Below are 72,089 nucleotides of genomic sequence, written 5' to 3'. Positions count from 1 at the left end.
CAAGAAAGACAGACAGATAGACAGACAGACAGAAAGACAGAAAGAAAGAAAGAAAGAAAGAAAGAAAGAAAGAAAGAAAGAAAGAAAGAAAGAAAGAAAGAAAGAAAGAAAGAAAAAGAAAAGAAAAGAAGGACTACATTAAAAGTAGTAGATGCTATTGATTGCTGAAAACAGTGATCTTGAAAACAACCCAGAATAAATTATGTGGGTGTAGTCTCAGGATATATTGTGAGGAATTGTAGCTACTAAGGACAACTGGGGCTTTATTCTTCTGATTGAACTTATTTACTATGCCTCAGAAATGTGTTAGTAATGAGAAGACTAGAGCATTTACCCACCACCTGCTGTTGCACTGGCTAAATATTCCTCCTGGTAGAACATTTTTCCCATGGGCAAAGAGAATTTAAGTAGAGTGAAACAGAAAACCATGGATAGATGAGGGAATTGTTGGGACTCAGACAGTATCTTCCTGTGGCTGTCTTCAATAACTACTCTTGTTTTTATTTAATTCTTTTTTAAAATAGAATTCTGATTTCATTAAGGTATTTGGAAGTGTAATAACCAATAGGCTCTTCTCCAGTCACAAGGAGAGTGTTGATTAGTGCAAACCAGTCAATTATTCTACTTCTCTTTTCAGTGATCTTTAAAGCATAAAACATTGGCAAAGAACATGTAATGAGATATTTGCTTGGAGCCTTTTGAGATATGGACATCCCAGTTTTAGTATGTGACAATTTTATTTGTGCAGATACTTAGGACCTCACTTAAGCTCGCATAGGCTTGCCTGCTCACATCTGGTACATAGTAGTTAAGCCACATGTCCAGTCCTTTTCTGGTACTAGATACTGATTTGTAAGGATGTGATAGTTAATAATGTAGCAGTTGTAATTATGAAAAAATCTAAAGACAAGAGACAACATATTAAGAATGATAACAGGAAAGAAGGTAAAATAGGTTTTGTGTTTCAATGATATGCTGAATTTGTAACTCACTGTCTCTGGACTTTTTGAGAACCAAAGTAACAAACAAGTTTGAGCATAAAGAAACAAAGGGAGGGATCAAGGCTGACTTGCTTAAATGGTTATATGTAGATCCTAGAAAGTCATGACTCATTTCCTATTCTCTCAAAAATATATGAACATTTGCCTATAACATAAACATTTGCCTAGTGTTACATATGCATTGATTCCTAGGGTCCATTGGAACAAGAAATCCTGATATTCAGTTACCAGGACTCCATCCTCCACAATTGTCTACTAAAGAAGGACTTGGATCTGTGGAACCTTAGTGGCACCACAGGGAGGTACACAGTTCTATTATCAAGAAGCTCTGACTCTCACAGACTGGGATCCATAGGCCTTCTATTTGCAATGCCTCACACATGTCTTAGTAATAAGAGAACTAGCACACTTACCTACCACCAGGAAAGGCTATCCATCCAGTGGGAAAGTATTTGCTTATATTCTGGAAATTTGGGAGGAAGGATACATATCAAGACAGGTATGACTTTTATTCCTATTCTTGATATAATTTTCCAATATCAGATAATTAATTCTATTCCTTGGAGTCAAGAGAAGAGAATCAGAAGTTTCTATGTTTGGTAATTATGAGGCAGGGGAAGAATGTATTATCTATTTATTTATTTATTCATGTAAAAATACATATTAACATGAATTATGTGTCACATGCCAGTATAAGTGTTAAGTATATTAGTAGGAGCAAGACAGAAGCTCACTGCTTTTATGGAGGATATTCCTTAGTAAAAATCAAATGAATGGGCTGGGAAGATGGCTCAGTGATAGCATGCATGCCTTGCATGCATGAGGCCCTGGGTTCGCTTCCTCAGCACCACATAAGCAGAAAAAGCCAGAAATGGTGTTGTGGCTCAAGTGGTAGAGCACTAGCCTTGAGCTGAATTGCTGAGGGACAGTGCGCAGGCCCAGAGTTTAGGCCCTAGGACTGGCAAAAAACAAAAAACAAACAAAAAAATCAAATGAGCAAGCAAGAGTATAATGTGTAAAAGTACTCATGTTAAACATAAAGGATGATTGATTGATTGATTGATTGATTGATTGATTGATTTAGTCAGTCATAGAGCTTGAACTCTGGGCCTGGGCGCTGTCCTTCAGCTCTTTAGCTCAAGGCTAGCAACCTACCACTTGAGCCACAACACTACTTTTGGCTTTTTTGTGTTTATGTGGTACTGGGAAATCAAACCCAGGGCCTCATGCATGCAAGGTAAGCACTCTACTACTGAGCCACCTTCCCAGCCCAAGGATGATGTTTTAAAGAGCAACTGGTGATAAAAAAAAAAGCTTAGGGAAGATTGAGTGGCCAAGTATTTCTCAGTAAAGATAAAAGCTGCAGCCTTGATAAAATCCAGAGTACAGTGGTAAAAACTGAGATGAGAAATCATGCATTAGAAGTTCAAATTGTTTTGTAAAGCACAGCGGTATATCATTGAAGAACTTTAGATAACAAATTATCATAAGGAATTGTGATCTTCACCTTTTAGAACAAAGTAGGAGTAATTAAGAAAGTAAACATGAAATAGATAAAGAGAATGGTAGATTTTTATATAGTTGGAAAAAGATAGCTGAGATTTGAGGGTATATAGAAATCTTGAATTTGTAGGTAATTCAAAGAATACAAAATCTTAAATTTATATGTTTACCTTCTTTAAACAAAAAAATCTAATGCAAAGTAAGAACATATTATCCACCATTAAAGCAAGCCAAGAGGTGACTATATTCTCTATAATATTTTATTAATATTGTATTAATTAATATTAATTTATGAGGTAATAACTTAATATTATGATTAAGTTATTAATATTATGTTTAAAATCAGTATTTTACTTTATTTTAATTGTTAGATTTTTAAATTTTTTTATATAAATAAGGTAATGAGTACATTTCTTTTTGAACAGGGTTACCCCCTCCATCATTTTCTCCTGTTCACTCCCCCCATTCCCCTCTTCCCCACGTTGTAAAGTTCATTTCCAACATAGTGTCTAGTGAGTATCATTGTTGAATTGGTTCACCCTTTGTCCCACTGTTTTTGTGATTTTCCCTTCCCATTCCCAAGTCATATAAACTTATATACAAGAAAAAGGGTACAGACATTAAAAGCAGTGACAACATGGGATAAACCATGGAGTGGGGGGGGTGGTATGAGGGGAGAATGAAAAAAGAAATAACTATAAACAGTATACCAAAAAACCTCCTGTTTCCATTTCTTGGAGTTCATTTCACTAAGCATCATTGTATAAAGCCAAATGCACATAGCTACTGAGCTATTGTGATTTCTGCTAAGAATATTATAGTTATTACAAATGAAGAAAACAATGCAACCTATGTTTCTTTGGGACTGACTTACTTTGCATATATAATTTTTTCCCAAGTCTTTCCATTTCCTTATGAATAGGAAAATGTCATTCTTTCTGATGGAAGCATAGAATTCCACTGTGTATGTATATACACAATTTTCTTGATCCATTCATCTACTGAGAGGCATCTGGGTTGATTCCATATCTCAGCTATGGTAGATAATGTTGGAATGAACATGGTTGTGCTAGTAGCTGTGGTGTGGCCTTGTTTCTGGGCATTTGGGTAAATGCCCAGTAGTGAAATTTCTTAGTCACAGAGAGTTGCATGTTTAGCCTTTTGAGGAACCTCCATACTGCTTTCCAGAGTGGTTGAATGATTTTACATGCCCACTAACAGTATAGTAGCATTCCTTTTTGGCCATATCCCTGCCAGCATCTATTATTATTAGTTTAGTTGATAATGGCCATTCTAACTGGGATGAAGTAGAATCTCTATGGTGTTTTGATTTGTATTTCTTTTATGGCCAGAGATGTTGAGCATATCTACATGAGTCTATTGGCCATTCTTATTTGCTCTTCAGAGAAGACTTTAAGTCTTTAGTCTACTTATTTAATGGGGTTGTTGTTCCTTTGAGGATTTGTTTGGGGAGGAGTGGATTGGATTAAAATCAGTATTTTAAAGGCATAATCTATTCATATTGGTTACTAACTGAAAAGGTTGAGTAGAACGATCATGGAAGGTAAAAGCAAATGCCTTACACTGGGGCTCTGGCATGTGAGATTCAGAGCCCCTCCAAAGAGGGTAGTCACCCAGCCCCAGTTATCAATTGCCAAGCAGGAACTCAGACTATGTTGCCAAAGAACTTAATAATTTGGAATTTTTTAATATGAAATGTTCTGAGTTTTAAAAATTGGCAACTAATGCAAATTAACTAAACAAAGTAAAATGAAACACCATGGGGATCCAAAACAAAAAAAACAAATGCTTGTGTACTGGACTCAGCCATCAACCTACCATGCTGCCTCTTCTCATGTAATACATGCTATTAGATTTTCTGTGTAGTATTTGGCAAATTATGGAAGAAATATTTTCTTGTGGAAGGTGTTATTCAAATGGACAAGGTGGAAATATTCCAAGACTCTACCCTCTTCTCAAAGAAAGTGGACTAACCAGAACTGCTGAAGGCCCAGTGGAAAGGAGCTTTGGCTGTGGTAAGGGTGATTCTTAGCTTCTTGTATACTTCACAGTCTGCAAATCCTTCACTGTGAGAACCTCAAAAGAGGAGGCAGACTTTTTCAAGACTCCAAGGCTGTGTCAGCAAATGCCAGACCCAGCAGGCCTTTTCTATTGTATGTCAAGGTTCCAAACAGCTGTAAATAGTTTATGCCAATATCTCTACAAGTGTGACAAACACGCAGCATTCTACATGCCCCAGGAGGCCAATTAAAGCTAGAAGACCACAGATGACAGTTTCTGAATATAGAGGCCACACCTCACAGGGCCTATGGCCTATGATGTTTTATTTCTGTTCTCTCCTCATCAGAAATTAAGCCTTGGATTGAAAGTTATTTATCCCTGGGTTTTGGTTTAATTTTTAGCAAACACATTTTGCAACTGAGTATCTCATAAAAAATAAGTTATTGTCTACATTTTGAGTTCATACATCTTAACATAGTCTCATGTGAGTTACTTATATAGCTCTTTCTTATGTTCAGTCCATCAAAGAATTGGATCAACATATTTGGACAGAAACTACTTATTATAGTGCTGATCATCCTTAGGTTGTGTTAGAAATTGTTTGTGAAACAGTTCATAAGAACAAATTGTTCTTAACTTACAAACTTTCTGGTCAGAAAATTAATCCCTCTTAAAGGAACTTAATTCTATAGGAATTGAGAACTGACATACCTTTCAATTCTTTTTTTTCTTTTTCTTTTTTTTTTTTTTTTTTTTTTTTTTTTGGTCAATCATAGGGCCTGAACTCTGGGCCTGGGCGCTGTCCCTCAGCTCTTCAGTTCAAGACTAGCACTCTACCACTTGAGCCATAGCACCACTTCCGGCGTTTTCTGCTTATGTGGTGCTGAGGAATCAAACCCAGGGCCTCGTGCATGCAAGGCAAGCACTCTACCACTGAGCTACCTTCCCAACCCCTCTTTCAATTCTTTATCAGTGTATTTTTATGTCTTTGAGGGATTTGGATTTATATGTTATTGTGTTGTAATACATTACTGGCTATAAGGGGTTGAAATAGCCAAAAGGGGATAAAATGAGCAAACGGTCATATGGTGTTCTCATGATTATTTGTATATCTGCCAGCCACTATACTATAGGAACAATTGGGGTATAGGGACACTCACAACTCTGGTAATGCACTATATATATCAAAGCAATGGGAAAAGGAGAGAGGAGTACTGATACTGCAATACTGCCTAATAGAAAGCAAAATAATGACATAACCTGACAAATAATGCTTATTCTATGAGTAAGCATGGTCATATCTGGCTATTATTGACGCTTTATAATAATCTCTTTTCTTAAATTTCAAAATGGCTCGTTTCTTATGCTGTTACCTTCATTTCCATCCACTTGTCATTTATAGTAAAATCTCCTAGAGGTCAGTTTCATAGAAAATTCTAAAATTGGAATATATTTTCCATAATTTAGAAAATTATTTTCTTAGTTGTATATTTAATTCATACTAGATGGAGATTGTTTTCCAACCTGTTTCTTATATATTTACCAATCCAACAAGGCTGACTCTGTTCATGTTCAAAGACAAGAGGTAAACATAGAATATAGCTAGGAATGAAACTATTTACTTGGATAATTCAAGGAAAATGAACAAAACAGACTAAGTAAAAAGGACCTACCTGGACACACTAAACTGCCTTATATTATTGCATTGATGTGTTCATTATTTTGTTTATATGCCAAAATAAAATGAGTCCTGGTCTCCTTTCGCCACACATTGAAATAGTAAGAATGAACAGCCAGTAATTCAGCTTCGTGCTGTTTTAAGCTTGACCAGAAGGAAACCTTAGAATGAAACTCTGAGCCACCTGTTGTTTGTCTTACTAATGCCATTCAATGCTTCCAATTTACTAACAGAACTACAGTTGTGATCAAATGGCAATCTCCCAACCCCAGGTCCAAAGGATAAATTCTTAACTAGTCTTGTCTGTCATAGGAATCCCATTGTTTATTGGCTTACAGGTGAGCATACAGCTCAGTTTGGGAAAATTAGACTTAAGGAAAATCTCTTTAGTGAGGAAGATCTCATTACCTGGTCACTTCCTTTGTGTATTCTTATGATGTTGTTGGCATCTTGTAGTCATGGATAGTTATTAAAAGCACAGAAAGCAAACGAATTCCAGAAATATTAACTAATATTCGGATATTTCTCAGCCTGTTAGGGGAGCTGCCTATTTCCAACATTAAGTGAGAAAACAAACTTTTGTGTATTTAGACTAGTCTAAGTTGGCCCCAAATGTACAGATAAAAATATTTTAATAAGTTCAACATGAAAATTATGTTAAAAAGAAAAACAAAAACAATATTGATTGTTACTAAGTACCACATTCTACTTTTACCATTCAGGTTCTTATTTTTACCTCACAAAAATCCTATGAGGTACGCACTTATTGTTGTTTTTTAAAAATTAACAATTATGCTGGGGTTTAGAAAGGTTAACAATGTAATTGGTAAGTAGTACAACTAGATGTTTAACCACACTATCATTTATTTCTCTTTTTGAGACTTTTGTACTTCAGCTTTGAAAAACCATTCTTCTTTGAACTGAGGCAAATAAAGTGATTATTGATTAAACTTCAAAGAATGTTCTTGGGTAATGAAATATTGCATAGGTATAATGGTTTCTCCTATAGTGTTCCCTCTCTCCAGACTGTTTGTTCTGTACTGCTAATGTGCTGCTATAATCATCAATCTTGGCTCTATTGCTTCATAATTTTTGGCATGATATTTTTGGCAGAACTTTGCCCTTTAGAGTTCAATAGCATTAAATCCTCATAAAGCAAAGTGTAGAGAACCTTTTTTTTCTTTTTTTTTTGTTGGTCAAGGGGCTTGAACTATGGGCCTGGGTGCTGTCCTACAGCTCTTCAGCTCAAGGCTAATGCTCCACAGCGCCACTTCCAGTTTTCTGGTAGTTAATTGGAGATAAGAGTCTCAGAGGACGTGCCTGCCAGGGCTGGCTTTGAACCATGATCCTCAGATCTCAGCCTCCTGAGTAGCTAAGATTACAGGCGTGAGCCACAGGCATCTGGCTTTTAGAGAACCTTTTACACATCAAATAGGAAAGAAACATACCTCTTCATTTACCATAAAATGATATCATCTTATCTCAATACAATTTAATGGGAATGCTGAAAAAACAGGAAAAAAAAACTAAGACAAATTTACCACTGACATTTTCAATCAAGAGATTTTCATTTTGTGTCTGAAGAAACCAGGAAGCAAAGTTGCCTTTTTCAATAACAGCCATATAAACAGTAATCACTGCCAGTGGGAGATTGGGCGGATTGCATACTTGGGAAATTGAAATTTGGTACCAAAACTGATTTTTTGTGTTTCCAATGGGTCATTATAAGAAAATCAAATTTTAAAGGCATGATACAGAGACACATGTTGGGCGCTCATTCATGCGTAGACTTTTGAATACATAAGCCAATATTTTCTATCACAAGCATGTAACTCATAAACTGCAATTGTCTCTCCTTTTTAATGGTTCAATTCTTGATTCCATTTTTTTTCCTCAGAGTATTTGCCTTTATGTGGTGTTAAATTTCTGCTTTGTTTGTGTTTACACTCCATACTTTTATCAGTAAGTTGATAATAAAATCATAGACTAGCTTTTATTTCACGTTAAGAATTTCTTCTTTATAAACTTGGGTTTATTCTTTTTGTCCTTTAAACTACAATGGAGAGTAATAGATGGATGGATTACAAATATGGTAGGAATGTAGAATTATAACTTCTCATAAAAACATAGTACTCCCTTTACTCTTTTCTTTTTTTGAAGTTCCCTTGGGTCCACTGATTTTCTTTTTAAATTTAATTTTATTGTCAAGGTGATGTACGGAGGAGTTACAGTTACATACGTAAGGCAGTGAGTACATTTCCTGTCAAACTTGTTACCTACTCCTGCATTTTTCTCCCACTTTCGCTTCCCCATCATCCCCCCTGCAAGTTGTACAGTTCATTCACAACCTATTGTCTTGTGAGTATCACTGTTGCATTGGTTCTTCCTTTGTCCTTTGTCTCACCATTTTTTTGTACCCCTTCACTTTCCTAATTCAGATAAAAGTATGTACGATACTAATGGTACCAAAATCAAATACAGTGACAACAGGAGATAAGCCATAGGGGAAAAACTCAAAGGAAAAAAAGAAATCACATAGTACATTAAAAACAACAACAAAGAAAAACCTCTTGTTTCCTTATCTTAGAGTTCATTTTGCTTAGCATCATCTTCTATGGTCATACGTACATAGCTATTTGAGCTATTCTGTTAATCTACTGGCTATCCTAGACATATACTAATTATTACAAATAAGGGGAAACATGGGATTTATGTTTCTTTGGGTCTGGCTTACTTCACTTAATATGATTGTTTCCCAAGCCTTGCCATTTTATTATGAATGAGGCAATATCATTCTTTCTGATGGAAACATAGAATTCCATTGTATATATATATACATTTTCTTGATCCATTCATCTACTGAGGGGCACCTGGATTGGTTCCATATCTTAGCTATGGTAAACAATGCTTCAATAAACATGGCTGTGCTGGTAGCTTTAGTATGGGCTTGTTTGTGATCATTTGGGCAAATGCCCAGAAGTGGGATTTCTGGGTCATAGGGGAAGTATATGTTTACTCTTTCCAGAATGGATGAACAAGTTTACACTCCCACCAACAGCGTTCCCTTTTGGCCACATCCCCTCCAGCATCTGTTGTTATTAGATTACTTAACAATGGCCATTCTAATTGGGGTGAGGTGAAATTTCAATATTGTTTTGATTTGCCTTTCTTTCTTTCTTTCTTTCTTTCTTTCTTTCTTTCTTTCTTTCTTTCTTTCTTTCTTTCTTTCTTTCTTTCTTTCTTTCTGTCTGTCTGTCTGTCTTTCTGTCTGTCTGTCTTTCTGTCTGTCTGTCTGTCTTTCTGTCTTTCTTTCTTTCTTTCTTTCTTTCTTTCTTTCTTTCTTTCTTTCTTTCTTTCTTTCTTTCTGTCTGTCTGTCTGTCTGTCTGTCTTTCTTTCTTTCTTTCTTTCTTTCTTTCTGTCTTTCTTTCTTTCTTTCTGTCTTTCTTTCTTTCTTTCTTTCTTTCTGTCTTTCTTTCTTTCTTTCCTTTCTTTCTTTCTTTCTTTCTTTCCTTTCTTTCTTTCCTTTCTTTCTTTCTTTCTTATTTTTGTCGGTCATGGGGCTTGAACTCTGGGCCTGGGCGCTGTCCCTGCACTCTTCAGCTCAAGGTGAGCGCTCTACTACTTGAGCCACAGTGCCACCTCTGGTTTTCTAGTGGTTTATTGGAGATAAGAGTCTCATGGACCTTCCCGCCCGGGCTGGCTTTGAACCGTGATCCTCCCATCTCAGCCTCCTGAGTAGCTAGGATTACAGGCATGAGCCACGAGTGCCTGGCTTTGATTTGCATTTCATTATGGCCAGAAAAGTTGAGCATTTCTTCCTGTGTCTAGTGACCATTCTTATTTCCTCTTCAGAGAAGTTTCTCCTTAAGTCTTTAGCCCCCTTATTAATGAAGCATTTATTTCTTTAAGGATTTGTTTTTTGGGGGGTTAATGTGTATTTTGGGGGTTCTACGTATATTTTATTTTTTATTTTATTTTTTTTGTTGGTCATGGGGCTTGAACTCTGGGCCTGGGTGCTGTCCCTCAGCTCTTCAGCTCAAGGCCAGTGCTCTACCACTTGAGCCACAGCGCCACTTCCGGTTTTCTAGTGGTTTATTGGAGATAAGAGTCTCACGGACTTTCCTTCCTGGGCTGGCTTTGAACTGCGATCCTCAGATCTCAGACTCCTGAGTAGCTAGGATTCCAGGCGTAAGCCACCGGTGCCCAGCTCTATGTGTATTTTAGATATGAGGCCCTTCTCAGTTATATGGCTAGTGAAGGTCTTTTCCCAATCTGTGTGTTTTCTGTATATCTTGCTAGCTATATCGTTTGCCATGCAGAAGCTCTGCAATTTCATGCAATCACATTTGTCCAACCTTTCTTTGATTTGTTGTGTTTCTGGGTCTTTATTAAGAAAATTTGACCTGTGACAAGGAGCCCTAGTGTTTCTCCTATTCCATCCTGTAATGTTTTCAGGGTATCTGCTTTTACCTTGAGGTCTTTAATCCATTGATTCTAGTGCAGGGTGGTATATAAGGCTCTAATTTTCGTTTTCTACAGGTATTTAACCAACTTTGCCAGCATCATTTGTTGGAGAGGCTGTATTTCTTCCATCCTATTTTTTGGCTCCTTTATCAAAGATTAGGTGGCCATATGTCTGCATGTTCATTTCTGTACTCCCTTTACTCTTATCCCTAAAAAACAAAATAGCACCGACAACAGGGAATATCAGAGAGGGGTTGAAATTGAAACTTGGTATAAATGTGGAAAGATGTATCAGTGAAACTCCCCTACTACATCTGATATAAGTCAATAAAAACTTGATAAAAAATAATCTTGATGAATGGTAACTTCTTTTACAATGGACATTAACCTTAGGCAAAATTTTATAACATGTAGATTACAAAATTACATTCATTAATGTCTTGAAATAGCTACAATTCTATTCCTATGTTTTTAAGGTGACGTTTACTCTGGAGGGGTAGAAGAAAACTTTTAAACATGGCAGATTTGTCTTATAGTAGTTTGGAAACTTAGTAGCTCCATAAGATCCAGTTGTTAAAGGCTTGCTTCTGGAAAGTGGCGAGACTTAGAAGGTTAGGGCTAGAGGCCAATTTTAAGTCACTAAGAGCATGTGATGGTTATAGGAGCACAGCCATGTCTTCTTTTATGTTTTGCTTCCTGGCCATGAGTTGAGCAGTGTCATTCCACCACATCCTTCCCATTATTGCACCCCTACTGGAGTCCTAAAAGCAATGGGTCCACATAATCCAACAAGAATGCCTAAAAGCATGAGCCAAATAAAATCTTTTTTTTTTTACAAGTTGATTATCTGAGCTATTTATCATGGTAACAGAGTGCTGACTAACATACCTCCTTGCTAAGCTTTACATTTTTTGTAATGTGGAAAGCCTATATCCATGATAGCCGTTTGGGCAAGGGTCTTACCATATATAAGTTTATGTTTTTTCATTAGTAATGAAAAGGAACCCATAGGCTCATAATTTGGGGGATAATTACATAAGCTGAGCTTATAAAGCACTGTTAGAAAATATCAGACATTCTTGGCTGGGAATGTGGCTCAGAGGTAGAGCGCTTGCCTTGCACACCTGAGGCCCTGGGTTCCATTCCTCAGCACCACATAAGCAAAAAAAAAAAAAAAAAAAAAAAAAAAAAAATCAGACATTCTAAACTTTTTTCTACCAATTTTTCCTATGACATTAAAAGTCATTAGATGTCATTCATTGCTCAGGGACATTGTTTGCTTGTAGTTAGCCATCTTTTGTCAGAACAATTATATTTTACATTAATTTTAGCTAAAGAAAAGAAGAACCACTGATGTTAATCCGGAGATGCCTACATTTGCCTGCCTACTGCAGTAAGCAAACAAATCTGCTTAACAAGTTATTCTCCACATTCTGGGAAATTAGGAAATCTCCAGTTTCCTAGGTATTCTTTAGGTGGTAAGGGCATGGGAAAGGATTCAGGATCTAATAATCTCTCAATGCCTAGTCCCTATCTCCATTCACTCTAGTGCCTCTGTAGCATTGCTTTCTTTGTGTCCTTAACTCTGTTCATTTTCCAAAGCTTTGCTAACAAAAGACTACTCAGTGAGAAGCCTTTTTTTAAAATTAAAGAAAACATTTAGGGAGTGGGAATACACCTAACTTAGAAAAGGAAAAAGTAAATTGTTTTAAATTGACCTGTCTCTCCATCTTTGAGGGTTTCTTACTGGTTTTCTTCTACTGTATTCCTCTCCATCCTGTCCAAGGCCTCCAAAATCCAAAACTGTAACCATGGTGCCTAACTAATTGAAAGTTCATACCACCTTAATCTATTACATAGAACATTTTGTTTCTCAAATCTCTTTTCCAGACCATGTATGCATACCTTGTTAGTACTTGAAAATATTAATATGCTCATTACAATATTTGCCTGAATAGCAAAACCAGTACAAAGAACTAAGCACAAGTATTGAAATAAGTGTTTATCATTGAAGTGTATTGAAACACTATGCACACTTTGGCAAAGTAGCAGGAAAAATCAGTTGCCTTCCTGTACACTGACAATGTACAAGCAGAGAGTGAAATAAAGGAAGCAACACCATTCACAATAACTCCCCCAAAAAATAAAATATTTAGGAATTAATCTAACCAAAGATGTAAAAGAACTATTTAATGAAAACTATAAAAACTTAAAGAAAGAAATTACAGAAGACACCAGGAAATGGAAAGACTTTCCATGCTCTTGGATGGGCAGACTTAATATAGTGAAAATGGATATGCTGCCAAAATTAATATACAAATTCAATGCAATTCCTATTAAAATCCCAGTGACGTACATTTCTGAAACATAGAAAACAGTCCAAAAATTCATATGGAACAACAAAAGACCTAGAATAGCCAAAAAATTCTAGGCAAAAATGACAACATGGGAGGGATCTTGATGCCAGACTTCAAACTCTGCTTTAAAGCCATAACAACAAAGACAGGGTGGTACTGGCATAAAAACAGACCTGAAGACCAATGGAATAGAATAGAAGATCCAGAAATAAAACCACATGCCTAAAGTCAGCTGATATTTGACAAAGGAGCCAAAGACATACAGTGGAAGAAACACAGCCTCTTCAACCGCTGGTGCTGGGAAAACTGGGCAGCTACATGCAGAAAACTAAAAGTGAACCCCAGCCTATCACTATGCTCCAGCATCAACTCAAAATGAGTTAAAGACCTTAATATCAAACCTGAATCTCTGAAACTACTGCAGGACAGAGTAGGGAAAACACTTGAACTGATAGGCACAGGCAGAAATTTCCTGAACAGAGTCCTAGGGTCACAACAAATTGGAGAGAGACTTAACAAATGGGACTACCTTAAAATAAAAAGTTTCTGCACAGCTAAAGCTATAGCAACCAAGCTAGAAAGACAGCCAACTAACTGGGAAAAAATACTTACCAGCAATATATCAGACAAAGGATTAATATCCAGTATATACAGGGAACTCAAGAAACTAATCCCTCCCAAACCTAACAAACCAATTACTAAATGGGCCAGGGAACTAAAGAGAGACTTCTCAGAAGAAGAGATAAAAATGGCAAAGAAACACATTAGGAAGTGTTCACCATCCCTGGTTGTGAAGGAAATGCAAATAAAGACAACCCTGAGTACCACCTTACCCCAGTCAGAATGCCCATATCCTAAAGTGAGCCAACAACAAATACTGGAGGGGATACGGAGAAAGAGGAACGCTATTACACTGCTGGTGGGAATGTACACTTACACAACCACTTTGGAAAGCAGTCTGGAGGGTCCTCAGAAAGCTAAATATTGACCTCCCTTATGTCCCAGTCATACCACTTCTAGGCATCTATCCTGAACAACAGGAATCAGTATACAAGGATACATGCACCTCCATGCTTATTGCAGCACTGTTCACAATAGCCATGGAAACAACCCAGATGTCCCATCACAGATGAATGGATCCAAAAATTGTTGTATCTATACACAATTGAATATTATTCAGCCATTAGAAATGACAAAATAATGGCATTTTCAGGAAAATGGATGGAGCTAGAAGAAATCATGTTGAGCGAGGTAAGCCAAGAGCAAAGAGACAAACGGCACATGGTCTCCCTGATAAGTGGATGTTAAATCCAAAATGTAAGGTGATACAACAAAATTAACAAGACTTAAACAAAGGACTTCCACTCATCTGGTCGAATCACTACTAAATAACCCCATGCTGCTGATCACATGTATGGTATATATGTGCACACCAGAGGGAAACCAGGAGGACGACACAGAACTAGCGGGAATCAGGGAAAAACATACAACAGTGGGACCCATCAGCTGCACTGGACGTTGATCAAAATAAACTAAGCAACTCAATGGCAGTGATGGGAGGGAGGGAACAAGTGGGAAAGAGGGAACAGCTGATGCTATGCAAAACAAAGAAATGTACATATCACCCAATGTGGAAGAAATAACTGTATCGCAAAGCTCATAGAACTCATAAATGTTATAGACCACGATAGACAATTGGCCCCATGAAAGTTAAAACGTGTTTGTGACTTAAACTAAGCATCACTATCCCACAAAACTGTGAAATTTGGGAAATTATGTAACCACTTAATCACAATAAAGAATTTGAAAAAAAAAAAAAAAGAAACACTATGCAGCTACTTCATGAATTATTTTATATGAGCTTTACCACACTCTTAGAATCTTCAGATAAGGAATCTCAGGTCAGCTTATGTCTATTCACTCTGTCTGTTTTCCTAATATTTTATTAAAGTGGGAAGGATATTGTGCAAACTACATTTAAATAATATTCTACTCTAAAACAAGTGAGATGCTGTCCACGAAAAACAGAAATAATTAGTATCATTGTTGCAATAAAGTTGAACATGCAGTTTTGCTCTCCCCTTCACTGATTTCAGATATACATTATAATTGGCCTTGTACCTTATTTACTCACTGATTAAGTACTTGAACTTATCTCCCATTTCTGCTTTTCATACTTATTCATAATAGTCTTTGTTCTGCTATTTCCACAGCTTTGGAGGAAATTGATTTCTCTACCTTCATATCTAAAAGGAATTGTAAGTCCTTGTCAAATATGCACAATATTAGCCTGTAATAGTGCCAATATACTGCTTCATTTTTCTTTTGGAGATCCTCAAATTATTTGAGGGGTTTTGTTTATTTTTTTTTACATATTTGGAAAAACTCAACATGACTTTGTGGCATAAGGACAAAGAATTTGAAATGTTTGTTCCAATCTCCAAATTCTTAAGGAGATGTTAGGCAATTTGAATTTTTTTTCATTCTTTGAAATTTCACTTTAAATTGAAGATATTGTCTAACTCATAAGGATACAAAATATATTAAGGAAGAGACTATTTTAAAGGAGGTTAATGATTTTATGAGATTTTAGACCATAAAAATAAGATTTTTACATGTGTTAGGTTATAATTATGGATTACTGCATGTAAATGGTTTTAATGGAGATCAGTGTAAAAAGACTTCAATTTATTTTCTAAGTAATACTAGTTATAAGACATACTAATAATCAAAACAATTATTTTAACAGTTATTTATACATGTAATTTTTAAAGCTAAAATTATTATTAAATCCTGGAAGCTCTTTAGTTCGGAAAACAATATCCTTAGAAAATATTTTGTAAACTATTCAAAAGATAAAAATTTAAAAATTTGTCATTACATATCTCTGAAAATACATAGCTATGATGACATTAATTTTTTTTTCAATATTAGACATCATCTTCTGATTCCTTTCCATTGGGACCTGAGCCAGTGGATTTCCTTCCTGTCTCCATTTCATCATATCTATACTTGTTTCCATCCATAATCTTTTCACTAGAGTTATGGCATTTTACTTATATCATAGTTCAAACTAACCTTCTAAAAACACTTTAAAGCTATGCTATTGAAATGACTGATAACTTTTAATTTTTTTTACTAATCTTTACATTTCTCTTGGAGTTAATAGTTTGTTTTTCTTCATTTTAATTTTAGTGTGTTTATCATCTAAAATTATTTATAAAGAAAACACCCAAATCAACAAGGTACATTTTGGGGGAAACATATTGACATTTTCCTGACCCTATTGAGCTATAGAAAGGCCCAGTATTTTCTTTTCTATCAATAAGACTCAACAATATAATATCAGTCTAAACTACAAGATCCCTGTGGTCTCCAAAATGTGAGTTCTATTGAGTGGGGATGGGAAGAAAAAACTAGGGGAGAACAGGGAAAAGGTGACATTGTCTAAAAAGAAATTCACTCTTTACCTGCCTTATATAATGTAATCCCTCTGTACATCACATTTATAATACAAAAAAATTGTAAAGAATATTGAAAAATATAAAAAGAGAATCAGGTGCTGGTGGCTCATGCCTGCAATACTGGCTACTCAGGAGGCTGAGATCTGAGGATTATGGTTCAAAACCAACCAGGCAGGAAAATCTGTGAAACTCTTATTTCTAGTTAACCACCGGAATACTGGAAGTGGTGCTGTGCCTCAAAATGATAGAGCTCCGAGCAAAAGAGTTCAGGGATAGGGCTGGGAAGGTAGTTCAGTGGTAGAGCGCTTGCCTTGCATGCATGAGGCCTTGGGTTTGATTCCTCAGCACCACATAAGCAAAAAGAAAAAAGCCGGAAGTGGCACTGTGGCTCAAGTGGTAGAGCGCTAGCCTTGAGCTGAAGAGCTGAGGGACAGCACCCAGGCCCACAGTTCAGCCCCACGACTGGACCCAAGAAACAAACAAACAAACAAAAAAGAGTTCGGGGACAGTACCCAGGGCCTGAATTCAAGTTCACAATTTAAGAAAAACTTTTTAAAGAAAGAAAATAGTAACAAAGTACACAGTCTTGCTAGGAATTAAAATACACTGTAGCTAAGCAATGGTAGTTCACATCTATAATCCTAACTATCCAGGAACCTGAGGTCTGAGGATCATGGTTCTAAGCCATCCCAAGCAAGAAAATTTGTGAGGCTTAGCTCCAATTAACTACCAAAAAGCCAAAAGTGGAGTTGTGGCTCAAGTGGTAGAGCAATACTCTTGAGTAGAAGAGCCAAGAGCCAGTGCTCAAGCCCTGAGTTCAAGCTCCAGTGCCAACACACACACACACACACACACACACACACACACACACACACACACACACAAATATGATGAAATTATGGTAACTAAAATAGTATGCTGAATTAAAATATCAATATTACATATGAGAAAATGTAAAAAAATTGATGCAAGTACATTTAGAATTTAGTATAATCTGTGGAGGAAAGACTAATTAGTCAACAGTGTTTTGACCACTGGCTACCCACTTGGCAAATAATTAAGCTGGATTCCTCCCTCACTCATTAAGCTAAAATAAATTCCAGATGGATTAATGAAATTTAAAATAAAACCATTGAAGTATTAAAAAAAAACTCAGATGACTGTTTTTAATAAACTTGGAATAAAAAAGGCTTTAAAAAGTGACAGAAAATTTAGAATTCAAAAGGGATACATCGACAATTTTGACAGCAGAGAAATAAAAGAGTTTTTGCTTTTTTAAAAAGATAAAGATGAAAATTTTTAAATGGACGTGAGAAATATGCTAATTAATGGGCTAGGCATATTAATATATATTTCAAACTCAAGGATCTATATTAAAACAAAGCGGGGTGCCAGGATCATGCCTGAAACCCAAGCTACATAAGAGACTGAGATTTGAAGATCACAGTTTGAAGTCATCTGGGCAGGAAAGTCTGTGAGACTCTTGTTTCCAATTAACTAGAAAAAAGCTGGAAGTGAAGCTGTGGACCAAACATCAGAATCTAGCCTTGAACAAAAAGAAAAATCTCTGGGATCAATACCTAGGTCCTGAGTTTTCAAGCCTTAGGATTCTCTCTCTCTCTCTCACTCCCTGCCTCTGTCTGTCTGTCTGTCTGTCTGTCTCTCTCCCTCCTCTCTCTCTCTTTCTCTCTCTCTCTCACACACACATACACACAAGAAATAGACAATAACTAATGAAAAGTTGATAGCAAGTGGACAGATTACACAATGCAGTTGTCTTCAGAAGAATAAAAACACATTATATAGAAAGGAAGATGGCGATAGAAGGCCGGTGTGCGCTGAAGCGCTGTGTTCTTGTGGCACATGACCTCTTTCTCTGCCATGCTTTTTTTTCTAATAGACTTACCTGTCACCTTTAAAACAATTAAGAAGATGAAAACTAAACTTGATAGAAGACACTCAGGCTCAAAATTTTACAAATTCAAAATAAAAGATACCAATACAAATTTGTGTAAACATATTTAAGCACTAAACTTTGATAATATTATTTCAAACAAAGATAAAAATAAAATTGATGGTTTGTTGGAATAGATTATTTTTTGAAAGGCAATTTTATATTTGTCTAATAGATTCTATTAACGTAACATGTAAGTTTGAAGACATTTTCAAAAATATATGTACAAGCAATGTTTACAGTCACCCAATAGGCAAAGCAATGGGCCACACTGTTTATTAAAATGCTTATGTGCCAGCAAATAAACAGTTGCTACATGTAGCTTCTTGAGTGCATCACTCAGTACCTTAGCCACTAGGCCCTCTGCAATAGGCCTACCTGTGATCTAGTAATTAAAGAACTTTTATCCAGCACTAAAGTTGGTATCCAATTTTATTAGTGAATAACTATGATATAAAGATTTTTATATGTTCTTATTTCCAACTATGTGATTAAAAATACTGCAGTTTATTTTACAATGTCTAGTTAATAATATAAAACAATTATATCATCTTTGTAATAATACCAAAATAGTAGAAAATGTATACCACAATTTTCAAAAGGAAAGTAAATCTATATGTAATCATATGAAGAAATGTCTACAATATACTGATAAGTTTAAAAGATATGTACATTGTGATTTGTTTATATGTCTGTATCTTTAACTTTGCTTAATAAATATAAAATGAGTAGAAAAGATGAAGGATACATGCAGACACATACTTGGACAGTAAGGAATTTATGTGATAATGGGAAACTGCTACTTATAAAATCCTATATTGATTGATTTTATCATTTTTATTTAAGATTATTATGTATTGCTTATAAAATGAAAACCATATTGCTAACACTTTGTATTCCCTTAACTCTGGGCTTCAAAATTTTGTTTATGAACCTTCTTATACTCTAGACAAGCCACAAAGTATTTTTCCAGTCATTTTTAAATATGTAAAATAAGATATTCTGGAGTACAAAAGGAAAAGATTATATTGTAATATAGTCATCAAAAGATTAAGAGATCTATGACATAGTAGTAGATACTTTATCTTTTGTTGACATATTTGATAACAGCAAATGAGATAACCATTATAATTCCCAAATGTAATGAGTATAAAAGGTAGTTTGAAGTATCTGCAACAATTGAAATGTAAAATCTTAAAATATATATTACTTCCATCCATGACAGTTTCAAGTATCTCCGGTAATACTGTAGCTTGTTGTTTATATTTATAGATGGAAGAAATGCTAAATTTGAGTTACTGCTAATAAATGTAGGAGTATAATATTTTTCATCTCAGTTCATAGATCCTCAAATTCTGTCCACAAGTCACTTGGAAGAGTCTAGTTAACAGATCAGTAAATTCTCTCATAGCTGTCTGAAAATACTATTGTCTCATTTGAAGTAAGTTTCACATCATTCATTGTAGCTGTGGGGATGGGAAAGTGGGAGAAAAACGATGGAGGGATAACAATGTTCCACAAGAAATGTACTCATTGCCTCATGTGTGGAACTGTGGCCCCTCTGTGCATCACCTTGACCATAAATTAAATTTAAAAATTCTCATGTAAAATGGCTTGGTAGACATATGGAGTGTTCAGAAATGATTCCCAGATCAGTGTCTTTTTAAACATGGCCTGAGTATGAAGGTTCACATGTATTTAGCTCAGCTTTTTAAACACATCTGTAGTATTCATTTCTCTGTTTTCCTCTTCCCTTTGTGTTTTTACTTAGACACCGATTTTCCTTTTTAACTTTTTTCCCCTACATACTAACATTGTGGCTGCTCTGCCATCTCACCTGTCCACATTTTTAGACTGTTTCTTCTTTTGAATTAATATTAGCTCCTGATACTGACTTTATGGTGATTGTAATTAACCTCTCATATATCAAGAAGGTAGTCCTTACATGTAATGTGTACGGTGTGAGATACAATTTCAGTAATAGGGTAAATTTGCATTGATTCCCTCCCATCACAGTAGGGTCTCCACTGTGAATACTGATTGAAAAGACCCAGATAACTAGGATTAGTCGCACTGTCCATGGTTATCCATGGTTATATTTGATCTATTTGTGGACTAGTTCATATTTAACAATACACATATGAACCTTGATTTGTCCCCAGGCTTAATGTTATATAACTTAATGTTTTAAAACTTGAGACTTTAGGGCTGGGAAGTTGGCTCAGTGGTAGAGTGCTCACCTTGCATGCTTAAGGCCCTGGGTTTGATTCCTCAGCACTACATAAGCAGAAAAAAAATCCGGAAGTGGCACTGTGGCTCAAGTGGTAGAGTGCTAGCCTTGAGCTGAAGAGCTGAAGGACAGCACCCAGGCCAAGAGTTCAGGCCCCACGACCGGACCCCCCCCCCCCAAAAAAAAACTTGAGACTTTAAAGATATGCTGTCAAGGAGTTGGGAAGGTGGCTCAGTGGTAGAGCGCTTTCCTTGCATGCTTGAGGCCCTGGCTTCGATTCCTCAGCACCATATAAGCAGAAAAAAAAAAGCCAGAAGTGGCGTTGTGGCTCAAGTGGTAGAGGCTAGCCTTGAGCTGAAGAGCTGAGGGACAGTGCCCAGGCCCAGAGTTCAGGCCGCATGACCTGACTCCCCCCCCCAAATATATATATACTGTAAAAAATTACTATTTGTTCTGAAATTATACTAGATTTCTTTACTTCTGCTTTTCTTACCTAATTTTGGTGCCATGTCATATATTTGTATATGTACATGTGTATGTATGCTTTGTGAAATATGTGTTTTGGAATTTAAATGATTGAGAAATAAGATAATCATTATATGTGGTTTACCTGAGTCATATTAATGCTAGAAGACTAAAATGTTATATAACTAAGCCTAAATGATTCAAAATTTCTTGCTGAAGATGGCCCCAAATGTTTCATTCATTGAGACTTGATTGTGTACGTGGTCTCAGATTCTGCAGGATCTGTCATTGCAAATTACCAGCCTTTACTTGAATTAATTTCTATTCCCTGGGACTATATATGTTCGGAGTCAATTCTTAAGTGCAAGTTTGTTTTATGATGATTCATAAAGAACTATTCATAAGAACTATTGTTAATTTTATTCAGATTATTTGAATATGTGTGGTAATATATATGTAAGGAACTATGGCTAGAGATCCTAGAAGTTACAAATAAAGTTCATCTTTTTTTTTAATAGAAAAAGTAAGAATCATACATCTTCACTGAAGTACAGAAATAATTCACTCTAGAAACATTGTTTGTAAACATGACTAGAGAAATTTTGGAAACAATTTAATAAAGCTTAATTTGTCAAATTAATTCTGTTAATAAAAAGAATGAGTTTACAGAGGTGAAAATTAAGAGTAGAATAAACCAAGGAAAAAAGTGAACACATTTTCCACAGTATCACCAGTGTGCTTGGCAGTAAACATGAAGGTATTGTCTTCAATCAATTACTATCTCCCTTCTTTCACATTTACAAAGCAGAAACCTTTTTTTTTTTTTGGTTGGTCATGGGGCTTGAACTCTGGGCTGCTTGGGTGCTGTCCCTGTGCTCTTCAGCTCAAGACGAGCACTCTACCGCTTGAGCCACAGTGCCATGTCCAAGGGAACACAATTCTTGAATAACTTTCATACAGTGTTTTGAAATTTTATTGCATTTTCTTTTAGCTTCTGATACTGCTATTGAGAAGTCAGCTTGTTGATGCTTTAAATGAGACCTGTTTTGTTTTATATTTTTATATTAGAAGCTTTGGATCTTTTCTTCTTAAAAAATGTATTGTAAATGTAATGAACAGGGGGATTACAGTTACATAAGTGAAAATGAGTACATTTCTTTTTAAATAATGTTACCTCTCCCTTCTGTCACTCCGTCCCTCATTTTCTCATTTTCTCCCACTTACCACTCCCCACTCCTCTCCCACCCAAATTGTTAAGTTCGTTTCCAACATAGTGTCTATTGAGCATCATTATTGCATTAGTTCATCTTTTGTCCCACTGTTTCTGTGTTTCCCTTTCTCTTCCATGGTTCAGATCAGCTTATATACAAGATAACAGGTACAGAAAACTAAAACAAAGAGAAAGAGAAATAATTGCATATAGGATATAATAAAAATCTCTTGTTTCCACATCTTAGAGTATATATACAGACCTATATGCACTTAGCTATTTGGCTATTGTGATCCCTGCTAAGAATATCACAAACATATTCTAATAACTTTTCTAGGCACTATGTATTCACTAAGTAGCTTTTATGATAATTTGTTTTTATCCATCTTGTTGATTATGAAACTGAGACTCCAAAAAAATTAAATAAACTGCAGCTATACAACTTGTCTGAGAAGGATTCAGTCTATCTAATCTAAGAGCCCACATGCTTTATATCACAGTATCTATCAGTAAATAATTTAAGATTCTATGGTACCTTTGTGAGTTTATTTAGTCAGTTCAATTTATACCAGTGATTCACCATGACTTTTATTTTCCTCCCCACCCCTGTGCAATTCTTCTCTGAACATTTCACAGTACAGGCACCGAAATGCCACTGCCAATTCTTATATTAAAACAATTCTAACTTTAACTTTTCTTAGTTGCTTATGAAGTTTATAACTCATACAAGCAACCAAGGACAGTGTAAACAAAGGTAAATAAAACCATTTCATATGTCTTACCATTTCCAGTACTAGTCAGTACATGTTTAATAATGCTGTTTACTGATCATCCATTCTACTTATTCCAGTGGAATTCTCTAGCAAACATAGCAATATAATTTCTTCCTAAAGAAAATGGTATTGAATTTTAGTGTGTTTCATCTCAAAATGGTCTACCCTCTAAAGCACTGAAAATGTGACTTGTCTCTTAGGAGTAATACTAAATGCGTCCTTCATTTCTTTGAACTTTGTATTTTAAATCTGTGATTTCTTTTGAAATATATATGAGGGTAAAGAGTGTCTCATTTTAACAAGAGTAGCACAATCTTTATGCAGAGAGCAAAGTGTTAAAATGACCCTTCTTTGCCACCGTTATAAATATTACCTTTATTAAAGGCCAATATTATCATCTGGTAATATACACTAAACTATGTACTAACATATACTCATGAAAACAAATAAGAATGAGATCCTTTTCTTTATGATTCTTAGATTAAACGCAGCAAACTTCTGATAGGAACATAAAATATATGGTTTTTAAGATAAATGTGAATTTGCAAATCTAAACATAGTAATATCTATTCATCTTTGCCTTTTGCCATCATTTTCTACAACCTTCACTTAATCTCCTTACATGTGAGTCATCATAGACACTAGAAGTATTTAAAATCCATTAGCAAAAGCGAATTGGGATTTCTACATTACCTACTATAGATTGCCTGACTCTCTTCTGTTCCTCCCTCCCCCAGAGTCTGTCATCCAGCACAAAAAAATACAGTAATGAAGCATAATTAGCTCTTCTCTGACCTTCCTGAATATCCAGATATTTATTCCTAGGTAGATTTCTTTCTGACATCACATAGGTTATATCTAAAGTATACTTTACTGGATGATTATAGATATCAGAGGAAATAAATTGGGGAATGGTTCTATAGCCAAATAACACCTTAGTGCTTTTCAATTGCAAGATTTTTAAAGATTTTAATGTTATAAGATTCTATTTCAATCTTTATAACAGAACAAGCTATCATATAAAAAATGTAAGACTAATTTGACTGGGGGAGCATTATTTTAAAAGAATTAAATTTTTGTTCTAAAGACAAGTGGAATGGGAAAAAATGTTTTAGATTCTTATAGCACATCATCAGAGTCATTACAGACTTACACATGGGAATATGAATAGTGGTTCCCAGAACACCCTGGATTTATAAAGGAAGATTCTGTAGAGAAAAGAAGTATGAAACCAAACTGGATTTTACAGGCTCCAAATATCTGTTGTACAATGATAAATTACTCTAGACTCTTTAGTTTTGTCTGAAACCCATTTATTTAAAATTCATTCTTTCTTTTCCTCAAATGGGCTGTTACTTTTTCCATACTGTCAGACTTGCCAATGAAGGCATAAGTCTCTGATGAGACGATTTAAATCTAATTCAGCATACTGAACTTCTTAAGTCATCCGAGAAGCTTGGTGCAGCTTAAGAAGTAGAGATGCCAGTTACCCTGATCTGATCATTACACAATCTATGTATGCTGCAATATAACACTGGCCCTCCCCAGCTGACGTATAATTATTCTGTATCAATTCGAAATAGTTTTTTAAAAGAAATGGATTTTAAAATAGACATTCAGCTGTGATACTTTCATATGCTTAGAGGAAACTTTGACCAGGTGGGTAATACCTAAAAGAAAGTCAACCCTAATATCCTTACTTGTCCATTCAGTTGGCATTTATTGATTCTACTTCAAGATTGTTACTGTAATATTTACTTGCACAATAGTTAAAAATAGAAAAGCAAAGAATCCTGCTTTACCCTGCATGAATATATTAAAGCACAGGGTCAAAACTATTATAACAAGTTATAGACAATTCAACAAAAGCAGTAGTATCAGCTACAGGTTATAATAGAATTTAATTGAAATTATTCTTTCAGGTAACAGTCCTCAGACTCTAATGATTTCTGTACCTATTAAAGTTCAAGACCACATTTGGTTTCTACTTTGACCTATAAGGAACTTAGAAACTGTAACTCTGTATTCACAACAAACCAAAAAGCTGAACAAACCAATAATCATAACTGTTTGAGGTTCATCAGGGAACTGAGATCACAGGGTTGTTCCCTGCAAAGAAACCAAACATAAAATAATTAAGAGCACTGATACTACTAAACTTCCCAACTGTGAAACTTACTATGAAGTTACACTGAGAATGTATTAGCAAAATAGACAAATACATTAATGGAAAGGTATAGAGAACCTAAATTTAGACAAATATAAATATAGTTAACTAATCTCTGAGGAAGGAGTAAAGGCAATACAATACAATATAATAGAAACAACTAGAATGAAAAATTAATGTAGACACAGACCTTTCAGCTCTTTCTCACTAAAATTAACTCCAAATGCCTCATGAACCTCTACAAATGCAAAAGTTTAAAAGTTAACAGTTTACTTTGTGTGCTGTCACAGCTTACCACAGAATAGGTAATTTATAATGGACAGAAAATTATTGGATGACAGTTCTGAACACTAGGAAACCAAAATGGAGGAGCTTTCTAAGCTGATAACTTTCTTGTCAGCCCCATGGCCGAATGTATCACAAGGCCAGGGGTAATGGAGTAGGCTAAACTTATTTTTTAGATAATCCTACTCCATGACAACAACACTAATTCACCCATTAGGGTTCCACTGAACTGTCTTCTAAGATCCCAGGTCTAAACATTGTTGTTTGGGAATTAAGTGTCCAACACTTTAAAAAATATATATAATGGAAAAAGTATCTATTTTATTTGAAAATGTTATGTATTTATTCTTATTATATCTAAGTAGTCATACAAAGGGGTTTCAGTTCAACATGTCAATTTCTGAGTGTAATGCATCTTGAATAGTGTTACCCTTTCCATCGTCTCTATACCTATCCTACCCCCACTGATCCACTCAAGTTACCTAGTTCCATCTTCCCTTATGTGCATTGAGTATTGTGACTGTATTCACCCATTCCAGGATTACCAAAGTATAGTTGTACAAAGGAGTTGCCACTCAACAAAGCAGCTTGAGAATACAAGGCATCTTGAGCACGGTTACCCTTTCATTTTCCCAGCCCTCTTCACCCCACTCTCTTCCTTCATTTTTTAAAAATTTTGTAGGATATTCATTAAATTTCCCCCAACTTCCTTTCCTCTATCCCTCCCCTTCCTCCCACTCCCCTTAGTACAGACACTTAAAATGTATTTTCCTCACATAGTGTGTTTTATATCACTTCTGATCTAAAATGATAGGGAATGATTGGAGTTTTATTAAAATTAATACAGCCCTGCCTCCCTTTTCCAAGACCATAAACTTGTCATTTTAATTCTAAGGTAAATGTACCCACTAGTTCTGGGATGTGTGCCCTGAGAGATTAAGCTAGTGGATGCTTTCTTACTGTACATACTCCATCAATGGATGATTAGCCAGAAAATAGGACATTATTTTGTTCCACATGAAAGCTAAGGGGAGAAACAAATCCCCGAGGGCCCCAAATTGCTATTTCTAAGTGTCCAAATGCAATTTCAAGGAACAGTTGTTTGACCAGCTCACTACAACCCTTTAGTTCAATCTCACTCTAAACCTGTATTTAATCAAGTAAACCACAACACACAGGGACGAAGTGGGTATTTTCTATTGTCTCTCCTTGTCAATACATAATGCTGCTCAATTTCATTATGATCCAAAGCATCCTTAGTAACCACAACTTCCTCTTTTCTACTTTTCAATCCAGTGCCAATCTAAACTATTATATACCTATATTTTTCAGGAGGATAAATCATGAGAATGGAATTTTCAACAAGAACTGTTCCAGACAAACATGGAATGATTGTAAAGTATGTCTTTAAGCAAACAGTACCAAGAACAAACCAGACACACTGTTAATTGAGCATTGTATCTGAGAATGCATGTCCATCCTATACAGTTATTTTAATATTAAGAGAAAGTTGACAGCATCCTTTAGTGACACAGACTTCACTCAGCTCTTCCCTTTGCTGTAATGATATGAGCCTCTAAAGATATTTATAATATTAAACTTTTCTTCCTCCTCCTCCTCCTCCTCCTCCTCTTCTTCTTCTTCTTCTTCTTCTTCTTCTTCTTCTTCTTCTTCTTCTTCTTCTTCTTCTTCTTCTTCTTCTTCTTCTTCTTCTTCTTCTTCTTCTTCTTTCTTCTTCTTCTTCTTCTTCTTCTTCCTTCTTCTTCTTCTTCCTTCTTCTTCTTCTTCTTCTTCTTCTTCTTCTTCTTCTTCTTCTTCTTCTTCTTCTTCTTCTTCTTCTTCCTCCTCCTCCTCCTCCTCCTCCTCCTCCTCCTCCTCCTCCTCCTCCTCCTCCTCCTCCTCCTCCTCCTCCTCCTCCTCCTCCTCCTCCTCCTCCTCCTCCTCCTCCTCCTGCTCCTGCTCCTCCTCCTCCTCCTCCTCCTCCTCCTCCTCCTCCTCCTCCTCCTCCTCCTCCTCCTCCTCCTCCTCCTTCTTCTTCTTCTTCTTCTTTTTTGCTGGTCATGGGGCCTGAACTCTGGGCCTGGGTGCCGTTCCTCAGCTCTTCAGCTCAAGGCTAGCGCTCCACCACTTGAGCCACAATGTCACTTCTGGCTTTTTCTGTTTATGCGGTGTTGAGGAATCAAACCCAGGGTCTCGTGCATGCAAGGCAAGCGCTCTACCGCTGAGCCACCTTCCCAGTCCTTAAACTTCTTTTTAACAAGGGCTAAACATTAACAGATGACAGTAATAGCAGATAGTAAACTGTTATAGCAGATAGTAAAGAATTGCCCATCACTTGGCATTGCTAAAAGAGCTACAGTCACTAGAAGAGAAAGGCAGAGTAAATAATACCTCTTTTTAAAGGAAGTAATAAATAATCACCCTCAGAACACTATGATATAAAATACGGACTTTGAGCTTCCATTGCTTTTAAGCAAGTTTATTAAGATATAACTCAATGGTGATATATTTAACTCATTTAAAGTGTCTCAGTCAGTAAAAAATAACAAATGGCATTTTTTTCAGGTATCAGCACAATCAAACTTTAGAACATTTTCATCTTCCCTAAAAGAAACTCCATGTTTATTAGAATCTATTAGCATCACTTACTTTCCACTCCCATCATAAGTAACCACACATTTACTTTCTGTCTCTGTTTGCCTATTCTGAATATTCCATAAAAATGGAATCAAAGAATATATGGTCTTTTGTGATTATCTTCTTTTCATCTATCCTAATGTTTTTAAGAACAATCCATATCACGTATGTATATTTAGCTTCATTCTTGATGAATAATATTGCTTTTTATGAAGTATTGTATTTTATGTATCTTATTAGTTGAGAAAATTTGGGTTATGTACACATGTATATAATGCTGCTTTAAATATTTACATGCAACTTTGGGTGAAGAATGCATGCTTTAATTTTCTTGGGTAGATGCTTAGAAGTTTATTGGCTGTGCCACATGATAATTTGTATGTGGAAAGTTCCCTAAAGGCCCATAGGTTAAAGGCTTATTACCAGAGTGGCACTATTAGGAGTTAGTAAACCCATGAGAGGTGGCTCCCTGAGCGCATAGCCTTGGTCATGAATGCAGTTTTTCCAGGAGGAGCAACTTCATGATAGGCCCAAACTAATGGGAACAATTGATTGTGGGCTAAAACCTCTGAAACAATGAACCAAAATTAACCTTTCTTTTTCTAAAGTTTATTGTTTCAAGTATTTTTATAGTAATTTTGTGTTTAACTTTCTTAGGAATTCTCAAAATTTTCCAAAGGAGAGCTGCACCATTTTCATCAGAAGTAGATAAGGGCCCCAAATTTTCTAGATAAAATATCTTTTATAAAACTCATATTCTCAAAAGAATAAAAAAGAGACAGGAGAGCATTGGAGACAGGGAGGGATGAATGTAAGAAGCAAAAGAGAAAATGGTGGAAAGAAAGGAGGGATGAAGGAAAGGATGGAGAGATGAAGGAAGGAAAGTAGAAAGGAAGGAAGGGAAGAATGGAGGAAGGAAGGAAGGGAAGAAAGAAGGAAGGAAGGAAGGAAGGAAGGAAGGAAGGAAGGAAGGAAGGAAGGAAGGAAGGAAGGAAAGAAGGAAGGAAGGAAGAAAACATGAACAAACAAAGCAAACCAAGTAATGCTTTTCTACTTATGGGGTAATTTTAAATTCTAATGATGGATTCAACTATTTGAAATGAAATATACAAAGGCTAAATTATTTTGACCATTGTTTCCTACATTATCCGCCATTTTCTCAATGGAGTCACAATCCTAAATATTTTCATGATACCTTAAGGGACAAACAAATTTGCAAAAAGCAAAAAAAGTTTTTATATATACATTTCCACACAAGTAAAGGATCTGGAGAAAAACATACCAAGTTCGTAATACTTTTAGCCTTAGAAATGATGATTGCATGTTTTTTTCTTCTTCTTTTTTCCTGCTTATCTACAATTATCTTTAAAAAAAAACAAGTATGTGTAGTGTTTTTAATTTTAAAGAGAAATATGATCTGCCAGTAAGCCTTTAGCACTGATTCTCAACCTAATTGAACATTAGAATCACCAAAGATATTTTGACCACTACCAATGTTTTCCCTTCCTTCTTGAAAAAAATCCTATTTAATTAATCTGGGATGATTTTAATGTGCAGGCAGAACCACACCCAATATTTTCCATTTCCTGCTAGTTTATTTGTTGAGTCTTGTTGGAGGGAAAAAGCCTTCCCAAGGCTGACAGTATCCTGATGTGAGCTTAGCTGACGTCATTTTATTTATGGTTTGCAAGGTATTATCTTTACTCAGTTACATCTGGAGAGGTTTCCTTATTATCAAGAGGCTACTTCAAGAAACATGTGAAGAGGTGTCCCAAACTTTCTCCTGGCAAATGTCATGAGAAGATCAGTATCTTAATGTTGAAATGAAACCATCTGGCACTTAGGAGTTCTGTACATAGAGTAAGGTGTAGTTTTAAACCACTCTTTAAAGCGAAGCAATCTTTGGCTTAATAGGTAATGATATTTAGATTTGTCATGCAGTTCGCTGCTTACAGTAATAAGAAATGCATAGAGCACAGAGGAGATAGGAGATAAAAGATAGAGGTATACACTGAAGCCTTTGTAAAAATATGAATCACAAAATATTTGACGTCTGGCACCTCTTCCTTGTATAATAGGGGAGTGGAGAAAAACAGGGATCTTTAAAACACTAGATTCTTGACTCTAGATTCTGCAGCAAAGTCACATACTTCTTAAATGAAGAACAAAGGAGTTAGCTCTGTGTCCTAGTAATGGGGCAGTAACTTTTTGTGGCAGATACATTAAAACTAGGAATATTTGAATCCCTGTCAGAAAGATCTATTCCTGAAAACTTTGAAGACTTTTACCTTTAAAAATTGGAAGCATACATTCCTTGATAAATCTTACTTATAGTTCCTTTTTAGGCTCTATTTGGTGGGGTGAAAAGAGGGGCAAAGAGAATATCTTTCTCTGTGACAAGGGAAAGAGCACCACTGAAGCAGCTTGTGCCTTAAAGGTAGAAGAACTATTTGCATCTCTTCATCTCTAAACCAATTTTAAAAGTTTCAACTATGTGAAAGCTAGACTGCCAATGATGAAAGGCATTATTCAAGCCTTCAAATTCTAATTTATATCCAATAGAAAAACTATAAGCACTCAAAAAAATTACCAAAAAATATAGAATATGCAAAATTCCATAAATATTATATTGAGTTCTATACAATTGCTAAGAATGAAGAGAACAAGTCTATCTTCCAAAATTACCCCAATCTTTGCTCCACTTATAAAGTGTTCCACCTTATAAGTGGTGCTAGTTTTCAAATGAGTGGGTATCATTCCTTAAAATACAGTTGTGAAGCTTTAAAATTTTCTGTCTCTCTCTGGACATTTTATTATTATTACTATCATTGTCATTATTGAAAGATAAATATAAGAAATTTTGTTGTTTTCACTTTTGCCTCTTATTTCAAATTACTAAATTACCAGTAATTCTTTAGTACATTTAGAATGTTCATTAGTATCTATATTGTACATAACTGTCAAGGAAGATGACAGTTATTTTTTTAGCTAAATCTGAAAGTTTAAGCTATCCAACATTTGAACATAATGATAATATAATATTAATGACTGTTTTATTGAGTTGTTTCACTATATCCCTTCCTATGTGCCATCTTCTTCTTTGTACATCATCGTTAATATTTAAGAGTATATATACTTCTTCTGAAAATGCATTTAAGACCTTGATTTCATTATTGTAGTTTTTAAGCTACAAACAACCTGAGAACTCCAGGCAGGTAAGGAACATCTTTCAAACTGGTTTAGGTTATGCATTCTTTTAAAATATCTTCAGGCCAGCTATGGTGGGACAGCTTGTACCTTCACAACTGAAGATGCAGAAGCAAGAGAGAAGCAGAAAGAAGGATGTATAAAAAGAAAGAACAAAAAAGGGTTACTAGTTTTATAATAACTCCTATTTTCAATAACTCACTCTTGTGGAAGTACATTAATCCTTTCATGAGAGTACAACCACCATTTCCTAATTCCTGCTTAAAAGTTTCCCCACCTTTCAACATCATCATATTGGAAATTGTTTTAGTCTATTTTCTATTGCTGTAGAAACATCCTGAGACCCAGATGTGGTGATGTATAGAAATAATCTCGGCACTTGGGACTTGAGGAAGGAGAATTGTGAGTTCAAAGTCAGTCTGCACTATATAGAGAAAAATCTATCTCAAAACAACAACAGCAGAAAAACCTGAGGCTGGACAGATAATTTTACAAAGAAATAGATTTATGTTGATTTACCATTCTTGAAGCCCAATAGCAGTGTTCTATTTGTTCTATTTTATTCTTTTAGCAATATTGTTTCTTTATCTTGTTTTTTTTTTTTTTCTGTTGGGTGCAGGGCTTGAACTCAGGGCTTCAGTGTTGTCCCTGAGCTCTTTGGCTCAAGGCTAGTGCTCTACCACTTTCAGGCCACAACTCCACTTCTGGTTTTTGAGTGGTTATTTGGAGATAAGAATCTTATGGGAACTTTTTGGCCTAGGCTGGCTGGCTTCAAACAGTGATTCTCATATCTCAGCCTCCTGCGTAGCTAGGATTAGAAGCATGAGCCACCTGCACCCAGCTTCTTTTAGTAAGTATTCTTAAATAACACAAATTTAATCTAATTAAGTTTGGGGTTAATTTATAGTACTGTCTGCTTGAGGCATGAGACAATCTTAAAATACTGTTTTCCATTCCACCATGTGTTATTCTCTCTTAATTACTTGGAAATAGAATTTCCTCTGGCAACTTTTAATTCAAGTCTACTCTCACTTCTTGGTAGTAGACGTTCGTTTACTTCTATGAATTTTAAAAGAATTAAAAAATATCCAAGAGCACATCTTCAAAATTCTATAATACCATTGTGAGATATCTAGGCGTGGGATATTTTTGACAGTATTAGGATTTGAACTCAGGACCTCATACTTGCTAGGTTTTATGCCTGTAGCCCTTTTTTATACTGCTGATCTTTGAGATAAGATCTCACTTCATGCATGGGAAGGAAATACATTTCTCACGGTAGCCGTGGATGACAAGTATTTGCCATCATACCAAGCTTTTTAATTTTTTTTTCTATTTGATGTAGTCTACCAGATTTTTCTGCCTGGGCTCGTGAGAACTGCAGGCCTCCAAATCTTATCTGCACAGGTAGTTAAGATTATAGGTGAGCCCCTGATACTTGGCTTTTTTTCCTGCTTCATATATATATGTTTTTTATTATAAAAATACTGTACGGAGGGGTTACAGTTACATGAGTAAGATAATTAGTACATTTCCTATCGAGCATTGTCCCTATCTTGGGGTTCATTTCACTTAACTCATCTTATATGGTCATATGTGCATAGTTTTTTACCTTTCCTGCTTGTGCAGGACTTATACTAGTTATTGCAAATAAGGGAAACCATGGGACCTATGTTTCTTTGGGCCTACTTTACTTCACTTAATATAATTTTTTCCAAGTCTTTTCATTTCCTAAACAAATGGGGCGATGTCATTCTTTCTGATGGAGGCATAGAATTCCATTGTATAAATATATCACATTTTCTTGATCCATTCATCTACTGAGCAGCATCTAGGTTGGTTCCATTATCTTAGCTTTGGTGAATAATGCTATGATAAACATAGTTGTGCTGGTAGCTTTAGCATTTGGCTTTCTTTTTAATTACTCTATTCAGACTGTCCACTCTTTGAGCATGAAAATTATTGTGTTTCTTCATTTTCAGAATATTTCTTCTCAGTCTTTCATTCTGAAAAGAATATTTTTTAAATTATTAGATATGTTGCATATTACCATTCTATTTTCCATAGCATTTAACTTTGTATTTCATAATATAACTTTTTCTATCAATGAATTCAAAATCAATTAATTAATTGATAAATATGCATTTAATGTCTGTCTTCACTAATTTGCTAATATTTTTATTTATATCAAACACACTGCTTAGTTTATATATTGACCTTTACATTTCAAATATTGTATTTTCTATTTCTAGGATTCAATTTTATTCCTTTTCATAAAACATGAGATGTTTTAGATATAATCCTCAAAATTTTTATTTCTTATGTCCTTGAATATTTCAAACTTTATTTCCATATTATCCTATATTTTATTCCTGTTGAGCCTTCTTCCTCAATGAAAGTCTATTTCTTTAGTGCCTCAAATTTAGATATTGAGCCTAGCTTTTAAGGAAATTATTTTCCAAGGATTTGTCATAGTTCAAGTTTATGAACTTATTACTATGGGGAGCTTAATGCCTACCTGTCACTATGGTAGTCTCTCTATTTTTGTAGTAATTTTTAATTCATTTCTTTGCTAAGCATGCTATGTGAATTTTACCTCATATTCCAGTATTATTGGTTTCAGTTTTCCCAGACAATTAATTTTAAACATAGACTTCAAAAGGCACTTTTTTTTTTTCTTGCCAAATTCCCATTTTAAAGGATGAATTTCTCTTGTCCTAAGCTGTTTTATACTAGACATATATCCTTGGATTTCCATACCAGCAAATTTACATCTTACTTCCTTATTTCCCAACAGTTTGTTCTCAAGTTAAAACTTCAGTCACTTTTAAGGCTATACAGGGTCAGGAATTACTTTCAGAATGTCTCTTTCCATTTCTGGCACAAGATTGGGTTTCTCCTATTTTTCATCCTTGTGGTTTTTAGTTTTGTTTTACAATTTAGGTATAAGTATACATATTTTTCTGGCTGTTTGATCTGTTCAACAATACTATATTATGTTTGAAGAAAGGGTGGGAGGAGCTAATGAGTCATATTGACCAGAAGTCTCATTTAGCTTTCTTTGTATTCTCAAATTACTTCCTTTCTTTGCCATTAAATAAATATGAACGTATCCCCTAAGCTGTCTTGAAAAAAAAAATGCAGTCTTGAACTTTGTTGCCTTGTCTTTGTATATCTTGGTTTTCACAGCTGGCAGATTCCTGGAGGACAAGCACCAAAATACATGCACGCATATATTAGCATCACTGAAAAATAAAAATGAGGAAAGCAGTGTACTGTAATCATTATAATAAACTATTGGAATACTGGAAATTATAGGGAAAAACACGTTTTTCTGAGTTGGCAGCATTTTTTTTTACAACTCTATTCCATGGATTCAAATGCAAATGTAGCTTTCTTTGGGGATTGGCAGTGGTGGTCACTGGTGTCTTCATATTATTAAATGAATCCTTTAGAATAAACAATTTTTACTACCTACCACTTTTGATTTCTCTGATCAAATTTCAAGAACAGAAAGTATTCCAGTATCAGCAAGTATAAATTACTGAGTTAATACTTGGTCAAATGTCACTCTAAAATACAATAATAACATGTTTTCTTCCTTCCTTCCTTTCTTCTTTCCTTCCTTCCTTCCTTCCTTCCTTCCTTCCTTCTTCCCTCCCTCCCTTCCCTCCTTCATTTTTTTCCGTGTGTGTGTGTGTGTGTGTGTGTGAGTGTGTGTGTGTGTGTGTGTGTGTGTGTGTGTAGGAAAGGTAGAATTATGAACTATAAAACCAAGGTGACAGGAAGGTGCTAGGAGAAATGTTCAAAACATTGATGTGATTTACGAACATGTGGCAAACAGATGTGGGAGAGTAATAGGGACCCTCATCTCCTTTTATAAATTTGGATCACATTTGTATCTTTCTCATACTACCACCACCCTCAGGTTCATAATATGCTTTGTTAAAATTCTCTATAGGGCATATGGATGATTAATAATTGTTGATGACAGAAATTTGGTTTTGGTAAGCTGCACAGTGAAAGACAAATACAACAAGGCTATTTTAACCTCTGTATATTATGCTTATTAGAGTGAGGCTTCTCTGTATAATGGCCTGTGTTGAGATTGTGTGTGATTTATGGAAATGTCACCAATGACCTGGGTTCTGGAAAAACTCTCAAAATCTCTTTTATTTTAATCAGCATTTGAGTTTGATTTGTCACTAGGAAAAATAATTTGGGGGAAAGAGTGCTTAAAAGAAAATAAATATTAGTAGCTATCTAGGAATAAAATACAAAAATAGCCCCAAGATAAGTACCGGAATTAAAAATTTACTTGCAACCAATGCTAAATGTGGTATGGTTAAAAAAAATTACAGATAGGAAAACAGAATATTTTGCTTTGCTTCTCTTCTGAACTCTGATATATCTGAAATATTTAGATATAAACCACTGCTTTTGTTAAAAAAATAAGTGTTCTATCGTTACTTTCTTTTTAATTTTATTGTATTTTAATTACATTTAAGTGTTTGTACAAAAGGAGCTACCATTAGTTTCCGTTACATGGTTTGAAATTTTTTAATAATAGTTTTTAAAATATTGAATAGGGCAGTAAATTCTAATAGTACAAATGCTTCTCATTTTTTCCAAGTTTTCAACTGCATTAGTTTAGAAGCAACTACTTGTTAGTTTGATTTTTGATGGGAATCTGCATTGTTCTTATAACCCAACGCTGCCTTCATTGTCCACTTGATGTCGGCCTGCCTCCCCTCACACCAGGCCATTCCCCACCTTGGAGCAATCTTTGGGAAAAACCTCACCTGTTGGGAATGTATACATTTCCCGGGGCAGAAACTTTACCTAACTGACTGAGTTGAGGTCCTTGTTTGGTTTGTACTTAAAACCGTAGGCTCCCTACTTTCTGGGCTCCTTGTATCTCTGATTCTGGCTGGGAGCGGTACCTGGTGTCCCTCTCCAGTGGTGATTTAAATCTGATCTGGTCTGATGAGTTTTCTGCCTTCTTTCTTTTCTTTCATCCACTTGATCTTTCCTAACAAGTTGAATTATCAAATCCTGCTACAAGCCCATCACTTTCCAAGTGGGAATGCTGCAATTTGTATTCAGCTGTCAGCATTATTCACACAAAGTAGTGAGTTGTAAAACTAGGAACTATAACAAGATGATGCAATTACTGCCTCATACAAGTGATACATTTAGGTGTTTCGAAAAAGATAAAGGAAAAAAATTTCAATAATGATACAGGCCTGATATTTAGTGAATTTTTAGTTTGGGCTACGACTTAGACACAACTGAAAGATCACTTTGCTGAGACTCTATTCGCAGTTCCTAAACTGCATTTCTCCCAGGCAAAAGTGTGGCTGGCAGTTACCAACAAGTGACAAAGAATGATTGCTGGCTAGGGGGCCTTCAGTCAAGTACTACAGCTTGGGACCACTGCTTAATGTATGGTGTTAAAGAAAAGAAAGAGTGGAGGGCTCTTCTAGCTTTTTACTTCATGTCCCTATTTTTCATCCAGTTAGGGAAATTTTAAGTAACAAAAATAAAAATATACATAGTAACAATAGCATAATACTTTTGAGAAATCACGTCCGAGATAGAGTTAGCTATCTTAACAAATTTTGAGAAACTATTCAGAAGTCCAAATGGAATTCTGGTATTTTGATTACTCAACTTCATCGGTAATGAGTAAAGTCAATCTTTTTAACCTGGTTCTTAGAAAATGTAGGAGTTAGTTTTCTAAGCAGGGGCATTGTTTCTGTTTATTTTTTGCTCCGTTTTGGAATGTTTTGTCCAGAGTCTGAAACTTGGTTAAGGCATTTAGACTTAAATAACTGGGAAGTATTTCAATTCTTTTCTAAATTGAAGTGCTTTGGTGTTTGACAATTGAAGAATGATTTGCAGTTCCTGGAGTACTTTGAGGGTTTGCTTTTAAAACCAATTCTTAATATTCAAACTACTTGGAAGTTAGAATAGTGATTTAAAAAAAGAAAACATGGAGTTTGTCCAGCCTTGAATAAATGCTCAATCTAACATATTTTCAAAACTGAATTACCACATTCAGTTATCCTGGGAGCCAATGTAAAGGCAATATTTTTTAAATTATAAAACAATGTGATATTCACACATTTAAAACCTTTTTAAAGCAGACTTTCCTGAACAAGTGTTATAATTCTCCCCATTCACTGCAGTGTGGTCCTACAGTGACCTAATATTTGTTTCTAGGCCTTACCAGCTCAAATCTTCAGAGTGAGGGAGAAAGCCCATTATCTTATGTATCTTTTTATAACAAAAGTTATGTTGCATCAATCCAAACTTTCAAAAAAGTAAATTCAAATATCTTGATAGTCCATGAGAACAGTAGTTAAGTTACTAGTTCAACTCTCGACTAATCATGGCTAACGTGAACAAAATAATGTCTGAACTTTTTTTTTTCTTTCTTGACTAGTCAGTAAGTGTCAAAGGTACGTGTAAACTGAAGCATCGTTTTAGTTAGCAAGAAGAGACATCTAAACAGAACTAATTTTCTGAATTGACAAGAAAATGCTGGCCACCAGATTGAGGATAGAGTCTTAAGGATGTGGAGATAGAAAAGCAATGTGCACAGTGACTGCTACTTCCTTTCTTCTATTCTTTGGCTGATAGGAGACTTAAGAGTCAAGTGTGTAATTCTTCTTTTAACCAAACAGTTGTGACTACTATTCCACTATCAAAAATGACAATAAATAATTAACCACCAAAGAAGTGGATCATGTGTGACTCAGTGATCCTATTTTGTGCTCCTGATATCGAACAAAAGGCAAAGTTTAAAAAAAATAAGATGCATCTCTGCTGCAGTGAATTTGCAAACTCATAAAATATATTCTGAATGCTTACCTCATGCATTGCTTCATCTTATTCCACCATCCAATTCTCTTAAAACCAATTTGACTCTCTATTTCATTTTAATTTCATTTTACTGTATTATGTTGAATGTGTTTTTTAATAAAGAAATAATCCAATTAGTTATTTTATTTTCAAGAGTTCACTGAAGTTCCCAGGGATTTACCAATATTCTACCAGGCTAATATTGAAAACAAAGCCATTCTCTGTGGGATTTTTTTGGTTCGGATCTGTTTTGTTTTACAAATAGCATAGGTTTCTTAGGTTTCAGGCAAGCTCTTTTCCCTCTTGGACACTCTACTTAGAAGGCCATTAAGTCTAGGACAGATCAAGTGACAGAGTCATTGTTTATTCTCAAACTATCTTTACTATTTGGGATGGGATCAACTCCAAACAAAAAGTCCTTTAGACTAACATGCAAGATTTCCCCTACCAATTGGTTGTCAACATAAGCTGTTAGTACTATTAAAGTATAGGAACTTTAAAGATTCTCTATGAACAGGGACAGACTAGCAGTAGTATTTGTAGGTTTCTGGCTTTTCCTTGTTCCTTGGCCTCCAAGTGATAAAAGCTTAGCAGAAGAGGCAAATAAGATGAAGCAGGCATATCCTTCGCCAATCTGCACACCTCCTCCCTCATGATGAAGGCTTCCCTCCATTACTCCAGCAGCACTCAGATTTTATAACAAGAGAATGATTCCTGAAGTTGTACATCTTGATCTTTCAAAGGCTTTGGTTTAGTGGTAGCAATAAGCTTGAGTATACTTCAAATAGCACATAAAAATAATTGAAAGAAGCTATCCTTCCTAAATTACTAGGAAATAAAACTTCACCTGACACTTAAAAAACACAGTTGACACATTATGTCAGTGCCTGGAGCTAGAAATTACACAAGTAACTTTACTCTTCTTTTCATGAAAATTGGCAATTAGGGAAATGTAATAAAAGTAATATTTTTGCTTAAAGCAATGTTTACTTCTCTTGTCACACTGGAATGACCTACTGGAGAAACTCTGATTTGATTTAATAACAATGAGTCCAATCCTATAAGACTAGGTTTGCCAATAGCCCTGTTAGGTTGGTGGAAAGAACTGAATAGGGCTCTAACCTCAGGAAGTTAGCAGAATCCCCACAGAAATCTCGACAGCCACATCGCATAAAACTTTCAGCCACATTTAGATGCTAATCTTGTGAGGTTATTATTCCCCCTACAACCACCAGGATACCAATCTAGATAAATTAAAAGTGTCATTTTTAAAGTTTTACAATAAAAATCATTATATATGGAAACTTTTTATTTAAAATGGCATATTCACAATAAAAAATTAATTAGTACTGAATTGAAGTGCTCAAGGATTTTCTCTTCATGAATTCAAACACCCACCCATATTTTTTCCCCATTCCCCACTCCCACTCATCCACTACATCAGTTGACACCTTGGGAACTGGTATCTTTTTCTAGTTGTTTTTGTGGGGTTGATGGTGGATGCTTTCCAGACATTCTAAATTATGTGGAAGAGCTATGATAGAAAAACAAGGATTGCAGAAGAGAGAAACTTAAGTTCCAGGATAGATAATCCACCATAACCATAACACCTTGATGAAATAAATGTTAAAACAATAGAAGTAAGAACAAAGCAATAAAAGGTATTAAAGCAATAGACAAGAGAGGACATGAATTCCCCAAAGTGTATGATAACTGTACAGTTGTTACACTTAGAAGTTCCAAACAGCTCTTGTGAGACGTGGGAAGCACTTACTTATCTATGTCCTAATCCAATCCATGCTTCCCTTCTCTTGGTGCAATGTTATCCGTGTCAGTAAAATTAAGCTCTCAAGAGAAACGTGGTCCCTACTTTGTCCTGTCATTTTTCAATTCGGTTTTTCCACTTACACCCAGAAGGTTAAATCATTTCCTCTGTGATAAAACACATAAAGTTAATAAGCTTCTCATATGAAGTTTACTCACTAGAATAAAGGTTAGCTCATAGAGTTTTGACACAGTTCGATAAAATTCACAGCATATTATCATGTATGTAGAATACAACCTAAGAGGAAGTCTTTTGATAAATCAAAACTTCAATAAAATTCACCTTTCATTTGACCAAGATCCTTCATATTAGCAAGCAATTACCCAAAGTATTGTACACTGTATAGATCTCTATAAATTTAAGAACTAAAATTAATTTTAGGGAATGTGAAGTATGAACTTATTTGTCAAAAGAGTCAGCATCTATTCTTAAAAGACATCAAAATTGATGAAGCATAGATACTAGAATAATAATATTAAACACAAATATAACACTTGATGTATGCCAAGTGCTAATGTTGGCATTCTATATGTAGTAATTAATTAAATCACTTTGGTAATCTTGTAAAATAGACATTACTATCTCTATTTCAGCTATGAAATAGAGACATTCCAAACACACACCCTACGAGTCTGGCTCTAGAGCCTAGACTATTCTGCCCTCTATTATTAATAAACATTTGTTGACTAACTGGGTGAATGAGTGAATGGGCAGGATTTAATGGATGGTCAAATCCAAGAATTTCTCACATATGTTTCTACACCTGCATTTTTGTTGAATTATGTTTCTTACATATGTGGTGTTTTGTTAATGCCTAAGATACAAAAAAATACAAGAACTCTTCCAAACCTATGTAAAAAAGTAGCCAATATCAAAAGGACTGTATACTAAAGTTTTTGAGGGCTGACTTTGACTTGAAGGGATAAAATTAAGCCTATCAATCCTATAAATGTTTGGAAGAAAAATGTCTGCTTATAATTTAAGCAATAGGAAAAGAAATTTTAGAGAGTAAACAGAATGTGGATTGAAAACAAAGTATTTCTTTCATTTTGGTAATCAGCTGATAAGAAGATAGATCTTTTCCTGTTATTATGTCTAGCCAGGGGGGAGGATAGAAGGATTGTGTATGATTATTGCAAATGGATGCCCTCTCATAAAGCTTCACTGGGGCTGCTCTACCAGACCTCATGATCCATTTGCTGAAGGAATTTGTAGCACTTGGTACTGGACTTGTACAATTTCTTGGCCTCTCCTAAACATCACTATGGTGTGATGGCCAGGTTTATGATCAGTAGAACTTATGAATTTGATATTTTGGAAAGCTGAGACATCAATGAGGGCTTCTTGTTTTCCTATGGATAAGCCATTTGCAAGGTAGGAAGACAGTTTTTTTTTTAACATGATTTCTGTGCTTATTTAGAACCATTATGGATAGAAAATGGAAATGTACCTCTGTAGGGTAACACATGTTAGATATGATGTTAACCTTTGTTAAAGTTCAACGTAGCTACCATAGAATATATACTGGTTAAGGTTAAATATCCTGAATTTGGTATAAAATAAAATCTATTTGTCCAGTCACAGTGCAACTAAAACCACTGGACTTTTCTAATAATTAAATTTTTTGTTGTTCATAATGAGCCTCTTTGGATTAAATGAGCATTTGTCTAATGAGGTGACTTAGGGTAGGATGCCTAAAGAACCTCTAGATGAAGCTGAGCCACCAGGAAGATCACATGATTAGAGGGTTGAAACCGTCAGCCCCACAAAATGACCTGTAAGAAAGAGTAGGAAGACTGGAGATCACATTCTATAAGAACTTTTAGGACTTGGTGAGCTTCTGGGTGCTGAACACCTGGAAAGGTAGGATGTTCAAAGAGGGCAAAGAAGTTCTGAACTCTCTTCTTATACTTTGCCCCAACGAAATGTTTCCCATGAAATGCTTCTGAGTTGTGTCCTTGGTAACCAACTGGTAAACATTAAATGAGAAGTTTCCAAAAATCTTGTGAGCCATTCTAGCAAATTATCAAATTGTGAGTGGAAGAGATTAATGGAAACTTTTGATTTAGCCTATCATTCAGAAGTGAGAGAGAGAGCCAGACTTGTGAATGCCACCTAAAGTAATGGCAGGCTTGAGGGACTAACCCCTTCACTTGTGGGACCTGACTCCAGATAGACAAAGTGAAAAGTAAACTAAAGGACACCTAGTTTTGCTACTGGAGCACTGTTTGTTAAATGGGGAAAAACATCTATTCTTGCTCGGTTCAAGTTCTCTACAATTAATGCTTTCCATTTCCTCTCAATTTATCCCATCTTTACAGCTCAGTTCAAATCATACTCTATCCCTGGCAAGGTTTTCTATAACTTCATTTCTCAGTTCTTTTTCTTTTCTGGGAAACCACTCATTTATTCAGTCAAAAATATTTGAATGAGAAGTGTCTAAAACTGTATTAATATTTAATGTGAAATATACACTTTTCTTGCTTTGCAATTAGACTGCCTAGGTTTGAATTCTTCCTAGGTAATGGTTTTATTTTTAAATCTTTGTCAATTTTTTAACTACCTTTTATTTGTTTTCTCATTTGTAAAATTACATGACAATGTATACCTCACTAGACTGGTCTTCTTACTAATGGAAATGCCTTGATGTTTTATGAGTAGTATTTAATATTTGATCAATGTTTGTTCCTCTTTTGTTAGTTTGATGTTATTATTCATTCTCATTTTTTCTGTTCAGTGAAATCTGTGGTAAGTGAGAAACCTGATTTCCTAATAACAGAATCAGTTTAAGCTGGTGGTTGTTGGAAGAGACTGGTTAAAGGAGTGAGAATGGGACAAAGTAGGAGGATCAGGTTGGGACATGAGACTTTTAGTTCCTAACTTTATTCTCTTCTAATGCTTCCCCAGTAGTGGAATTGTCTATAATCTGAGTCTTTTCCTCTCTCCATCCCTGGGTTTTCCAACCTGGAGAACTCTGAAGAAGGGCCTTTAATTCTGCATCCTGGATTCTCAACTCAGACTTTCAGAGGTCAAAAGAGCGACTAGTTGTCCATGTGAAACCACTGGGCATGGACAGAACTGAAATTTTAACCTGGGCAACCAATTTAACATCATGTCAGTTGTGATAGGAGGCAAAGGCAGAAGGGTCATGCATTAGAGACCAAAAGTTGTGGAGACTCTATCTTCTTAAAAATAAAATACAAATAAAAGGGCTAGGGGTGGCTCAAGTGATTGGCAAATGTAAGGCCCTGGGTTAAATCCCCATTGCAGCAACAAAAAGCAAAGAAACAAAGAAAAAAGGAAAGAGAATATCAAAAGGTTACAGCAATTAATATTTGGTACAGTCTTCTACAGCTATGTGAGCCTTATCTCCAAATATGTAGGGCCTTTCATTTTATGGCCATATTATATAGAGCATTACACTTAAAAATAATGTTTCTCGGGCTGGAAAGGTGGATCAGTGGTAGAGCGTTTGCCTTGCATGCCTGAGGCCCTGGGTTCAATTCCTCAGCACCACATAAGCAAAAAGAAAAAAAGCCGGAAATGGCGCTGTGGCTCAGGTGGTAGAGCGCTGGCCTTGAGTTGAAGAGCCGAGGGACAGCGCCCAGGCCCAGAGTTCAGGCCCCATGACCGGACCCCCCCCCCAAAAAAAATAATGTTTCTCCACAACAAATCAAAGAAAGGTTGGACAAATGGGATTGCATGAAATTGCAGAGCTTCTGCATGGCAAATGACATAGCTAGCAAGATCAATAGAAAGCCTACGGATTGGGAGAAGATCTTCACTAGCATACAACAGACAAGGATCTCATATCTAAAATATACCTAGAACTCAAAAAATTAAATCTCCCAACAACAAATCTCCAAAGAAACAACTGCCCAATAAATAGGTGGGCTAAAGACTTAAAGAGAAACTTCTCTGAAGAGACACAAGAAGAAATGCTCAACCTCTCTAGCCATAAAAGAAATGCAAATCAAAACATTGAGATACCACCTCACCCCAGTTAGAATGGCTAAAATCAAGAACTTTAATAACAACAGATGCTGGAGGGGATGTGGACAGAAGGGAACCTTACTGCATTGTTGGTGGGAGTGTAAACTTGTTCAACCACTTTAGAAAGCAATATGGAGGTTCCTCAAAAGATTGCACATAGAGCTCCCCTATGACCCAGCAATCCCACTTTTGGGCATTTACCCAAATGTTCACAAACAAGACCACACTGAAGCTACCAGCACAACTATGTTTATTGCAGCATTATTTACCATAGCTAAGATATGGAACTAACCCAGATACCCCTCAGTAGATGAATGGATCAAGAAAATGTGGTATATATATATATATATATATATATATATATATATATATATATACCACATTTTCTTGATCCATATATATATATATATATATATATATATATATATATATATATATATATATACACAATGGAATTCTATGCCTCCATCAGAAAGAATGACATTGCCCCATTTGTTAGGAAATGGAAAGGCTTGGAAAAAATTATATTATGTGAAGTAAGCCAGGCTCAAAGAAACATAGGTCCCATGGTTTCCCTTATTTTCAATAACTAGTGTATGGCTGAGTCAAGCAGAAAAGGTCAGTTAAGTTGATGTTAGGGAAATGAACCCTAAGATATGTATTCAAATGTTTTTTTTTTCATGCGATTGTTTCTAACACATTGATAAGATTATTTCTTTGTTGCTTTGTATGTCCCTCCCCCACGGTATAACCCCTGCTTTCACTGTATTTGATGTTGTTATAATTTGTGGAAGGGAAGGGAAAAAACAAATCGTTTAAATAGGGATACAGGTGGACCCATTGCAACAATGAGACGTACAAGTCATTATGTCGAAAACGAACTTTACAACTTTGGTGGGGGGTGAGGAGGGTTGGGTGGGGGTGTGGGGGGAGGATGGAATGGGAAGGAGAAACAAAGGAGGAGGCTACAATGTTTGATAAGAAATGTACTCATTATCTTGCCCATGTAATTGTAACCCCTCTGTACAGTATTTTCACAATTAAATAAATAAAAAAAATATTTCCAATAAAAAAAGTTTCTCTGCTACATCTTTGGCTTTCCCTTCTACTGAGCTGGCAAGAACATCTATCCAAAACACACTTGTACCTCAAATTCAGCTGTACTGTGGTTTAGAACTGGTGGTATGTGGAAAAATGGACAATAGGTTTCTATGTACTGATGACTTGTTGCTTCTATTAGTGACTGCATCCTTTCTATTTTGTGCCATGAAATGTTTAGGTAACTTGATTTCAAGCTTCTGTCTTGTGTATGTTCTTGTTTCTAGGTTTGACTGGGCTTAAGGTAGCTTCAGCACTAAGGTGAGCAAGAGCATGGTGAGAATAATAAAGAGCCTGGCAAAAGAATAATAAACAGATAATTCAATTAGATATAAGAATGATGTCATAAGATTTGAGCATACAGTGTTATGAAGTTTAAGAGAAGCACCTAACTAACTCAGCATTCTTGGGATTGTTTCAATATAAGATAGTTGATTTTTTGTCACAAAAAAACTTTTAAGGTATTTATAAGACAGTGACTAAACGGCAAAACTCTTCTTTGTATGTATACCTCAGTTTAAAAGAAATAATTTAACCAGTATGTCTTGGACTATCACAAAAATGAGTGATTCTGGAAATAATATACTTGATAAAATATCATTCTTTATACTATATTTTCTCCAAAAAAGTGGCTGGAGGGAAGTTTTTGTCTAATAGAAAGCAGAGTACAGAAATCACATAAAAATCAGAATTTAGAGCTAGGACAGATATGGACAGTGGTAAAATGTTTGCATACATGAAGCCCCAGGTCTGATCATCAATATCAAAATAAATAACCCCCCAAATACTGAATAATAAAACAAATATGTTAAATAAGTAACCTCTGTTAAATTTTACAAATTCACATGTAAAATATGCTTGCTATAAATTATTTTATTTAAAAAAGTAAATGCTATAATATCCAAACATTTGGAATCAATTGAAATACCCAAATGCCATTAGGTTGACTTTTTGAACTCCTCTGATTTGTGGCACAGATAAGAATAAATGATGGACTAATTAAAAGTCTTTAAGTCTTGACAAGTTAACAAATATGGTAAAATAAATAATTGGCTATTTCAGGCTACCTTAAGTGCATCTAAACTCCAAATTCCTTGGTCAAATTTGAGGGCCTGTCATTGATACTTGAGGAATGTTTTTAACTTCTTAGTCTTCTTGGTGACTGGTGTTTCCAGTCTTTGATTGTCCATCTTGTTATAAACATTTGCTGTAGTTTATGTCTTCTAATCTTGACTGTTAGCCACACTGGACTTTGGAGATTGATCCTCTACTTCTAGAACTACCTGTATATACATGTAATTTTGTATGTTTTGTTTGTTGTCATAAAATATAAACAGAAGAATAGATCTAAGACATAGACTCTGTCTCCTGTATATACTTCTTGCTAGGTACTTTCTTTTTTCTTTTTTGAACTTCACTCTTTGTAAGCCAAAAGTTCATTTGCCAGTAAAAGCACATATAAGGAAATATACATGAGGAAACAAATGAGACAGAGAAGCTTGTAGTTTTTTCAAAGATATACATATATAAAGGATATAGCCAAAATTTGGACATATAATGCCTCAAAACTTACACATATAATGCCATGCCCCTTTTCTAAAGAGTGTTTCTCAAAGTCTACTTGTAGCAAAGTCTCCTCAGGCATTTGTTTAAAATATATACTTGTGGTTCCCATCTTGTATTGTGGAAACTTATAGTAGAAACCTAGGTGTGGCTTCCAGAAATAGTGCCTTGATACACTCAAAAACTTCTAAGAAAGACTGGAAGAAAAGATCTGAAATGCAAATCACTTTTCACTTGAAACATAGTTTTATGGAAAGTGTCAGACTCATGAAAATAAGAGTTTATAGTGACAAATGACTTTTCAGGGATGATTATGGCTTTGTGCTAAGTGAATGTCAATAAATTGTTTCTACAAAGCCCAAGTCTCCATCCAGACTGGCAGTAAATCATTTTCCCTGGCACCAAAAATTTCAGAAGGAAAGCAAGTGAGGACAATGTAATGAGTGTTGCTTTTCTGGCACTGGCTATCTAAAGATTAGTTGCACTGGCATAACTTCTTTCTCCTGGCTTGTTTTAAAATTAAGAATAGAAATATATAGTCACTCCAATAATTAAGGCTGGAAATGGGGAAATAAATTGGAGACTAAATGAAATGAGAACTTGATGCATTAAGTGAACAAGATGTTTTTCTCTATTGTATAAATGTATTCCATATTAATATACAAGAAAGCACCAAACAAAAAATTATTATAAAAATACTTTATTATTTTCATAAAAAGACTATGGCATTGCCTTTGGTTATTAAATATTTCTAAAATAATTTGCTTCAAAAAGAGATGAGAAAAATGATTAAATTCCTTTTCCTCACTATTTCAACTTGAATATGGATTTTTTAATTTTTTTTAAGCTTACTATTTTCCCAATCTTAATATATGTCTAACTTTGGGAATAAATTAATAGTTAAAGAAAAAAATGTTCTGTAAAGGTCTCAAATAAAGAAAAAGTCAACTTTGGATACAGCTGTTAGGAAAAAATAATCAAGTAATAGCTAACCAGAAGAATATCTAGTACAACAAGAAGTAGAAGGAAAAGGTAAAATAGTCCCTTATCATAGAAAATAAAGAACATAGTTAGCTTCAAATGTTCTTAATTTAAAACAAAAAGAAGAGTAATTTCATGAATCTCTAGAATATTATTCTCTGGAAATCAAGAGATCTAATCAAAATAAATTAGGAATAAAGAACTTAATCTGGCAGGTATTTGTTTGTTTGCTAGTTTCATTCTTGAGACAGGACCTTGAACTACTTGGTAGACCAGATTGATCTCAAACTCACAGATCCTTGTGACTCCAGAGATTTGTGATTAGAGGCATGTATATGCCTGGCATTAAACTTTAAACTATGTAAGGTGTGAAATCAAACTTAAAACTTATCATGCCTCATGTGAACTCTCATTTTTCACACACCTATCCCAAAGATAGTCTGCTCCTGATTTTCCTCATTTCAGTTAGTGGTAAATTTATCTATCTAGGTACTCAACTTACATATGTCTGAATTGCCCTTGACACTTTTTTCCCTCCACACTTCTCATTCTATCCCTCTATAAATTCCAATTCAAAATTTGACTACTTACCTCCACATCTCTAATTTAGCTTTGATCTACTTTGAAATAATCAGTCAAAGCATATCATTTGATTGGTATTTATGAAAACACACATTAAAATATCCATTACTGCCAAGAGGAATGCTTATTTCTGCTTATTTCCTTTCAGGAAGCAGAGATTGGCAGGTAAAGTTCAAGGCCAATCCAGACAAGCAGTTAGTGACCACCAACTTAACTTAATATGCTAGGCATCATGGTTGATACTTGTGAAGCCAGCTATGCAGGATGAATTGGTAGGTTTGCCACAGTCTCAGACTGGCTGAAACAAAAAGGAAGACCCTATCTGAAAAATAACCTGAAAGAAAAAGGGAAAGAAAGGAGGCTTGAGTGGTAGACCTCATGCCTAGCAAGCAAGAGACCCTGAGTTCAAATCCCGATAATGGTAAAATAAATGCAATATCCATTATTAGTTTTCCTAGTTTCAGTTATATGTTTATGACTCTAATCTTCAAAAGGACTATAATTTTCAAAAGTATTTGAAAAGCAAAGACCCATAAATCATACTACTTGCTGTTCTTTGTGTAACAAAATATTTAAAATATAACACAGGAATTTTACTCACATAATCATAATATTTTTTGGGGGGGGGTCTGGTTGTGGGGCCTGAACTCTGGGCCTGGGCGCTGTCCCTCAGCTCTTCAGCTCAAGGCTAGCACTCTACCACTTGAGCCATAGCTCCACTTCCGGCTTTTTTCTTTTTGCTTATGTGGTGCTGAGGAATCGAACCCAGGGCCTCTGGCTTGCAAGGCAAGCGCTCTACCACTGAGCCACCTTCTCAGCCCACATAATCATAATATTAAAATGTAGTTACCACAGCCATCTAAATTGTCATTTAATGATCAATATTTAATTACCAATGCAAGCTGTGTTGCATTACAGTAGCATTTCTCCTGTCCTTAACCAAAGGGATGACTTTATTTAGCATGATTTCTTTTTTCTTAAGTTTTTATTGTGAAAATACTGTATAAATGGGTTACAGTTACATGAGCAAGGTAATGAGTACATTTCTTATCGAGCACTGTTGCCTCCTCCTTCATTTTTCCCTTACCATCCCTTCCCTCCCATCTCCACAACTACACTCCCCCCCCCCGCCCTCCCTGCCCTACACCTAAATTTTAAAGTTTATTTTTTGACATAGCGTCTTATTCATCTCATTGTTGCAGTGGGTCAATCTGTATCCCTATTTAAACAATTTGTTTTTTCCCTTCCCCTCCCCAAATAATACCAACATCAAATACAGTGAAAACAAGCATGATTTCTATATCATGTTGTTTCTCTGCTTGTTTTTCTTCTTTTGACAGTTATTGGGACCACAAAAATGAGGCTCCTAAGAGGACATATATTACTTGGCCTTTCACACTGATCTACATTAACCCATGTTTTCATGAGTACCAGATTCACCAAGTTTTCAAAGAGGAACAGCAAGTGTTCAATGACAAAGGAAGTTTGGATTTAATTGTCACTTTGAAACACATGGATACTATTCACTGAGGAAACACTGGCGTTCTGAGGATCTTTCTCCAGAAGCTACCAATAGCATTAACTGAGGTGGGGGTGACTTTGAGGACTGTCAAAGCAGAGATGTTAAAAACAGCTGCCTTCTTGAAGATAGTGCATTTGCTACCACCTAATCCTTGGAATAGAAGCTTGCATGTACAATCTACTTTTACAGAAAAGATACTCATTTACATAACATGGAAAATAATGGTAGCCCTAATAAAGATAATTAGCTGGGCAATTTAACATGTACCTAGGACTACTACAATAATAGAAAATGTAATATTTCTTTCCATCTCTAGAACATAAACAGACAATCATGGGCCTTCCCAAAGGAACACTTCAAGTAGAATTATAAAAGTTACTCTAAATTTTCAGTGTAATTCAAAATCATCTTTCATACACATACAAAAGAATGATTGAGGTAGAAGCCTTGGAATCACAGGGAGTTTGCATAGTAAAGCCTTCGTTGGTGAGTCACAGCAATCCAATAATATAATCTGTAGAATAGCCAGGAAGTAGACACGATATTAACAGTGTTGCTGAAAGCATTTTCTTAACTATCATGCATTAAAAATTTAGGGATAGAGGTTTTTTAAGAATTCTTCTACCATTTAATGTAATAATGCATTTTGTATTTCTTTAAAAATTTTATTTTGTATTTATTGTTATTATAAAGGTGATATACAGAGAGGTTATCATATCATAAATCAAGTAATGATTACCTTTCTTCTTGGAAAATGTCACCCCTTCCTTCTCTCTTTCCCAGTTTTTCCCTCCTGCTCCCAACCATAAATTGTATAGTTCTTTTCACATAGTGTCTACTATCATGCATTTGTTCATCTGTACACATACTTTGCTATTGTTTTAATCAAAAATAAACCCCACGTAATTCTTCCTGTAATAGTAAAACTAAAAGTTTTCTATTTTTTCCCCTAAAGCTGGAACAATACACCCATTTCTAATTCAGAATGTTTTATATTGTTTCTGGAGAAGAGAAATATTTAACTCAACTAATTGCTCTGAACCCTGGATAGTGGAATGGAAGCATCATGCCTCACTGAGGGCCTTGTCTTCATCTTTCCCTTTCACTCTGAAAATTTCTTCAGTTCGGTCTTTAAAATGTTGTTTCCTAGTCTTTCCATTTCATATGAATGGTACAATATCATTCTTTCTGATGGAAGAGTAGAATTCCATTGTGTATATATACCACATTTTCTTGATTGTCATTCATTGAGGGGCACCTGGGCTGACTCCATGTCTTGACTATGGTACATGTGTGTTCTGGTAGCTTTAGTGTGGCCTGGTTTGTGGTCAACTGGAAAAATGCCCAGGAGTGGGATTGCTGGGTCACAGGGAAGCTCTATGTTTACATTTTTTTGAGGTGTCTCCATAGTGATTTCCAAAGTGGATGAACAAGTTTGCATTCCCACTAATTATGTAATAGAGTTCTCTTTTGGCCACATCCATGCAAGCATTGTTATTATTATTTTTTTTTTTTTATATTGGCCATTCTAACTTGAGTGAGGTGGAATCTCAGTGCAGTTTCGATTTACATTTCCTTTCTGGCCAGAGATTTTGAATATTTCTTTATGTGTTTATCAGCCAGTTCTACTTCTTCTGACAAGTCTCTTTTTAAGTCTTTAGCCCATTTATTAATTGGGTGCTAGTTTCATTAAGGTTTTATTTTGAGGTGTTTATCTTAAGCAAAATAAGCCAGACACAGAGAAAGATAGGTAGCAAGGTTTCTCTCATTTGTGGTAGCTAGAATGTGCCTGCAAATCTACAAGTAAATATGCTGCATGGTAAGCAAGGGGTTACAAATGTATTTACTGAAGTGTAATAGACTGTAATGGGGAACTCAAATAGTATAAATTCTCTAAAAAGCCTAAGCCAAAGCTTGCCAAAATAAGTACCAGGAAATGGGTACTTGCAAGGGGGGAGGGTGAGGCCAAGAGGAGTGGGGTAGATAAATAAAGGGGTAAAGGGAGAGAATGCAGGCAAGAATTAATATATATATATATGCATATATATATAAACATAGAATTAGTAATAAGAGGTGAGTTGAAAAGTGATGAAGATGTTGAAGTAGCAACACAGATGCATTGTACATAGGATCTGCTTTGTTAAATTGCAAAAAAAAATTCAATACATAACCTTAAAAAAGAGGTGGGTTGGGAGGAGTGGATGAGAATGTTGAAAGGAGTGATATTAAGATGTACTGTATTCATAAACTGGTTTGGTGAGTGACAGTTCTTTTATACAACTGCTTAAAGATAGTACAAATAGTTAAAAAGATCGCATAAAATAATCCCATGTGGTAATATAATAAAAAAAGAAATGTCTCATAAACCATAAACTCCACGTAAGAAATGTCAAATGCAAGCATGATCTTCAGTGTTAGGTATTTGCTGATGCTGGTGGCCTTTTATCACCCTCTTGGCTCTAGGATCCTAATTCTCTTTTAATTATTCAGTTTTCCTAAGGGAACATAGGCTTTGGGGACTGTGATTCAACCTCCTTTCTGTGAGTGGCATATGCCCAGGCCTAAACTAGTTAGTTTGGCTTGTCACTAATTCAGAGACTAGTGGAATGACCTAGAAGAAAGACCTAATGACCTAGAAGAAAGACCTATGGAAGCAGAGGTGTAGTTCAAATTGGCCAGCCTTGAGTGAAAAAGCCAAGTGAGAGTATGAGGACTTGAGTTCAAGCCCCAGGAAGGCTTGAGAGCTGCTGCTGTCAGAAATTTTGAAATGAGTAGGGCTGAGATTTGGTGGATTGTTGGTTATGCTGCATAATTATGATTCAAATGGAGTCAATATAACAAAGAAGATAAGAGATCAGGCTCCAGATAATCAAAATATATCTTCCTAACTGACTGTCATTTCGGATATTATCAGAAAAACATAAGATATGCCAAAACAGGGTATTAACATTCTCAATGTTAGAAGAAATAGAGTTTTCTTTCTGTTCAAGTTGCTAAGCCTCGAAAAATCAAACCTAGTGCTTGTGGCTGTCTTCCTGTGAATGCGAGAAACCTGACTTCAAAATGAATCGAAGCAGACAGTGATGAAAAACAGAGAGATAGAGACAGACAAAATCGTAAAAGTGAGAAGAAGAGCACAAGGGAAAGCAGGAGTAATGAGCAGGTCAAAGTGAAAGAGAAATGAATTATAGGGTTAATATTCCTACAAATAAAAATTAAACCTTTGTAAACACATATTTTAAGTTATTTGACTCTTTGGCAACCATTTCTCATATATGAAATACAGACATAGAAATTAAACATTTATTTGTTCAGCAGTTAATACCAGACACTGCTAGATGTTCTTATTTTAAAAATTTAAGTCGGGGCTGGGAAGGTGGCTCAGTGGTAGAGTGCTTGCCTTGAATGCATGAGTTACTGGGTTCAATTCCTCAGCACCACATAAGCAGAAAAAGCAGGAAATGGCACTATGGCTCAAGTGGTAGAGTGTTAGCCTTGAGCTAAAGAGCTGAGGGACAGCGCCCAGGCCCAGAGTCCAGGCCCCACAATTGACAAAAAATAAATAAAAATAAATAAATAAAAATTTAAGTCAATGTAGACAATAGGAAATTGTTTAAGGTGAAAAATTAATATATAAAAAACTATGTAAGAAAAAAGTCAATTCTGTAAGTGAAGAAGGGTGAGGAATTATATGGATAAAGCACTTCCTTAGGATGTAGCTAGAAGGGCTGGGTACATAGTTCAGTGAGTGCTTGCCTATCACGTGTGAGGCCCTAAGTTCAATCTCAAGCAAGGCTTAAAAACCCAAGTAGAATTTGTCTATTAAATATATTACGCGTCTTTATTTAGGAAGTTTCAACCTGTGCCAAGGATCCCTAGTGTTTCCCCTATCACTTCTTGTAATATTTTCAGAGCATCTGACATTACATTGAAGTCTTTGATCCATTTGGAGTTGATACTGGTGAAGGGTGATATATATGGATCTAATTTCAATGTTCTACACATGTGTAGCCGATTCTGTCAGCACCATTTGTTGAAGAGGCTGTCTTTCTTCCATCCTGTGTTTTTGGCTCCCTTATCAAAGATTAGGTGGCTGTAGGTCATGGCAGCATTATATACTATAGCTAAGATACAGAACCAATCCAGGTGCACCTCAGTAAACAGATCAAGAAAACATGGTATATACACACAATGGAATTCTATGCTTCCATAAGAAAGAATGGCATCTCCCTATTCATAAGGAAATGGAAATACTTGGAAAAATTGTATTAAACAAAGTAATCCAGACCCAAAGAAACACAGGCTTCATGGTTTCCCTCATTTGTAATAACGACTATTTCTATGATATTCTTAGCAAAGGATCACAATAGCTCAATAGCTAGATACATATGACATATAAAATGAAGCTTATCAAACTGAACTCTAAGCAATGGAAACAAGAGGTTTTTTTAAAATACTTTTTATTGTAAAAATACTCTACAGAGGGGTTACAGTTACATGAGCAAGGTAATGAGTACATTTCCTATCAAGCATTGTTGCCTCCTCCTTTGTTTTTCCCCTACCATCCCTTCCCTCCCACCTCCACAACTATAACCTCCCCCACTGCCTAAATTGTAAAATTCATTTTTCAACATAGTGTCTTTTGTACATCTCATTGTTACAATGGGTCAACCTGTATCCCTATTTAATCATTTTGTTTTTTCCCTTCCCCTCCCCAAATTAGAGAGGTATATATACAAGATGCAGGGCACCAACATCAAAATATCATGGGGGGAGGAACATACAAAGAAACAAAAATATCACATGGTACGTTTCTAATGTATAAATATATTAGAAACAATAGCAAGAAAGAAAAAACCACTTGTGTCCCTATCTTGGGGTTAATTTCGCTTAGCATCCTCTTATCTAGTCATATGTACATAGCTTTGAGCTTTTCTGCTTGTCCCAGACATATACTAGTTATTGCAAATAAGGGAAACCATGGGACTTATGTTTCTTTGGGCCTGGCTTACTTCACTTAATATAATTTTTTTCCAAGTCTTTCCATTTCCTAACAAATTGGGCGATGTCATTCTTTCTGATTGAAGTATAGAATTCCAATATATATATATATATACATATATATATATATATATATATCACATTTTCTTGATCCATTCATCTACTGTGGGGCATCTGGGTTGGTTCCATATCTTAGCTATGGTATATAATGCTGCAATAAACATAGTTGTGCTGGTAGCTTCAGTGTGGTCTTGTTTGTGATCATTTGGGTAAATGCCCAAAAGTGGGATTGCTAGGTCAAAGGAGAGCTCTATGTGGAGTCTTTTGAGGAACCTCCATACTACTTTCCAAAGTGGTTCAACAAGTTTACACTCCTATCAACAATGCAGTAGGGTTCCCTTCCATCCATATCCCCTCCAGCATCTGTTATTAGTAAATCAGAATTAAATGAATTATAATCCCAACCATAGAAAGAGGTTTTTATAATACATTGTTTGCAATTATTTCTTTATTTTTACCTCTTTGGTTTAGGCCCTATTGCCATTGCTTTTTTATTTCTGTACACTTTGTCTTGTATATAAGTTTATCTGATTGGGAAAAGAAAAGGGAATCCCAAAACAGAGGGATGAAGGGTAGAGCAATGCAACAGTGATGCTCACTAGATGCTATGCTGGAAATGAATTTTACAACTTGGGGGAAGAGGAAGTGAGAGAAAATGTGGGGCGGGGGTTAACATTGTTCAAAAAGAAACATACTCATTACCTTACGTATGTAACTAATTCTCTCTCTGTACATCACCTTTACAAAAAAATGATAAACATATTATGAATGAGGACAAGGGAGGAAAATATTAAATAGACACCAGACTTTAAATTCATATAAACTGCATGACTATCCTAACCTTTATTAGCGTACTGTATGCTCAAATGTAAAACTAAAAGCCTGTCTTCAAATGGCTGCTACTGCTGGATGGAGGTGGCTCACACCTGTAATCCTAGCTACTCAGGAGGCTGAGATCTGAAGATCACAGTTCTGAGCCAGCCCAGACAGAGAAGTCTGAGAGACTCTTATCTCCATTTAACCACCAGGAATCTGGAAGTGGAGCCAAGGCTCAAAGTGTTGGAGTGGCTCAAAGTGATAGAGCTGACCTTGAGCAAAATTGCTCATGTACAGCATCCGGCCCGGGAGTTTAAGCCACGTGACCGACCAAACAAAAAGAAAACAAACAAAAACCAAAACAAACAAACAAACAAACACAAATGTCTGCTATTATTAAAACCTACTGGAAGTGGCGCTGTGGCTTAAGTGGTAGAGCACTCACCTGGAGCTGAAAGAGCTTAGGGACAGTGGCCCAGGCCCAGAGTTCAAGCCCCATGGCCAACAAAATAATAAATAAAATAAAACCTACTTGTTTTCTTCAGTCTTTTATCTTTAAAGTTTAAGTTAAACTAAATACAACTTGGAATTTGGTATAGTCAGAACAATGTGGTTAAAATCTTACTTCTACCACTTTACTAGTTCTATGAGATTGAGCAATTTCTTCATCTGTAAAATCAGAGAAACATGATCATGTTCTTTGGCTATATAATATATGCATTGACTAGCATAGTGCCTAGGGCCTGGGTAGATAACCAATTAATAGTAGCTGCTAATAGGAATATGGAGAAAAGATCATTTTGAAATAAGACCAATAGGATTCTAAGTGAATAGAAGGCATTAATTTGGCCTTCTCCAACTAATGTGACACACAATGGGGAAGTCGAGATGCAATATGTCATCATGTGTCCCTTGTTTTTGGTGATAAATGATTGCTTGTAGCATACTATCATTGCATCAGCATTAGGTCTCTCCTGATGATTCTTTCTAGATTCTTGGCTAATGACAAGTTCTCTTCTTTTGACTAGTCCTCACAGAAACAGGGGATTGACACTATACTGGTGCTGTAAGGCTAGTAAGAAGTGTATCTTAAAGGTGAACATTTTAAAAATCTGTATTTTGTCCTATTTTATAAAGCCATATTTCCCCAGATCCTGTTTTGAAAGGAGTTTATGACTGACATTTAGAAGATTTTTTTAAATACATGTACAACAGTACAAACTGAGCCAAAAATGTTATTTTTTACGCTTGTCATCAGGATGCTGACATTCCCCAGCTGTCCATTTCATAGGACACTGGGGCCTATCCATGTTGTAAATGTACTGGATCCTTCCACAGGGCAAGATGCAATGCTGAGATACAGAATAGAGATGTTTTTTAATATTTCTTCCCTCTGCTCAGACTCAAAGCCATGTCCTTGAGAAGTAATAGAGTAAGATTGCATTTCAGTCTTTGTTTTTCTAACATCTATTTGGTGTAGTTAACAAATAGGACTAATTTCTGGTCAGAATTATAAACTAAAAATTTCCAAAGAAATTTTTGTCTTGGTCTTGATAGTAAAATTATGACATTACTAGCATTCAACTCCATTGTTAGCACCAAGTATGCTGAAGGGAAGGGCCAGGGCCAGAGGCAGTTTATTAAGACTATTTCTACTTTTCATTCAAACTGTATGAAAGTGTAAATGCTCATATTCTCTGGGCTATTTTTAACTCACTGAAAGATACCATTTTCTTTTTTCTTTCTCTCTTTCTCTTCTTTCCTTCTTCTCTTCTCCTCTTCTCTACTTTTCTTTGAGTTTTCAGTATAGTAGTGTATTATCAAATCAGTATTTTTTTGGGGGGGTCCGGTCGTGGGGCTTGAACTCTGGGCCTGGGCACTGTCCCTCAGCTCTTCAGCTCAAGGCTAGTGCTCTACCACTTGAGCCACAGCGCCACTTCTGGCTTTTTTCTTTTTGCTTATGTGGTGCTGAGGAATCGAACCCAGAGTCTCAGGTATGCAATGCAAGTGCTCTACCACTGAGCCAACTTCCCAGCCCCCCAAATCAGTATTTATAGAAAGCATGGCTTCAGAATTTTAAATGCATGTATCTTCTGAATATAAATATCCAAACATTGTTTTGTGCATGTAACAAAGAGACAAAAAAAAAAAAAAAAAAAAAAACCTCTTCACTGTAACGACACTGAAATACTTTGTTTCCTTATGATCCCTCTTGCCTTCAAACTTGGTTGTCCTGAGTTGCAGGGAGGAAACCTCCCTCTGCCCAGTGCTCTTGCCAACTCCTGTTCACCATCTAGGTGTGAGGTCAGTTACAACTCCTTCCAGGAAAGTACCTGAGGGCTAATTCTGAGTTAAGAGGGAATACAAGAGGGGGGGACCAAGATGGCGACGGAGCAGTAGGGAAACGCCACAGCTCTCTCCAACCAAAAAGAGAGTTCAAGTTCCAACGCTTAATCTCCCCAAGAGACCAACAACAACAAAAAGACGAACACTCAGAGAAAAACCAGAGGCGGAAAATAACAAAAAAAAAAGAAAGAGAGGAAAAGAAGAATTTCAGAACAGAGAAAAGCTAAGACCCCTCCCCCAACCTTTACTGGCCGCACGGCAGTGCGCCAAGCCCCAGCCAGCCGGCCCGGCGGGGGCTGCCGGAGCCCCAGAGACACAGGGGGCTGCTTGCAGATCACCAGGTACCGGTTTGCAGAACAGCAGATCGCCAGGAACAGAGAAACCTACCAGCTGGGAGTCTCCACGAGGATCCCACCCCCACCCCTCACTCTCCACCCGAGCAGAGAGGCTCCATCCCGCCAAAGCCGCTTGGCACCAGCAGCGCGACAAAGGGACCTGTCGGCAGACCACCCGCCCGGGTCCCGATCGCGATCGCGATCGCAACGACCTGGTGGGGCACCGCGAAGAAGCTGCCTGAGCATGGACACTTTTGACCCAACAGCATCGACAGAGGCAGAGACAGAAAAGAATCACACAGAGCCACCACCGCCCAACCCAGCCCGCAACCACCCCAACTGAACTCGGATTACAACAACAACTGATGACCTACACAACACAGAAACAACCAGCTCCAGGGTGAGTACCCCACAGGGGAAGTGTATCCCTCAAGGGAGACCAGAGCTGGAGGGAATCCCCAGACCCTGAACTAGACTCCCTACCCCAACACCCGGACCACAGGACCCACTAAAACTGGGAACTGTTTGAGAGCTCCACCAGCCCATGGAGCACACTCAGCTGGCCAGGCTAGAGCAAGAGCACCCCTGGAAGGGAGCTTAAATGCCCAAGCCAGGAACAGCGCCCCTGGGTCAAGACTACCAACAGTAGAAGAAATTTGAACTGTGTCCCCCAGGCTGTATAACCTAGGTGGTATACACATCAGCACAGGCCTAACGAGCGCGCTCCAGGCTGCATAACCTAGGTGGTATACACATCAGCACAGGCCTAACGAGCACGCTCCAGGCTGGGGCCGGAACCAGGCCCGGGGAACTGGCGCCTGAACAACACAACCAACTCCTCCCAACTGAAGTAAAAAGCTGAGCATACGCCTCAACAGAGGGGAGAAAACCAGGAAACAACACTCCCTGGGAAGCATGCCTGTGACAACAAAAGACCTGGAGGCCCAGGACAAGAGAAGCCCAAACCCCACCAAAACTCCACCCATATAGCCTAGATTGGGAAGTGGGCAACACAGGCTGCCAGCACCTGATAGTAAGCAGGAGCTCAGACTGTTAAGGCGGCTCAGCAATAGAGTGATAGTCTTGGATGTATGAGGCCCTGGATCTGATTTCTCAGCATCACAAAAGCAAAAAGGGTCAGAAGTGGTGCTGTGGCTCAAATGGTAGGGTGCCAGCCTTGAGCTGAAGAGCTGAGGGACAGCACCCAAACCTAGAGTTCAAGCCCACAACCAGCCCAAAACAAACAAACAAAAACACATCAGGAGCCCATAGCAGACTCCAGTATTTGGGAGAGTGCATCCAGAGCATCTGTTCTTCACAAGAGCACCCGTAGGAGCAAACACAAGCAGTCTAGGCTGCTCAACCCTTCCAAAGGCGGGAACTGCCAGCAATCTACAGCAGAGAGCTGAGAATCCTAAGTAAGTCAGAATAGCAGCTGGAAATAGGCTCCCAACAGAACCCAGATCAGGCACAGACTCTCTCTACCAATACAGAATCAGCAACCAAGCAAAGACAGACACACCAAAACAAAATTGAAGAGCAGTCTCCTGAACCTCCATGTGGAAATCACAGAGAAAAATCACAAGGTTTACCACCACCCAGGACAGCAAGCTAACCTCAATAGCCAGCAGCCATGCAGGGGAGAGCCCCAGTGGGAGCAAAGCAGGAATGGAAGACAAAAGCTACATCCAAGGGTTGCTGGAGGCAATGACTCAAGAAATAAAGCGAGAAATTGATCCGAAATTGAAAGAGCACAAGGATGATCTATCCAAAGAGATACAGGGTATCAAACAAGAGATGCATGCAAAAATAGAAGCTGCACAAACCTCAGTAAGAAGTGAGATAAACACCAAATTAGAGGTAATGCATACCTTATTGAGAGGTGAGATCAGTACTCTGAGAACCAACATTGAATCCATAAAGGGATCCATTTCCTCCATGCAAACCACAATAGAAGCCACGGTCAACAGAGTGAATGAAATGGAAGGTAGAGTGTCAGATACAGAAGACAGAATACACCAACTGGACCAAAAAGTGACAGATATGGAAAAATCACTCAAATTAAACCAAAGGGAAATTCAAGAGCAAGCAGATAATGCTAAAAAATTTAACCTTCACATAATCGGAGTGGACGAAGGTGAGGAATTCCAGAGCAAGGGAATGCAACACCTATTTAACAAGATAATCAATGAAAATTTTCCCCACCTCAAAAACGACCATCTTACCTACATCACAAAAGCTTATCGAACACCCAACAAGCAAGACCCCAGGAGAAACACTTCTAGACACATTATAGTAAAAATGATAGATCTGAATAATAAGGAAACAATCCTGCATGCAGCAAAAATGAAGAAGGAGCTATACTACAACGGGAAAAAAATCAGAATCACTGCAGATATCTCCACACAAACAATGAATGCAAGAAAAGCCTGGGAAAGCACCATACGAGCCCTGAGAGCCAATAACTGCCAACCCAGACTAATATACCCGGCAAAGCTAGCATTCACATTCGATGGACAACTGAAAACTTTTAATAGCAAAGAAAAACTAAATGAATACATAAACATTAAGCCAGCATTACAAAGAATTCTAAGAGGGGGGACACAACCTGAAGAAAGCAACCAGGAACTGGGGCCTGCCCCAAACAGGCGTTACTCAAAAGTCTAACTGAGCAAGCACAGGAGGAAAGGAAAGAAGAAAAACTTAGGAAAACGGAATGGCAAGGACAACAATGCATCTCTCTATACTTTCTCTTAATATAAATGGGCTGAATTCGCCAATTAAAAGAAAACGAACTGAGGACTGGATCAGAAAACAAGACCCATCCATCTGTTGCCTTCAGGAGACCCACCTCTCAGCCAAACATACAAACAAACTCAGAGTGAAGGGGTGGAAAAGGATCTACCAATCAAACACCCCCAGTAAGAAAACAGGTGTAGCTATCCTGATATCTGACAAAATAAATTTTTCATTAAAATCAGTACAGAAAGACAAGGACGGACACTACATATTAATAAAGGGAACAATCCAAGAGGAGGATATAACCATCATCAACTTATATGCCCCAAATATTGGTGCACCCAGATATGTCAAACAAATGCTCTCAAACTTACAGAATAAAATAGATCCCAATACGATAATACTAGGAGACTTTAACACACCACTCTCACCAAAGGACAGGTCTACCAACCAGAGGATTGGCAAAGAAGCTACCGAATTAAGAGAGGCCATACTTCAAGCGGAATTAACTGACATCTACCGAGTATTTCACCCTAAAACAACACAGTACACATTCTTCTCAGCAGCTCACGGAACTTTCTCCAAAATAGACCATATCATAGTTCATGCAAGGAACTTAAGCAAATACAAAGGGATCGACATAATCCCCTGTATCCTGTCTGACCACAGTGGAATCAAGCTAGCACTCAATAACAAAGCATACTGCAGAAATTTCTCTAATACATGGAAATTGAACAGCACACTCCTTAACAATGCCTGGATAACAGAAGAGATCAGAGAAGAAATAAAGCATTTCCTACAACTCAATGAAAATGAAAACACCTCACAAAGAAACTTGTGGGACACAGCAAAAGCAGTCCTGAGGGGCAAATTTATTGCCCTCAGTGCCCACATCAAGAGAATGGAGACAGACCAAGTAAATAATCTCATGTTGCAATTAAAACAGCTAGAAAAACAAGAAAAAATGGGACCTAAAGCTACTAGATGAAGCCAGATAACCAAATTAAAAGCAGAGATTAACCAATTAGAAAATCAGAAAACCATAACCAAAATAAACCAAACAAAAAGCTGGTTCTTTGAAAAAATAAACAAAATTGATGGCCCATTGGCTAGATTAATTTAAAAAGAAGAGAGGAAACCCATATTAATAGGATTAGGGATGCCAGGGGAAACATCACAACACGTACCCAAGATATCCAAACAATTCTAACAGACTACTTTCAAAAGTTATACTCTCTAAAGGAAGAAAATCGGGCAGAAATGGATGCATTTTTAGAGAAATACAAGTTGCCCAAACTGAGCAAAGAAGAAGTTAACCAATTAAATAAGCCAATATCCTATTATGAGATACAGGGAGCTATCAAAAGTCTTCCAACAAAAAAAAGCCCAGGACCAGATGGATTCACAGCAGAATTCTATAAGACCTTTAAACAAGAACTAATACCCATACTCCTCAAGCTCTTCAGAGAAACAGAGGAGGGAGCTATCCCAAACTCATTCTACGAAGCCAATATCACACTCATCCCCAAATCAGGCAAAGACCCAACCAAAAAGGAGAATTACAGGCCAATCTCCTTGATGAACACAGATGCAAAGATCCTTAACAAGATTCTAGCTAACAGAATCCAGAAACACATCAAAAAAAATAATTCACTATGACCAGGTAGGCTTCATCCCAGAGACACAGGGATGGTCTAACATACGTAAGTCAATAAATGTAATCCAACATATCAACAGAGCCAAGGTCAAGAATCACATGATTATCGCCACAGATGCAGAAAAGGCCTTTGACAAAATTCAGCATTCATTCATGCTAAAAGCTCTGGAGAAAATAGGAATAGAAGGAACATTTCTAAAAACAATAAAAGCCATTTATGACAGACCAATAGCCAATATTATACTTAATGGGGAAAAGCTACAACCAATTCTCCTAAAATCAGGAACAAGGCAAGGATGCCCACTGTCTCCACTCCTCTTCAATATAGTCCTAGAACCCTTAGCCAGGGCAATAAGGCAAGAAAAAGACATTAAAGGGATCCGCATAGGGAAAGAAGAAGTTAAACTATCCCTTTTTGCAGACCACATGATACTATACCTCCACGATCCCAAAAACTCCATCCCCAAACTCTTAGAAATCATAAATCACTTTGGCAAAATAGCAGGATACAAAATAAACCCACAAAAATCAGTTGCCTTCCTATACACTGATAATGTACAGGAAGAGAGGGAAATAAAGGGAGCAACCCCATTTACAATAACCTCCCAAAAAATAAAATATTTAGGAATTAACCTAACCAAAGATGTAAAAGAACTATTTAATGAGAACTATAAAAAGTTAAAGAAAGAAATTGCAGAAGACACTAGGAAATGGAAAGACCTCCCATGCTCCTGGATAGGCCGACTTAATATAGTAAAGATGGTAATACTTCCAAAACTAATATACAAATTCAACGCAATTCCTATTAAAATCCCAATGATGTACATCACTGAAATACAGAAAACAGTCCAAAAATTCATATGGAACAACAAAAGATCTAGAATAGCCAAAACAATTCTAGGGGATAAAGACAATATGGGAGGGCTATCCATACCGAACTTCAAACTCTACTACAGAGCTATAATAACAAAGACAGCATGGTACTGGCACAAAAACAGACCGGAAGACCAATGGAACAGAATAGAAGATCCAGAAATAAATCCACAGGCCTACAGCCAGCTGATATTCGACAAAGGAGCCAAAGAAGAAACACAGCCTCTTCAACCGCTGGTGCTGGGAAAACTGGGCAGCCACATGCAGAAAACTAAAAGTGGACCCCAGCCTATCACCATGCACCAACATCAACTCAAAATGGATTAAAGACCTTAACATTAAACCTGAATCTCTGAAACTACTGCAGGACAGAGTAGGAGAGACACTTGAACTAATAGGCACAGGAAGGAACTTCCTGAACAGAGTCCTAGGGTCACAACAAGTTGGAGAGAGACTCGACAAATGGGACTACCTTAAAATAAAAAGCTTCTGCACAGATAAAGCTATCGCAACCAAGCTAGAAAGACAACCAACTAATTGGGAAAAAATATTTACCAGCAATATATCAGACAAGGGGTTAACATCCTGTATATACAGGGAACTCAAGAAACTAATCCCTCCCAAACCTAACAAACCAATTACTAAATGGGCAAGGGAACTAAAGAGGGACTTCTCAAATGAAGAAATAAAAATGGCAAAGAAACACATGAGGAAATGTTCATCATCCCTGGTGGTGAAGGAAATGCAAATAAAGACAACCCTGAGATACCACCTTACCCCAGTCAGAATGTCCCACATCCACAAATCAGCCAACGACAAATGCTGGAGGGGATGTGGAAAACGAGGAACCCTATTACACTGCTGGTGGGAATGTACACTTATACAACCACTTTGGAAAGCAGTCTGGAGGGTTCTTAGAAAGCTAAAGATTGTCCTCCCTTACAACCCAGTCATACCACTTCTAGGCATCTACCCTGAACAACAGGAACCAATATACAAGGACACGTGCACCTCCATGTTTATTGCAGCACTGTTCGCAATAGCTAGGATATGGAAACAACCTAGATGCCCCACCACAGATGAATGGATCCAAAAATTGTGGTATCTCTACACAATGGAATATTATGCAGCCATTAGAAATGACAAAATAATGGCATTTGCAGGGAAATGGATGGAGGTAGAAGGAATCATGTTGAGCGAGGTAAGCCAAGAACGAAGAGACAAACAGTACATGGTCTCCCTGATAAGTGGATGCTAAATCCAAAATGTTAGGTGATATGACAAAACTAACAGGACTTAAGAAACAAAGAACTCCCACTCATCTAGTTGAACCACTACCAAATATCCCCATGCTGCTGATCACATATATGGTATATAACATGTGAGCACTGTTATATATTACAGACTGTGATAGACAATTTGCTCCAGGAAAGTTAGAATGAACTTGTGACTTTAAATGAGCATCATTATTCCACAATACTGTGAATTTCCGGAAATTATGTAATCACTTAATCACAATCAAAAAAAAAAAAAAAAGAACCTCGGGGAAGGGAAGGAGGGAGAGGATGGGAGGGGGAAAACAATGGAGGGGGTAACAATGTTCAAGAGGAAGTGTACTCATCACCTCACTCATGTAACTGTAACCCTCTGTATAGTATCTTTACAATAAAAAATTTTTAAAAAGAGGGAATACAAATATTATATATATAAATATTATAAAGCTTGATGCTGTAAAGATATTTAAATTGGGAAATAAAAATGGATAGACGAAATGAAAGTTTTTAATAAGTACTATAAATTCTTACAAAAATGAAAAAATGAAGAGATGGATTTGATAGTAGATGAAAGAGATAAGAGTAATTTCATGATAGTATTTAATGTATAAAACTTACCAGGAGGCTGCAATGCTTGATAAGAAATGTACTCATTATCTTGCCCATGTAATTATAACCCCTCTGTACAGTATGTTCACAAAAAATAAAATTAAAATTTAAAAAAAATTACCAATAGACATCAAAGTAGTAATCTATTTATTAAAGCTAGCAGGAAAGAAAGAGAAGTAGTAATAATGTCAATTTCTTCCTTTCACAGCTAAAAGATAGCACATGTCCAAAATTAACATTTTTTTTAAATAGCAGAAAAATCATGTTATTTGGAGTTGTCTATGTAATGAGTTGAATAAGTAAAATATAAACATTTAACTTCTAAGAAACTGTTTTAGGAATACAAACATTTTTGATGCATATTTATTGCCTTATTTTTAGATGGACAGATAAATAGATAAATAGGAAAAGAGAAAAGATAGCTGGAGAAAGGAAAATCAACATACCTACAAGTTAGTACTGCATGATGAAAGCTGCAGTGATTTTTCTTCATACCATTGTATACAGCTTAGATATTTTACAGCAAGTAGGCAATGTAGGCATAAATACGGAAGAAGATAAAGGTGCTTCTCTTTTGAAAACAAGAAAATCACAAACCAAAATCTTGCCTAATACCGTATTGCCTACTGGAAAACACTATCAGGTAGTATTGGAGTTATTGGTAGAAAATCACTCCAAACAATGTTAAAAGTATTAGTAAGTTTGTGATTTGCACCACTAAGTCTCACAGAATTTAAACCACTGCTTTTTAAAGAGATGAAGTCTGGAGAGTCTTCAGCCTCAAAGTGCTAGGTAGGATTAGAGAATAGTTGCCTACAAGGCAAGCAGAAAGTTCTTACAATTATTGAATGACTGTCAGCTGACACTAGGTTCTTTGCAATTACTGTGGGAGTAAAGAAATTCTAAAAATACCGATGGTAGAGTCTTTACAATTTGTACTGACATAGCTCTTTGGGGATTCCTCTCTAAGATTAAGTCTACGCCCATAATTATGTCATCGTGTCTACAGAAGTGTCACTTTTTGCTCAGTTCTTGTAACTTGTTTATAAGCCTGGAAGAGCATAGCCAATGGCAAAGTCCAGAGCCATCTGTCACTTAGATACTAACACTGTTGTAGAGTTCCCACTAGAGTTATGATATTGGTTCATCTATATTTTAAATTAGGTGTGTAAGGAGTAAATTACGTGCCCATAGGAATGTATTTTATGGCAAACAGCATACTGTTCCAGAAAGTAGTCATCAGGTTATCTTGGCCAATATGTATGCCGTACACCTGGGAATTCTCTCAGGAAAATACTGAATAGAAGTTCTGACTAGTGGTTTGATTTTGTTTGACTACTGCAGAGACTGAGAAAAGAAAAGTACATATCAAGCTTCAGCATATAATCTCTCAATGTTAATTTTAATTAAGAATTCTTATTGATTTTGTAAAAGTATTATAATGATAGATTATGAGAGACTACTTCACCAATGGCATCAGAATTCCTTCTATTATTTCTTCACAGCTGTGAGTCAGATATTCACAATATCTGCTGGATAGTCTCAAAAACTAAGGGCCATTAATGGAAGCCAATGTCTTGTAATCCCTGATACATGGGAGGTAAAGGGAATTTTCATTTGAGTCATCCTGGAAAAAAAACTGTAGTGAGATACTATCCCAAAGAACAAGCTAGGTGTGGTGGTACCTACCTGTATGCCCTGCTAAGCTAATGGTCTGAAGCTGACTCAAGCAAAATGCGCAACCTCTCTATGAAAAATAACTGAAACGAAAGGTCGACTGTGGGCATGGCTCAAGTGGTAGAGTTTGCCTAGCAAATGTGAAGCTCTTAATTTCAGAGCACATATCCCCCACCCCAATTTAAATACATTACATATTTTTTAAACCAATTTTCTAGGGGAAAAATTAAAACCTCTCCCTCAAAAGCAGATTAGAAGCTTGGTGCTGGTGCATGCTTGTAATGCAAGTGACTTAAGAAATCTGTATACAATTTCCCACTATCAAATGTTTTTTAAAAAAATAATCAGCTAGTTTATTAAATAGTTTGCAGATCAATTTCATATATCTAAACCCATTATAACATGTATCCAAATGTATCCTGTTTGTTAAAACAAGCCATTATCAAAGAGTAGACCTTGGGAAAATATGCATTCTCATGAATACAGTAATATTTATCATACTTACACTTCTGTATCCATTTCTGAGACTTTGTCTTTCTTCTTCTCTCTTCTCCAAAGGTAAATGGCACAGCAGATTTTTTTTAATATAAACTTAAAAAAAATGGTTCTGGGATTTGTATGTTTTCTCTGTTATTGTTCTCTGCTTTATAAAGTTTATATGTAAGTAAATAAGGCTAAAAGGTCAATAAAATAGAGTATTTTGCAGAACACTGGTATCACTAAAAATCATTTTAAAGGCTGAATCCCTCAGCATCGTTAGATCAGAGATGCATGTGACACATCTGAGCAGGAACGGATGTTTTTCAAAGCCCTACAGAGCAGATTCCAAAAATTTTTTTTGAAATTTATATGGTAATTCCACCTTAAAACAAAAGGCTAAGAGTAAAATAGTCATTCATGATTTTGAAGAATGAGGTACTAACAAAATTGATATTCCTACCAATAGAAGTTGTCACATAGAATTATTTCTTTAGTCACATAATACCAGTTTCTAGTTAGTAGGGTTTCCAGTGAATGAGCATTGACTGTATATAAGCATTGCAATAGTAAGACATCTGCTTGTTCTGGTAATTATGAAATAAACTTTTCCAGGGGCCAGGAAGATTAGGTGTCCCTACTGGTAACATACATAGGGGTCGCCTGAGCAGCTGCCGTATGAAATAGACATGAAACAGTGGAAACAGACCAGTATAATTAGATTTTGGCTGTATCTATTTCATAATCTCCAAGATTAAAAATAGGACCATCTATGTGAATTCAGTTTGACATAAACACGGCCATCTTACGTCATAACCACCATCATTGTCGCAGCGCTTCATTAGTCTTTTGTGCAGTTTCCCACCATACTTTTGACAGACAAAAACAATGGTATGTGGAACTCTACATCTGGGCCCTAGAAGTAAGGATGTATCTGATTCTTTGATATTACCTTATGACAAACCTGTTGCATTCTGGCTTGGATAAAGTTTCCTTTGTCCTGATCAATGCACATACACCCATATTACAGAGATACCCTTGGTATGTCACCATGGACCATACTTCTGTCAGCAAGTTCCGCGATAAACTGCGCTCAGTGCTGCTAGGGATGTGTCTGCTTCTTTTCTTCAATCTCATGTCTCATTAAGGCTCCTTGTTATACACTGGAGCCTGGTTGTTCCAAGACAGAAATACATAGGACAGCATTAAAATATTTACATGAGATTATTTATTTTCACATTGTACAAACAATCCATCCAAGGTGTTATATCTATGAATGTTTGTTTTAATTTGTTTTGTTATTATCCTAAGATATGTTTTAGGAGTGATTCCTATTGTTGAACATGATGGTTATCAGAGGTTTTGTGAAGTCTAGACCCAACCTACCTTATTGGTCATAAATCTACCATTCATAAATTCAAACCCCACACCCAATACCCAGTATTTCATCTTCTCAGAGAAAACCATTGTTTTTCTCCTGGCTTTCTATCTAGAATGACCATCTTTCTTCCTGCTTACTGAATTTTCTCACTTCCTCTCTGAAGCTGTCCTCAACATCCAAAGGCAGTTCATTATTCCTTCTTTTTGCTCTCATGGGATTTTATGTGGAATAATAACTACTATTTATTGAGCGCTTACTGGGTACCAGGCATGGTGCCTAACTAAGCATCTTACAGACGTGATCTCATTTAATCTTCCCAGCAGTCCTATGAGGTAATGTAGTGCTTTTAATCATATCTTTCATTCATTGTTTTTAATGTCCTCAACAGAAGAGACTGGTCTTATTCAACATATCTAAATCACCTTCTACCATAAAGTCTCATCAAGTCAAGAGTTCAGTAAATGTTTGTTGGTTGAATGATGGAATGAAGTAAAATAAACACAACAAGGTGACTTATTAGAAAGGATTTGACTTTACTATATTTGCATGCAGCCAGAATTTGGGGAACATGATTATATTCTCATTCAAATTTCTCTCCCCTTGCCTCTGGCAATCTATCTAAAATCCTAAAATTAAGTTCTCAAGAATGCTTTCTTAGGGCTGGGAAGGTGGCTCAGTGGTAGAGCACTTGCCTTGCATGCATGAGGCCCTGGGTTCGATTCCTCAGCACCACATAAGCAAACAGAAAAAAGCCAGAAGTGGCGCTGTGTCTCAAGTGGTAGAGCGCTAGCCTTGAGCTGAAATGCTGAGGGACAGTGCCTAGGCCCAGAGTTCAGGCCCCATGACCGGACCCAAAAAACAAAACAAAACAAAACAAAAAAATGCTTTCTTAGTTTTTCATTCTTGCTAAGTCATTCTTACTCCAACCTAGATTAGACCCTTTCTTGCCTCTTACTTCATCTTCTTATCTTCTTTCAGAAATTCTCCTCTTTTACACCACAAAACTTGTAACAGATTTACCATTCTAAAGTACAAGTAAGAACATATATTTTTTCTGATCTGAACCATCTAGGACTCCTTTCCCCTCAGCCCAAATTTCAAAACTACATGATTTGCCTCTGACTTGTTTTCCCACCTCATTCCAATTCTGCAGACCAGTCGCTCTGAAAGTCACCAGACTCAACTCTAGGACTTTATTCTTTATAATCACTCTGCCTGTTCTTTCCATTATCTATGAAAATCCAATGTCTTCCTTGATGCTTTCCTAAAGTACAGCATTTAGAATCAACTTCTCTCCATGTTCATGTTCTATTGACAAAACACTTATTAAGGCTCTTTGAATTAAGGCTCATAATCGATACAGAATTAGCCCTTTGAAGCATCAAGTAGGCCATTGCATAACTGCCCACTTGATAAATGGTCACCATTTTAATGTCCAGTTCCCCATACAGAGGTAATGAGTTCCTTGCAGCTATGTTAGCCTACTTCTGAGAAAACAGGTGAGTAGGTCTTGACTAAGGGCCATACCACATCAAGTCCGCTGGATTCTCTCCAGACATTCTGAATGTGTAAAAACAAAAACAAAACAAAATAAAAACCCTAAATCTGTGTCTCTTTCCTAAAGGAGAGCAAGTTACTAGAGAACTGGTGCATCCCTTTTAAGAACCCCTTGCAATTTAGAGTAATTTATTGGTCTTTTTTTTCCTTTTTGTGTCAGACTGTATCTCTTAGACATAAGTCTGGCACAAATAATCATAAACTCTAACTTGGTGATTTTTTTTCATTTAATAAGAAATCTAAATAAAGGATGCCCAACACTATTGCAGCTTGTCAGCGAAACTGATAAAGACATATTTTTTCCATCTTTATATTTCTATCATCCTTACTTACTTACTTAGTTTGTCACCTCATTGTAATACAATAGCTGTTGCTGCTCCAGGCATTAAAATTGTTGCAAGCAAGGGGACAAGTTTAAAAGAACAAAAGGAACATTCTAGCCTAGTGTGTTTTTAAAAGCTGTCCCTTGCTGGACACCAATGGCTCATATCCATAATCCTTGCTACTCAATAGGCAGAGATTTGAGATTCTTGGTTCAAAGCCAATAAGAGCAGACAAATCCAAGAGATTTTTCTCCCCCCTAACTAGCAAAAATATGGAAGGAAAGAAGGAAGGAAGGAAGGAAGGAAGGAAGGAAGGAAGGAAGGAAGGAAGGAAGGAAGGAAGGAAGGAGAGGAGAGAGAGAGAAGGAAGAAAGAAAGAGAGAGAAGTATGAGAGAGAGAAAAAGAGAGAGAGAGAGAGAGAAAGAGAGAGAGAGAGAGAGAGAGAGAGAGAGAGAGAGAGAGAGAGAGAGAGAGAGAGAGAGAGAGAGAAAGAGAGAGAGATGCTCTTCTGGAGTAAGGTATGATAATATACATCTATAATCCCAGTATTGAGGATGCCAAAGCAGGAAGATCACAAATTCACAAGTTCAAGGCCATCCTGAGCTATATGGTGAGATGCTTTCTGAAGAATAATAAGCAAACATACAGATAAATACATGAATATTTTTAAAGATTAAAAAGTGACCTGGAAGTTGGGTGCTGTTGGCTCATGCCTGTAATCCTAGCTACTGAGAAGGCAGAGAAGTATCAATGGAGAAACTGAGGATATGATAAAATATATCAATTCTTATACCACAAGATTTGATACTAATTCGAGTTGAAAGAACTATTCAGGTTTATTTGAAATCTGAAAGATGAGAAAACCATGGACCAGAAATATCTTTGGATCCACAGCCAGGTAATAGAAGAGAGTCTAGACTAAGATCTAACTGTTTCAGGTCCTGGCAACTGCATATTCCCTGTATCTGTGCACAGTATTCCCTATATCTGTTTACTTACTTTAGAAATTACAAGACATTTCCAAATACAGAATTCAGAAACCTGGAACTTTGCTCCAGCTGCCTCCAAAATAACTCAGAGTGACAAATAGGAAAGTAAACCTTTCAAGGTTTCT

The sequence above is a fragment of the Dipodomys merriami genome, unplaced genomic scaffold (assembly GCF_024711535.1).
Source record: "Dipodomys merriami isolate MVZ:Mamm:240054 unplaced genomic scaffold, mDipMer1.0.p SCAF_4, whole genome shotgun sequence".
Taxonomy (NCBI): Eukaryota; Metazoa; Chordata; class Mammalia; order Rodentia; family Heteromyidae; genus Dipodomys; species Dipodomys merriami.
The sequence above is the reverse complement of the archived record's forward strand: the minus strand, read 5'-3'. Positions refer to the sequence as shown.